The sequence below is a fragment of the Copidosoma floridanum genome, unplaced genomic scaffold (assembly GCF_036245765.1).
Source record: "Copidosoma floridanum isolate Cflo_tuat_1 unplaced genomic scaffold, Cflo_Japanese_pri ptg000021l, whole genome shotgun sequence".
Classification (NCBI taxonomy): Eukaryota; Metazoa; Arthropoda; class Insecta; order Hymenoptera; family Encyrtidae; genus Copidosoma; species Copidosoma floridanum.
Window position 1 is genome coordinate 21,360,081 of NW_028321898.1, and position 72,089 is coordinate 21,432,169.

Below are 72,089 nucleotides of genomic sequence, written 5' to 3' on the forward strand. Positions count from 1 at the left end.
AATATTTAAAAATGTAACACGAATTTGGCTATGGTAAACTTTTTTGAATAATTAAAGAAATCTTATATCAATAAACCTTCAAAAAAAAATTTACAAATTTACTGGCAAAAAAGCAGTGAATTTTTCTTTTTCAAAAATCTTTTCCTAAAAAAGTTATGGGATCCATTATTATCATTTTGCAAGCTTTAATATGCTCACATTATCGTTAAAGCTTACGTAACTGTGACTCTGTTTCAAATGATTTATTTGAACACAAATGAAAGCAAATATTTTGAAGATTATTTTACAGGGAGTAGTTGATACTGCATCGTGGAATGTTAAACAAAAATACCTAATAGTGTGCCTTTTATCAATTGCAAGTGCCATAACATATTCAAAAATCAACTTTTAGACCAATGTTCTGCACAATAATTTTTAAGACAATAGAGTTTAGATGACATGGAAAAAATTTTTTTTGTTAAAAGATAAAAAAGTAACTACACTCAAAATAAGTTTCGATTTCTTCCATTTATTATTGACGCTTCCAGGGCTATAGATCCCGGCGAAAAAGTAAACTTACCAGCAGCAGAATGTTGTGCACGTTAGCTGCTGGATCGTTAATTTTTCATTCTGGTCAGGTTATTATCTACAATTTTTGTATTAAATAAAAAATTAGCTGCCCAAGAATAGTTGCAAACGTTGGCAAAGGACTCAGTTTTAGTCAGATTTATGTTGAAGTAACAATGGTTTCAAGAACTTTCATCGATTTTTATAACAACGAATTTTCGGAGAAGACTAAGAGTAATGCATTATTAATAGGTTTATGGCATACTCCACCTTTATTTATAAAAGTGATTTCAAGATGCCTTGTATCATTAGCGCTGATATCAGGACTAATTATGTCGGTACGTGCTTTTTCTATTAATGAATATTAATACAATCATTCGTGTGTACAGATAAAATATAAGAATTATGTAAGATTAAATATGTGGTATTGCCTCTATAGTTTATATGCAGTTTTAGCCAGAAATTAAAAATTTTTTTCTACAAATGAATACTTATCTTGTATTTTTGTTACGTGAGTTGTAAATCAATAAAATGTTCACAAGTATGACTGACTCCACCTCGGGTTAAGATCTAATTAAAAGTTAATTTTTTATTCGTTTAGTTGAAAAAAAATATTTCTTATGGTATTTTGTTTCATCAAATCTTATTTAAAACGAGTTCTTACCAAAGACGATTTGACGGTGAAGTTTTTGTTTTCCCATATTTAAAAATGCATCGCTTTGTGTATAGAGTCGATATTACTTCTATCGAATCGAAATCTTGAATTATCGATGTATCATTTTTTTTGTGGTTAAAAAAATTTGTTAAGTTGAGTAAAGTTGTCCAAAAAAATTGAATAATCTTAGGTCAGCTTAAAAAAAATGTATGTACATACATGTATATACGATGTATGTACACTGGATATACAGATAATTATAATGGTTGTGTTCGCGAAAGGCATGGTTTTAATTAATTAGTCAGTTAAGGTCATGTGATTATTTACTATGAGTGTGAGGGAGAAAACTGTTGCCGTCTTCCTCGCACTCATGGTAAATGATCACGTGACGTGAAAATAAAAGCATTAAATTAATTGATGAAGAAAAAGTAAATTTTTCCATTTTGTTAAGTGTTCAAAAATATGTCAAATAATATATTTAAAAAAATTTAATTATACTGCTATTGTTAACAATAATTTTTAAATATAATATTTTTGTTCGAATTCAGTTAAAAAAGTGTTGTACAAAAATACAATTAATACATTTGTGATGATAATTTTTATTTGTTAAATTACTCATACATTTATTAAAATGTTGTTCATTGGTTATTTTATGTTCTGTTAATAATTTAACTTAATTTGAGAAAAATTGTTATACATCTTTTTACGCAACCACTACTATTTCAAGATACCTTTAAAGTGTAAATGAGTATCTAGGAATCAAAGGAACAAAAGTTTGTTATTAGTTGATATGTTTGGTACGTCAATATATAACATTGTAATCAATTTTTAAATTGTAATAGTATTCATACTTATAAGCAAAATTAAGTAAACTACTAAGTCATGTAGTAATTTACATGAGTACAAGATAAATGCATGATTCCTAGGGTGCGCTCACATGGGGTCTTGAATGGTGAGCTTCGAGGGAGTGAGCGGACAATCTTGGGACTGCTCGTGATTGGTCGACCGCCATTTGAGGCTCATGGGGACTTTAGTCATATACTTGTATATATGTATACATCCATACATTTATATGTATATCGTGACGTATATATATGCTAAATGATGCGTTTTCAAGCTCACGCCTTACCCCATTAGCCTCAAATGGGGGACATTGTTTCCTCACTCCCTCGAAGCTCACTTGTCTTGAATTTCTAGAACCAGCCCGTTTGCCCTTGTAAGTGTGACAAAGAGACGAAAGAGAGTATGACGTGTTCTTGCTTCTCACTCGCACTCACATGGGCTTATGGCTGCTCCAGTAGGCTTATTCGTTATGTGGATGTGCAGTAATCTGAATGAGCGCCACCTGCTTGGCAAGAAGGATGCGATGCTGGATAACACGATTACATAGCCTGTTATAGGCTGCAAACTTTATAAATTATTTTACGTCTCTGGTGTTCCGTAAGTGAAAATTGCCGGTAGTATTTTTTACTTACCGAGTGCCAGAAGACGTAAAATCGTATACGCACCACGTTTGGAGGTTAGGAAATGCCCTAGGTTTCACATCAAACGTCCTCGGCTTCGCCTCGGGAGTTTATTCATGTAAAATCTGCGACATTCTTATCCTCACTCACTAGGTGCGTAAATAGCTATTTTGTAGTTTTAATGCAGTTTTAATACTTGAAGTATCGATTTTCACTGTCAAGAGTTTGTTTTAAACAGATAACAACTATTATTTTACATTAAAAAAATAAAAAATAAAAAAATAAACAATGTAACAAAAAATTATTTTCTGTTTAATACAAATTCTTAATACTGAAAACTTACACTTTAAGTATTATAATGCATTTAAACTACAAAAAACCATTAACAAAGTTTACATCCCATAACAGGCTATGTAATCGTGTTATCCTGTAGCATCGCCTTCTTCTTGCCGTGTAGGTGGCGCTGTTCAAGATTACTGCACACAGCATGCAGGGAGATCGAGTGCGACCACGGAGGTGCATGGTTGTCCAAAAAAAAGAAGGAGTTTAAATCCTCTTCCTTGGACCGTGCTGTTATCGGTGATCTTGGTGTTCTGGTACTTAGTGGTGTGCTTGGCAATTAGTGTTGACTGTGTCATTTAGTGGCAATTAGTGTGCACGAGCTGTTAGTAGTGAGTGATTTATAAAGATTCTAAGGCACCCGCTTGCGGGTAGCCTGTGAAAGAGGCAACATGACAGACTCTAGTAGTGGCTTCAATGCTCAAATGGAGGGAATAGAGGTGAACAACAAAAGAAAGTTCGATCCACGAAAAGAGGACAAAACCATCATTCTACTTGCAGGTAATTCCATCTCTAAAAAAGCTAAGAGGAAGCTAACAAAAAAAAAGTAGAAGAAAAGATGGCTGCTGACGAAGTCGAAGATCTAGATAGAAAGTTTGGCGCTTAAACATTTGACCCCTCTCTCCCCCGTTATACATCAAAACAAACAGCTCGATAAGGTGTCTGATGAGTCGTCGTCGAACGAACCATCAACACAGTCTCAGCGCACACCTAGGTATTGATCGCTCGATCAATAACAACAAACCCTCGTATACAATCGCTCCAAAATTGAACTTCTCTTCTCAACAATGCTGGTCCTCTGTGTGGATTACAAAGATCAAAGACGACGGACAGAAAATTAATAAGATAAGAGTTGGCGGTGTTTTGATCAAGAAAAAGTTGAAATTTAAGGTTATAGAACAAAGAGAATTTAAATCCGTAGAAGTTTTAGGCAAAAATCCTATGGACGCTAACGCTATCATGCAAAGTAATTCCCTCATTTCTGAATTGAACCTGCAAGTTTTTATCCCAAAATTCAAACAATTTAGGAAAGACATGATCAAGTATGTACCTACAGAATACACAGAAACCCAAATAACCCAAGAGATTGAATCTGACATGAAGATAATGGAAGTGAAGAGACTAAATAGGAGAAATAGAAATTCAAATGCTGGCCCAGAGAATAAATGGATCCCAAGTGAAACTGTACTGCTCACCTTTAAGGGACCTAAACTTCCCATAGAGGTTGTATATAACGGAGCACATGTAATGGTGGAACCATATGTTAATAAGCCTCTCCAGTGCTTTAATTGTTTTCAATTTGGACACGTCACTGCTCGTTGTGGACCGGACTCTTTATCAGTCGCAAAAAGAACTCTTTGTATCATGTGTGGTGAGACTAAACACGACGGGACCCAGTGCCTGTCGGTTCCTAAATGCGCCAATTGTAAGGGTGAGCATAAAAGCATCGATTCCAGCTGCCCGATATGGCAGAAATACAGGTTTAATGTAATTATGGCCTACGACGACAAATCATTATCTGAAGCTAGAACAGAAGTGTTTGGGGAGAATAAGAAAGAGGCTCCTAGAATAAATAGAGCCAATTTCCCAACATTGAAGGAAGCCAAGAAACAGCGATTACTCAACAACTGCAATAGAAGATATAATGAAGTATTAAAAAGTATACCCAATACCTTTAACAATGACAAGTTTACCAACAAAAATCGCAGCAACAATGCATCAAACCCAATAGTATCAACTCAATCTTCATCTATTTCGATTCCGAACTCGGGTAACGAACTAACTTCAATACCGAACACACCTAATGGATCAACACAGGAAAACGAACAGAGCCCTTTACACACATAGGATGTCAGAATGGCAGCTGATGCGCTTAAATCACTCGCTCACATAAAGACCTATGAAAATGTTCGGCCACCATCAGCAAAGTATCTTCAGTAACGTGTATCTGTAATTTTTCAATATTATTTGCTACTATTATTTTTTCTTTACATTTGTAAATATTCCTTGCCTCTCAATAGTTTAAAAAAAAATGCAGCTAAATAATGTATACAACATCTCATGAAAATCAGAGCAGTATAAGATTGTTACAGTGGAATGCTAGATCAATAAGTAATAAACTGGACATTCATCTGAAAGGCCAGGAAAATGATATAATAGTTATTTTTGAATCGCACTTAAAGTCTAAAGACAACTTTAATATCACATGATTTAATTCAGTTAGATTCGACAGAGTAGACAATATTAAAGGTGGAGGAATTGTATTTTTTATTAGAAACAACATTATCTTTGATATTTTAGACTGGAGCTTGGATCTCGACAGCCTTAAAATTGGTGCCATTAGTATCCGTACGGGAGGGGAGGAGCTCTGTATAGCTGCGTGCTATCGCTCTCCTAAACAAGGCAATCTACTAACCACCCGAGAGATCGGGCTTGTGGCCGGTGGCCTGGATGCATACAATAAATTCTTACTCTTGGGTGACTTTAATAGCCACAGTCCCATCTGGGGGAGTTCTCACACATGTCACAACGGACAAGAACTGCATGATTCGGTGAACCCAGACTTATTTTTCTTACACAACAACTATGACCCTACACATTTCTATTTTGATTATAGCAGTAACGAGATTAAATATTCCAATATTGATTTGTCCTTCTCTTTGTTCAACCTGGCGCTCAATACTACTTGGACTGTTGATACGGACCCTTGGGGTAGTGACCATTTCCCGATTACAATTAATTCCATAGCCAACAAGATTGTCAAAGAAGTGTTCAGATTTAAAACTAATAAAATAGACTGGCACCTATTTTCCGAGTTACTAACAGATAATATACACCAATTTAATAGAATCGATTTTGTAAACTCCAGTGCTCTATCTAGATACAGAAAAATCACTACTTTTTTGTCGGAAAGTATTAATCAATGTTACAGGGGTGTGCATGATAGTAACAGTCACCAAAGACCCGTTAACAAACACAGCAATAGAAAGATTAGGAAAGTTTGGTAGAACAAAGGATGTGACAGGGCTCAGAGATTCAGAAAGGCGTCCTTTCTCTCTCTAAAGCATTGCACATCAATTGATAACTATATTAAATATAAAAAAGCCTCCACAGAAGCGAGGAAGATGTTTAAAGACGCCAAGAGGGAATCCTTTCGCTCATTTTCTGAGTCGGTGGGCCCTTCCACGCCTTTATCTAAAGTCTGGAACACTGTTAAAATTTATAAAAGGGGATGTCAGAGGGCCCCCTGTGGCCTAGGCAATGATAGATCTATCGACAGCGCGACGAGCTTGCTAAATTAACTCTGCACTACCAAAGACTCTGCGTTCAATACATTTAACTCTGAGGCCTCCGATTATTCTACACAATTTGAGGGATTCTTTAATAGTCCATTTTCCTACCAAGAGCTTACATGTGCACTAAACTCTTTCAGAGTAGGATCTGTCCCTGGGTATGATAAGTTTGACTACAAAATATTAAAAGCTTTACCAATCTCGTACAAACATATACTGATAGATATATTCAACAACCTATTAATAATGTCCGAATTCCAGGAGGATTGGAACAAATTTCTAATAGTATTTATCATCTCATGGAACCAGCAAGGCTAGACCTATCGCCCTGGCATCTTGCTTACTCAAATGGCTGGAGAAAATGGTGGTTACCAGAATCACATGGTTTATTGAACACAATATTGTTTTCCCAGACTGTCAGCTAGTAGGCCGTAAGGCGAGCTTAAAAAAGCGTGTCATACAAAACCATTTGGAACTTTTTTTTAGTTAGTTTATAGTGGTAGTAATTGATAATGCCATGTCTGGCAGCCAGCGGCGGGGGCGTTTAATTTATGCACATTTTTAAAGTGGACGAAAATTATGGTTTTCACCAACGACACGAAATCAGTTAAAACTTTTTTTTTTATTTGTTTGTAACATGCAAGTTACAATAAATTTATGCCAGACATCGTAGATGGGGGCATTCTTCCCGCCAGACCGTCCACAACAGGACGGTTTTGGTAAAATTTCTACGTAATACGAAACCGGTTCAAATTTTAATATGGTGTTTTTTAATTATTATTATTAATAAATATAAATACGCCAGACACGTGGAGCATGGCTAAAAAGCAACCAGACAGCCCGAAACAGGGAAGATTTTACCGCTATCTCCGGGTAATACGAAACCACTTGATTTTTAGAGTACATCGTAATTGTACGTTGTACATTTAATTTTTCTAGTGCCAGACACAATACAGTGGAGCCATTTTATTTTTAAGAATATTTTATACTTCAAGAACCGTCGAAAAAGCTGCTTTTTCGTGCTGGCCCACGCACACTAACCAGATATTGATTAGTTCCCCGCGAAATTGAAATTCTGCTATTTATTCAAAACATTCCAATGAAAGTATCAATTTTAACGACGAAGTAAAAATTTTGCAATAAATCACTTGGCAAATTTATAACTATTTTTAAATTGTCGATATCGTTTAGGTAAAGTAGTTTAAGCATTCTCATTTCGTGAGAAAAGTGTGCGATGTGCTTATGTACAAAATAAACATTATACATTGAGCGGTAAACTACGCGTTACCGAAAACATAAACACTGACAGAGGACGAAAAGAGGAGAAGAAGAACAAGTGACTAGATACAGAGAGAAGAAGAGAAATAGAGATCGCTGATTCATGTATAAACAGCGTGCGTGTGAGTGTGCTTCTACAAAGTTTTCGAGGAAAAAGTATGCCGTGCGGTAGATTCCACAGTAAAAATGAATTCTCCGTCCACGTCGAAAGAAAGTGACGATGATGGGGTTACAAAAGTGTGTGCCATTTGCAAGGAGGAGAAGCAGGAGGAAGTCATTTTGTTTAAACAAGATACACTTCTGAAGTGCGGTAATGATTTACAAATTTGAAAAGTTTGTAAATTGGCTTTCAGTGATATGCTTCTACCGGAACGCGTGGACAATGCTCATGGTTATCACCAATCTTGCTACAAAAGTTTCACTGGGATAATGAGGAAGCATAAAGAGCAATATGAGACACACGTTACTGCTGAAAAAGTGTAAGTTACCTTTTTGCTAATAAATAATGTGCAACAAGTAATTCATATTCATGCAGGATCAGCTGCACATTATTTGCTGACGAGATAGTCCTTTACTTAGAACATAAAGATCCCAAAATGGCGTTGAAAATATTGGAAAAGTTAATAGCAAAACTTTACACCTCGCTTAAAGATATAAACCTCATTTTAGCACCGGATGAATGTAATCTTGTCATTTTTAGTAAGATCGCTCACATTTATAATAAACTTACAATTAATATTAACGGCTCATCCATAGAACCTAGCAAATCAGTAAAATTTTTGGGTATGATATTAGACAACAAACTCAGCTGGTTTCCACATATAAATTATACCAAAAATAAATGCGCTTTTCCACTAAGGATAATAAGGGGGCTTAGAGGTGTATGGGGGGGGGGGGGGGCGGGTCCTAAAACATTACTGATGCTATTTAAAGCATTGGTGAGATCCAGAATAGAATACGGGGGATTTTTGATATCACCTAAAAATGAAAAACATTTTAAAATACCAGAGCAAATCCAAAATGCCGGCATACGTATAGCAATGGGATACAGAAATTCTACCCCCATTAATGTCATGATTGCGGAATCCGGGATTGTATATTTGAAGCATCGATTAAACTACCTTTGTTGCAGATTTATCTTGAAATGTATGTCAGTATACCAAAATACTCCCTTGATCTCCATAATCAATCTTTTTGAAACTTCTGAATTCCCTGTGCTTGCACATAATTGGCACAAGCCTACAATTATTACTTGCTATGAGATGTGTTGGGCCACAGAAGACTCCAATATGAAATACGACAAATTCCCTAAATTCTGCTACCCGCTCAGCTCCACGTTCTATAAACCTACAGTTGACTTGGATAGTGAGTTGGAGCTACAAAAATCAAGTGCTTTAAATTTCGACTTTATGAAGAATTTTAAAGGGAAAGAAAGCAAGGATGAACATATTGACCTCTTTACTGACGGATCTAAGACATGTAGTGGGGACTCCTCTAGAGTGGGATGTACTGTGTGGTCTGAAAATGCACTGTTCCAATACGGAAGAGGACTACCGGGGCAGGCCTCGATTTTCTCTGCGGAATGCCACGCCATTATGCTGGCTATTGAATCAATTTATAAATTTATAAACCTTAATCATGAGTCCAATAGAGTAAAATTTAGAATATTTACCGATTCACAAAGCATTGCCAGGGCTCTTCTTCATGGTGGTGGCCTAACAGTTGAATCACCTTTGATTACCCAAATTAGACATGAATTATGCCTCCTTGAGTACTCGGGTATTAAAATAAATATTTTCTGGATATCGGCCTACGTAGGAATCCAGGGAAATGAGATGGTAGATAAATCGGCAAAAGAGACTGCGAGCTCCAATGCTCAGGTAATATAATGAAGTACCATTTACAGATTTATTAGCGGGAACAAAAAAACAATGCAGAGTGTTCAATTCTAATGAAATCTTAAAACTATATGAAGTAACTAAAAAAGGAGCCTTTTATTTAAAAAATTTTTTTATTAACAACAAGAAACCATGGTTTACATGAAAATACAAAGCCAATAAACTAACTTAAACTTGAAACAGCACGCAGCCTAAGTGTGCGTTCAGACGCAACATCAATAGCAATCTGCAATCCATTTGAATGCACGGGTGCGGGAGAGATGAAGGATCGTTTGCCCTCTCTCTCACACCCGTGCATTCAAATGGATTGCAGATTGCTATAGACGTTACGTCTTAACGCACCCTAACATTGCCATTTTTTTTGCACTCACGTAAATCTGACGTAAATTATCACAAGATAACTAGCTATCAATTAATTATAAACACAGTCTTGTCTTCAAGTCTGCATATATGAAACTTATTTAATTATATTTTTTAAGATAGTGTAGGTACACTGAGAGAAAAAAACCATAATTTTTACCGTGATTGTCTTTACAAAAATTACCGTGCAGACGGTAATCGTGGGACAAAGCGACATCTTGTGACTTTTTGACCTAACTTAGACAATTTTTACCGTGCTAATAGTAAAAATCGTCGGGTGCCCAACAAAATTTACCCTCACTGCTCTTATAAATAAATAGATGTATACAGTTGGATTATTGCAATGTAGCATCATTTGTTCAACTTGTCCGTACTCGGAGATAAAATCATCAAATGATTTGAAAAAAAATTCCACACGTTCCTCATAGTGTCTATCTAACAACAGTATCCATCCGATAATCAAAAACATTATCAATCCCCAGCAGAAATTTGAAAACGTAACAAAATGTTAGAAAAAGTGAACATGTGTAATAATATGCCGTAACCCACAAGAAAATGTAAGAAAATGTAAGGAACTGTAATAGTCTCATGGATTTCGGACGTTTCTTACACTTTGTTATGTTGTGTTACGTTTTTTTACATTTTCTTACGTTTTAATATGATTTACCACATGCTGTTGCACTTATACTTTTTCATAATAGTTACTCAAGTTTTTTTTATTTGAGGAAAATTTTATTCGAAAATGTTAGGAAATGTGTCGAAAAGTTATCAATGATAATAAAATATAAAAAATGTAATAAACTGCAAAAAACTGTAAGCTGTTATAAAACATTACAGATGTCAACACTTCCTTACAGTTTATTAGAGTTTACTACAGTTGCTTTTTCACGAGATTCAAGTGTCTTTTTAGAATTATAATAAAATGTAACGAATCGTAAGACAATGTGTTGGGTTGTAGTTGACTATAATCAAACGTAACAAAACGTAACAAACTGTAACTGTGGTCCGAAATCCAACCAAACTGTACATTACATCACAGAAAGTTACGGTTTGCTACGTTTTTTCACACTAACTTTTTCCGTTGGGGAATAATGCACAAATAGTTCTAACCTAAAAACATGAAACATGTATATTCAGTTGAAAAAAGTCTCTGATAAATTTTCGAAATTTACATTTTTCTTTGTACGATATTGTTCAATTGGATCTCAGAAAAAGGTGTACAAATTTTTAGGTCGTCATATTAAACAAAAGCATTTGGGGAGCTATTTAGTAAAATACACTGACTCCGTTGTTTACGTTTTGAGCAATATAGCTCCCCAAATGTTTTTTATTCAATATAATAATCTGAAAACTCATATACGTATTCTTGAGACCTGATTGAACAATTTTGTACGAAGAAAAATGTAAATTTCGAAAATTCATAACAGACTTTTTTTGACTGAATGTGAATGTTTCATGTTTTTAGGTTAGAATTATTTGTGCATTATTGACAATGTTTTTTATTATTGGATGGATACTGTTGTTACATAGACACTATGAGAAACGTGTGGAATTTTTTCAAATCGTTTGATGATTTTATCTCCGAGTACGGACGAGTTGAACAAATGATGCTACATTGCAATAATCTATCTATATACATCTATATATGAGAGCAGTGGGGGCGAATTTTGTTGGGCACCCGACGATTTTTACTGTTAGTACTGTAAAAATTAACTAAGTTACGTCAAAAAGTCCCAAGATGTCGCTTTGTCCCACGATTACCAGTCTGCACGGTAATTTTTGTAAGGACAATCACGGTAAAAGTTATGATTTTTTTCTCTCAGTGTAGTTTTTATCTACATAAAAAATTCAAAAGATAACATTAAAATTAATTGTATTTAACGTAGGTTAAGGGTGAGTTTAGATAGAGTCTGGGAGTGGGAGTCTGCCAAGCTTCAAGCCAATCTGGCAGACTCGCAGACTCCATCTAAACTCACCTTAAACCGTTAAAATTTTTTTTTTTCTAACTGTTATTTAGTCAATTACAAAAAATACCTTTTTTTTAGCATATAAAATTCAATCGTTTAATAGTATAAAATTACTAGCGCGTGGAGCGCGCAGCTTAAATTCTAGTTTTCTTTAAAATCATACTAAGTTTGTAGTGGTCGCCATGGTGACGATGTAATTGTAATGGCGACCAAAACCATTGTCAAGTAAGCATAGGTAAGCTGCTTGTTATTCTAATGTGTTCCGATCCAATCTAAATAAAATTTAAAATTAATCTCTGTCGATTGAAAAAAAAACTTATTTGATTTAGTACCACTAATCAAAACTTGCACGGATTTGGAGAAGAACTACAAAAGTTGATAAAATTTATATTTTTATAGATAAAATCAGTTATTTACTTTTAAAGCACTGTGACTTTTGACCGTAACCTAATGTAGGCAATGTTTTGAAAGAATTTTTGATGAAGAAATAAAGCTTCAATATAAGTATCAACTTGTGCAGTGTACATCAACATTTTTGACACATATATTTAATTGGAGTTTTATGTAAAACTTTTATAATATTTCAGGTAATAGCAATGTTCGAAAATAAAAAAGTGTAAATCGTAATAAGTGAACAAAAATTAGTTTATATCAATTTAATATTGACTATTTTATTAGTTGGTACACTATTTTTTATGAAACTGTAAAACTTCAAAAAACAAAATTTAATTATTACTTCGCTGAGGAGTTCAGTACACAATCCAAGACAGTTTGGAGGAGTCAGTCAAATACAACGTTACTTTAATAAAAATTTGTACATATTTTGTTTCAGTTGCTAGGTGTAATTCAAAACTGGGGCTTGGATGTAAAAGTCTGCGTTGAAAGCACTCAGGGATGCTTGATTTTCTTGTTAGCAGTAGTAGTATATTTTAGTGTACTTATAAATTTTAAAAAGGTTTTGTATTATTTTACTGTTTAATATTTAGTAGATTATGTGTAAATAATGTTAATCAGCTACAAATATACTTTTTTCTTAAAGACGTGGCACCAAGTTCTCGACAAGATATTCCAAAATTGGCTATCAATAGATGACAGCATTGAGCAAGCTATTATGATAAAAAACCTTGAATTTGGACTATTTTTAACAACCGTTATGTCATGTAACTAAAAAAAAAGTTTATGCATGAGAAAAAAAGCTATGATTTATTTAAAATGTTTTTTAGGGTTCTCATTGATAGGTGTACTACTGTTTTGTCAGTTTACATTATTACCAGTTATTTTAGATTTTATTATACCTTTAAATGAGCCTCGACCAAAATATTTTATCATTCAAGCAAAGTTAATTGGTGATCCAAGCGAATATTATTTTGAATATTATTTAATACAGTTGATGGCCTTGGCTGTAGCTAGTTTCACACTGATAGTTATATTTTCGTGCTACATTAATGTATTTTATCAAATTATTGGATTGTTTAACGTTGTAAAGTAGGATTGATAAACATTTCTGTACAAACAGTATTTTGTAAGCAGCTAAATGTTAACTAATTAAAGTTGTTGTAAAAAATTGTTTTAGGTACAGAATACGAATAGCCTCAACAGATCTTGCAGAAAATAAGAACGAATCTTGCAACATGATTATTTCTGCTATAAAATTACACCAAACGTGTATAGAGTTGAGTATGCATTAACGATAAACTCGAATTCGTAATTATATCTTACTTTTTGTTGACTTTTTTTCTTATCAGTGGTAACGTTGATTGTTCTTAACCCTTCAACCTCACGTAAATTTAACTGCATTTTTTCCCTAAAAAAACTATAATGCATTTCGCGTTTAACTGAAATGCGGAATATTTCAAAATAAAAAAAAATTTATTGAATTGGAATTTATCCCTTGTGATTACTTCAGGCTCACGGGCGAAAATAGTAGTTTTCCTACGAGTTTGAAAAGTCTTTGTTTACGAACCGAGAGGTCTCGTTTACGAACCTTGTTACGGACCTCGCATTCGGCTCGGGCCGCAAACCTCTCGGTTCGCAAACAAAGACTTTTCAAACTCGTATGAAAACTAGTACTTCCTACTTTGGGTGTTTTTTCTTTTAATCTTTGGGCATTTACTGAGCCCTCAGTACGGAAAATAGAGTTCACACCTGGTGCCCATCCAAACAGGGCAAGCTCAAGGAGTACCTTGGGCTTGGTGCTTGCCCTAGAAACGTGCGCCACCATGTACGAAAACTATTATTCCGGGTGAAGTTACCCTCTGGGCACAAAGTGATAAGCGGGCGAAAAGTATGCTCATGGTACGAAGACTGTTATTATATTTTTTTTTGTACGGAACATTGTGTCAAAATAATTACTCATAGTCATAAGTCAGTTTTTTGAATGAATTGCCCAAGAAAGTAGTTATAAAATCAAACTTAAAGGTCCCATACAAAGTAAACACAATTAATTTTTACTTATTGATTTTTTTTATTCTATTCGTTCTCGATCTCTGTAGTGTAAGACTCATAATAAGTTTGTATGTAGGAAGATTAGTAAAGAATAGAAAATATTATTGCTTGAGTTTCGGTACAAAAAATTAACTATGTTAAAACATCAATAATTAAACACTGCAAAACGCTAAGATAAAAATCATACGTATTGGAACTATTCATAAGGAAATATATTCAGTTTGATACATAATATCTACGGTTAATTGCTGTAGTAATAAAATATAAAATATTTAAATGGCCATCTTTGTTACACAACACATGATTTTTTGTACAAAATTAAATTTAAAATACTTAAATTGTGAGTTTCCTGCTCAGAAGTCCACGTGGAATGATTCACGTGAATTTTGATCCACTAGTTTAAGACTCTACGTACTACAATTGCACTACCAGTTTTTCAATGCAAATCCTAGAAATTAATTTGATAGATTAAATAGGTATATATTGTTTTCATTTTGTAAAATAATTGCTGTTTTCACTACAAAACTAAGAAAATACCTAATGATCGATGATGACCCGTATCCTGATAGAAAGAATATTATTTTTGATAAAGTTAGTAAAAAAAGTTGTTAAACTCGTGAATATTGACCTTAACGTTAAGCAAAAATATACATTTCCAAGATTATTGTCGTTATTAAAAATAAATTTTATTATACATTAAAGGCTCGTAGAATCCGTTGAAGATTCATTTAACGTACTGTTTGCCACAGGCATTTTCATAATGGTATTGGCTGTCAGTATCGGAACGACTTTCGTGAGTTTGTAACAACCATCTTTATATCCTCTTATGGACTCATATGGGTACAATATTGTAATTGTATTAAAATTACAGATACTTGAGAGTGATACCGTGTCGGAATCGATAAGACTTAGTTTTTTGACAATTACTATGCCAGTTATTTTGTTTTTGCTCAATTTGCCAGGACAATTACTTATAGACGAGAGCAACGATTTGTTTATATCAACGTAAATATGACTCACCCGTTGTTCAAAAATTTTTCACACAATACCGAATAATAGATTATCAAAGTATACTATTACAGTTATGTCGGAGAGTGGTATCGGTTGTCTGCAGAATTGAAAACTTTGCTAATAATCATGAGATATCGATGCATGCACCCATGTAAATTTACCGCCGGAAAGTTTTGTGACTTAAACTTGATGACGTTTGGACTGGTAAGTATATTTTTATAGTGCACAATATTCATATATTTGTTTGAAAAATGATAATCCAGAAATATTTTGACATACATCGATAAATATTTATATTTTAGATTATGAGGACAGCGTTGTCTTATGCAACTTTTCTACGTTCCGTCAGACAGTAATTGAGATCCGATGGTTTGGAAAAGTTTTAGATTACGTATTTTGTCGTCAATAACATCTCTCAGCTTTGCTTCAAGATTTTTCATATTGGACTACTTAAATTCGAATATCAAAAGTATAGTCTGTGAAGTATTACAGCATCAAAAGGAGAAAACACTTTTTATGGTAAAAGTAGAAGACTAGCTGCATTCACAGCTAATCGGTTGGGAACACAGACAAGTAAAAGTCACCGCGGAATATAATGTTTTAAAGTTTCACTGGCTAGGCTTGCTAATCTCACTAGGAGTGACATTTTAATTGAAACTATCAACTTTATTACCAATACAACACCAAAGCACGTACTATTTAAATATAGATAATAGAAGTAACAATATAAGTTTGGACATTACAATAAACATTAGAGTAAAAAGTATCATGCACAAAATAGCAATAAAGATCTGAATGATTTGAAATAAGAAACTTTTCATTAAATAAAAAACAACAATGAATCAGTACAAAAAAATTAAAATTACCTTGCGGATAGTGAGTAAGAGAAGATACGGAATGACGATACCTTTTTGTAATAATTTCTAAATACTTATGGATAATCATTTGGTTGTATACTTTCTGTTGTCCAAACTACAAGTAATATAATTCATTTGGGTAAAAACAAGACTAATAAATAAGGTGGAAAAATATGGCAAATAGGTTCTCATAAAAATTTTGTCCAGTGAAATGTGCAAGTGAAATCAAGCGTGCTTTTTGAAAGTTTTTTTAATAACTACAAAATTGGTAAGAGTTTCGAATCAGTCGTTACCATGCATGAGATTATGTACAATCATGAATTAATTACGACTATGTTATTGTTTTAGATTAGGAATTGATGTATAATTTATTAATATTACTGCACATTCAATTGTCAGAGAGGAAAACACAAAATATGAGCAACATTAACAATAAAGCTCACGACACACTACAACAAATATCCTCAATTCAAGCATAAATTCTGTTGTAGCCACTAATAGAACAAGTGTACCATTCACATGTATTAATGTAAGTTTTTCTCTTTTGCTACCAGTGAGGTAATTTTTATCATTTTGTACTGATTTACCCCTATATTCTAATCAATGATACGTTTGTAAATTTATCTTGTTAAAATTTCTAGTGCACTTTTTCGTATATTAATTTTTACTTTAATATTTGTTTGATTTTATTTTTAAACTTTTTCACTTTCACTCTCCATATTTTAATAGTAAATGCTATGCTGCATTATAAATGTTTTATTCGACTGCATAAATAAAGAGAAGATCTAATAAGATGTGAAAACTACGCCAACGAAACACTGTAACAGTACAATATGCGGTTACTTTTATGTTCCTATGTTCTCTATTAATCAGCAGTAAATTCAGCCAGTGTCTTACTTTCACCATTAAAACTCATCCCAGCAAACACATTTTCTCAAGATTTCTTGTAGGTATCTTGTAGAATTCTAATGTCCATCAGAAAGATATCTTTAGGGAATTTTACCCCAAAAACTCCCCAAAGATGTCTTTCAGATGGACATTAGAAGTCTACAAGACTTCTACAAGAAATCTTGAAAAAATGTGTTTGCTGGGATGGTGACGAATATTGACAATTCGTCGAACATGTATAAAACTTTTTTATCAATGTATGTATTGTTAGAGAATAAAACTCGACCATAGAAACACAAACAAAATACATTTAAAAATATGTAGCTATGTTTAATTTTAAAATAACCAGTACACAAGAAAACTCTCACCTCGACTAAAATTTTGTTAAGGGCAAACATACCTTACAGCTTAATGTGCTCGAAAACATCTAAATGAAAAACTGTCTCATGTTTACTGTAAATCAACTAATTTCAGAGCAGCATTATAGCCATATTCTTTTACATGGCTTCCAAACAATCAGACAACTGTTAGAAGGACGTACTTACATCCACTAACGAAAATTAGTTTCCCAGAGGTGCAAACTGAACGAGTAAAGCGCTTATTAAAATTTACATACTGACGCATAACAGAGATATTTTTATGTACCAGCGTAAGTAACTTCAGAACGTTTTATACTCCCACATTTAAGTTTGTTTTTATTTCCATCTTTATTACGAAAATACAGTTGAGGCTTGAAAAAAAGTATCAGATATTTTACCTATTATTTTTTAACATCAGTGTAATTTTCGGATTTTAGTCATTAAAAGCCTTTTATTTACTCGACGATATTAGAATTTTTTTTACTCAATATTTCTTATAGGAGGCAGTGCACAAACTGCGTTACTAATTTTAGATATGAAGGGGTAATGGCAAAAACAACGACCTGCAACACGAAGGAGGGAAAATAAGTAGTGAGCTTTGTCTACGTTACCAACTGTAAAATTAGTATCATAAATAAACACAAAATTATATTCTAATCGATGTACTTAAAGCTGTGATCATGAGAGGAAGAGATGCCTAAATTATAAGTTAAGTCAGTGACTTTTTAATGTCTAAAACCACCATACTAATATAATTATAAACATAAATTCTTGGATAGCAGAACGGAACTCATTTGTTAGTGAAACAAATAATCATTAATTAATTTAGTGTAGATAATTGATTCATGTTATAGGTTAAAAAAAATTAAGTCCCCAATTGATAGTATTCAAAGCTTACGCGTGTCAAAGAGGGGCTTTAAGAACTGCCTAAAATTGTCAACGTAGTTTGTGCTTGTCTCGTAAATCTAAGTATCACAATTAATACTTTTATGATTCATTAAACAAGAACGAGTGGTTTTTTGATCCTTTATTGTATTATTTTTTATGAAGAAGCTAAATATTTTTTAATTTTCGTCCTACGCAATACCACGTGACTCAGCACAAGACTTTTGAATACTCAAAAACGAAGCTTTACCGCAGCTTCATAGATTTTTCATAAATAATTAAATACTTTTATCTAATAAATTTAATGATACAACTGGCCAAGATAAGGGAAAAGCTTTGACTGGATAGATTTGTTCGCAGTCGGGTAATTGCGCATTTTATATAGCACTTAATACTACAACATAAAATAAAAAATATGATACTTGACATACAAATGATAAAGAATTTTTTGATACATTTTATCGGAACAATTTTATACCTTCTATTCAAACTACACCTTTAATCTTAAACTCTCACTTTCACAAGATAATGAATTGTGTTTATTCTACTTTCTACACGTAAGGGTAGGTATACAATAAAAGTTGATTCTGTTTCACTACTATTCATACTTTTCCAGAAACAGTTTCTTCTGGTATTACATTTTTAATGACAATAAACAACTTTCAAGTTCAAAATTATGTTAATATACATTAAAAAACAAATTTTTTTCGTAAATTGACAAGCATATATATACATTAGATTTTTACGAGTTCAAATTCCAAATAATGTTTGTATTCAAAATTCTTTGAGCTATGAATAATACTGTTGTCTGCTTTAAATATGAATCATTTAATATTTATTAATAATAGTTCAACTTCAGTTGGTAAATAATAATTTATAAACTATTCGTATAGCTACTTCACAGAAAATAATTTATTTGTAAAATTTACATTTTATAAGAAACATTGAACGAAAAAACAAGGTAGAGCCTCGCGCATATTTATATATTTGTATTAATCACACGAGGAACCCGTGTGACGTCATAACGAGAGCAAAATTCAAATTTTTAATTAATAATCAAAACAAAAGCTTAAAAAGTATGTAAGCTCTATCGAAGAGGAAGAAAAAGCTAAAAAAAAAAAGATTGTATACATACATCTGAAAATGTATGAGATTTGTTATAAAAATGTATTAATTATTTAATTTAAAACAAACAAAAATAAAAAAAACCGCGAATTAGTGCAAGATCAGGTAATAATGATTAGAATCAATGCGTAATTATCATAAATATCCTCTGTATCAACAAGTTTTTTTATTTACCATAACCAGCATCACGCTAATTTACTTTTGTTTTTTAATTCTTTGACGTTTTTAATATATTATTTTATTTAAATTTTTGTTTTTGGCTTGATCTTTTGACATTATTTTGGCTTTAGCCCAAACTAGGTTGAGGTTCGAAAAATGTCTAGCTAGTGGGCCTATTTTGTGTTCTTGTACCACGGTACTAAAAAAAAAAATTACTTAAAGTATGGTAAAAGTTACAAAAACTTAATTTACCAAAGTAGTACCTTGTGAGTGGTGTGAGATTCTACTGTGAAGTACAGTGTTAAGAAATAATGTTACATTTAATACCCCTCATAAAATACAATGTTAAGAACTTTTAAAAAATGCTGACTGTAGAATTCATTTTTTATCATAGTTTTACTACGAAAATAATTGAAAACAAGATAAATGTTGTTTACTTATTCTCTATTAGTAAATTAAGTCATACGACCAACCTAACAAAAGTCGATACTAACTTATACTCTTTGCATGGTAACGGGCATTCATGCATTTACTCATGACGTGTTCGCACTTCTTCTCGAAGAAAAACTTCTTGATGCAGGAATTATCTTACATAACCCCGGATAACCACCGCTCATCGTTAGTCGGGAAAGTGGGCCTGGAGAATACCTTCTCCGTAGGTATGCCGTTGGAACGACCACTAAGAAGTTGGCAGTTGTGGCTGCCCGTACTCTTTAGGGCTGTCTTCCCTGGCTTATATTTGTAGTAAAAAATTCTCTGACGGCACCAGGCTAGATTGTGGTACGGCCACAAAACTCTGAAGTGTCGGAGCAGGATGTGATCTGGCTAGACACGTCACCTGGTATTCCGCCGGAGACGTTATCGGTTAGAATAAATTTTTCATTAGTGGCCCTCATCATTCCTGAAGGTTCCAGGTGAAAGTGAAGACCTAGATCACTTCACCTTCGGAGAAGAGCGTCATTGGTAACCGGGATACCAAGCTGCACGACTATCAGCTACATTCTCAATGCAGCTCGATGAACTGCCAGTCGACAATTGCAGAGAAAACTGCGACGCTCTGGCCTATTATAACCACACTTATTTAATTATGTTGCAGGTAGCTTCGATTTTATATCGACGCCACCTAGCGGATCCTACTGAACTAAAGTAAAAAGCTGGAGTATTTTTGCAAAACTTTGAGCTTAGTTATTGCTATTGTTATTAAATTTTTCAAGATAAAAATCATACTAAAACCATCTAGGAAGTGTCAAGAATCGGTATGCAAAATTTCAGCAAAATCGGTTCAGTAGTTTTCGCGGTTAGCGATTACAACGGTTTTAGTGACTTTGCTTTATATTTTAGTAAGATAAGATAATATTACAGAAGTTATGTAGCACTCTACTCATTATTTCTAAATTTTTTCAAGTAATTCTATCAGTTACAGAATTAACAATGAGAATTTTATCAAAATTTGTTTCCAAATTAATAAAGTCATGAGAGAATGAAGCTGTCAAAATATAAAGGCACAAGGATTCCCAGGAGTCGAGCAATTAATATTAATATCAAGCCAGTTTTTACATGTGGGTTGTAGTCCTTTTGAGTACTTCTATTACGTTTATCTGTTTACAATCAACCGTTGATAGAAATTTCACCAATTATAAAAAAACGCGTAATGATCATATTTAACTTTATTAGAAAATTTGAGTGTATTGGTGAGAGAAGAAGCTAATTAACACTATGAAAAATCTATGACAGGTTATGTTTTTACAGGAGAGGGAGGGAGGCAGATGGCACACCAAACTATAGAAAAACGTTGCATGGACTATAGCTATTAAGGAATATAACACCATTAAATCCATAAAAGCATGAAAATATATATGTACACACATATATTTATTATTAATTCTAAAAATACTATTACAATATTGTTCAAATCAAAAAGTAAATGGGATGTTATGAGATTGGTGATTCCTTTTGAAAGCAACAATGCTGTAATGTGAGCTATTCATAATATTCATTCAGGACCATCTATGAAGTGAATTTTGTTTTCTTTCTTCATAAGTAAATTTTTTTTTAAAAGCTGCCGTTAATAATTATTTATTTAAATATATATCAAATCTAACAAATACTTACACAGGACATCTCTTTCAAAGTTACCATGGTACTGTAAATATTTTATTTTTGATGTTGGTAAATATTGATAAACTCAATAGTTCATCCTCTTGTCTGATATTTGAAGAATTTCATTGGGTGGAAAAAAGCTTCCACCCAATGGGATTAGACCATTTCATAACATAAAGTATATCCGTATTGGCAGCGCTATTTTGAAAATAATTTTCACAGGTATCCTTTCTATTATAAACTGGATTTTTCATTTTTTTCATTTTTAATTTAATTTATTGGCCTTATATTTTTTACATTTGCCATTTAAACTGGATACTCTTGGCTTATCTCTAGTGCCCTCTGTACTGAGCTTGTAAAACATAGTGATATCTATAGTAACGTTAGCTTAAGCCTTGATCGTTAAAGGCTCTAAAATCGGAAACTTCACCAAGATGCACACTGAAGTTTGCAACAGGTATCAAATTTTTTACCATCACAGCCATCGCTGAGCTCGCACTCCCCAACCCCATATACTTAGATGAGCATGATTTTCTTTATTCTCAATAATATTGAAAAGTAAAAACCGCGCAAAAAATGGTCTTAGTCAACAAGGTAGCATACCTAACAATTTTTTACTTTTTTTGTCAGTTCCAAAATCATCTTTAACAAACTCAGTGGCAATAGAAATTTTTAAAATATTTTTTGAGTAAAATTATCACGTGTTTCAAAACTTTAATGAAATAGCTTTTTTTACTTTATTTAATTTTATTAGTTGAATGTATTAAAAATAAACATCCTGTTGTCAATAGTGTTACGACTTCCCTTTCTTTGAGTATAACCCCGGTTAATTTGTGGTGGTAACAATCGGCTAAGAATATTATCTGTACCGAGGAAACTCTAAGATTAGGAACCAACCTACAAACAATGATTGTGTTTATATGTCGGAGGGCGGGTTCGTGGCCCTGTGTAAAAGAGCGAAATTGCTCAAATTGCCGATTATATACAATACTTAAAAATATTTATTATCAAGTTTCAAAATTATCTGTTGAATAATCAATTAATTCCTGCACCATATACAGCAATAGTTTATTGATTATTACTTTATTAAGTTCTCCTGAATATTTCCTTAATTTAATTAATTTAATGATTTAATATCTTTTTCAACTTATTCAATATTTTTCTAATCTAATATCTTTTTTATTTTATTCCTGTCCCTTTTTGGGGTTCAGATAACATTCTCAGTTTATTAAACGATTTCAAATCTTAACAGCTATTTTTCTAGTTTGTATCTTAAACTATAAAAAGGAACTCGCGATCTTATGTGGAGGGGAAGGTTTGCTTAAATAAGTACAATCAATTTATTTTTAATTATCTTATATTTATTCAATCATATGATTCTAAGGAAATTATATCTTAAATTTTTACACGTATTAATTGTAGTTGAGTGATCGCAATTTTTTACGTTAATAAAAAACAATATATAATATACTCGACAATTCACTTAAAATTTATCCGCCTTTTTAATAGAAAATTTTACAAAAATGACAATTTGAATTTTCCCTTCTTAGTATCTCTGCTTGAACACGTTAGGTTAGACTAATGCGAAATTTTATTACAACCGCGGAAAGTTAGTGTTAGGTAACTACCTATCCGACCAAGTCACGTAAGGTTAGGTCGTTCTCAGGGCCCTTGGGTGACTTGGGTGTCTTGAGCACTGCTCAAGTCATCAACCCAGGAACTTCACCTAAGAACGTGGTCGCTAACCCTAGTGCCTCGACTACTTGGGGATGCGTCGTCTCCACGCTTAAAGCGGTCGAGCACTGAAAGTCCAAGTAGGTACCGGTTAGTGGAAGTGTTACCTTGGTGGTGTACACACTTACCTTTCAGCTATCGGCCTTCGTACTTCGTCTCTTTCTCTCCCTTCGTGCTCGTCGCGGTATTGTACCGGTGCACGGGTAAGTTCCAGGTCTGGGTGAGCAACGGATATACCGCGTCCCAGGCTCGCTGGAAGATGAACTCTCTTTGCATTGCGCAATGGTGCCTTTTATGCTAACGTTATTTCCTTTTGAGTAGCAGGTTTTCCCGCGCTCTAGCGTTTTCTTAACGTACTAGACGCACATTCCCCGCGCGCGGCGTTCAAATTTGAATTTGAAAATAGGAATTTTTTATAAAATGTATGTACAAAAAAAATTGAATTGTCTATTAGACGGATTTTTTATTATATGAAAATATAATAAATAAAAGAATATAAGTATAAATGTAAAGCGTGTATTATAAATTCTAGATAGTAGAAGTACCCCCTTGCAGTGTAAATACTTAAAAATTTACAGCTAAATAATTTTTGCTGACTTTTTATCATCATACATCATAGAAAGATTACTATATTAGTTGCTATAACTCAATTTTTTTTCAATTAACATACATGTATTCACTATTTTTCCACCCATCTCTATCTATGGAGTTTTTTATTTAAATTAAAATTCATATGGTCGATGAGAACGTTGTGAAATTTGACAAACTACAATACACACAAAACTACCTTTTTGGGTCGTACTTTGTAAACTACTGTCTTACGGAATGTAGAAAAGTTATGTAGGATAACGCATTTCTCATAATCTAAAAGATGTAATTTTATCTGTATTTACCAAAGTACTTGAAACTATTGCTATAAAATAGCCATATTAATTTTATTATACGTTGTTCAAATGTACTTGCCAATCCAAAGGTATAATAATTTAAGTCACAAAACTTTCCAGCTGTTACTGTACTTGGGCGCATGCAGCGAAATCTCATGATTTTTAAGTTTTGAATTTTCCAGACAATTGATACCATTTTTGCACATAACTGTAAAAATAATTTGGCGCGTCATGGTTGTGTCTGTCATGAAAAAAGATTTCAAATATGCATAAGTTATATTTACGTTGCTATGAATAAATCATTACTCTCATCTATAAGTAATTGTCCGGGCCAATTAAGCGTAAACAAAATTATTGGCGGGACAGCTGCAGCTGAACTTATTCTTATTAGTTCGTATACATTCTTACTCTCAAATAACTGCAACATTAAAATAAGTGTAATTATTTTACGAACATTATACAACTAAAAAATATAAAAAATTTTTGTTCAAAACGGACTTACACAATTTACCATGAGAGTCAAAATTGCTACTAAAATCAGTATTCCAATGGCAAACAATCCATTCGCAGTGTCTTCAATAATATCTACAGATCTTTGCATAGTTCAAGAACCATTCGTATAATAAAAAGATATTTAAATTTGTTATTATTAACTTACGGAGATACCACAGTATACGGAGCTAACATACGGATTTTATTTAAATTTAGTCCACAGGAAGCTAATAAATAGAGTGCGTTCAAAGTTTCAAGCCCTATGATTAGCTTCAATAATAATATTGAAGAATTATTATTATTATTATTATAGTTATTATTATTATTATTATTATTATTATTATTATTATTATTTGTATTACTATTATTGTTATTATTATAGTTAATTTTGTTTTTAATATTGTTATTTTTATTATCATTATTGTTATTATTATTGTTATTATTAGAATTATTATTATTATCTAGCATAACACAGAGCAAAATCGTTAAAAATACCATTACATAGTGGTTATGACGTTGTTTTACAGAAAAATGTATAATCTATTATAATCAAATGAAACTATTCAATCGTAGGATCATTTTAGTTTTTTCTATACTAATATACAATCGAAACGTGTTTAAATATGTCAGCTTAATCGTGTATTTGGTAGTGACGTGTTTACTGAAATTTATTAGGTTAATTGTGTTAGTAGTGTGCATAGATATGTTTTTTTTTATTTTTACCGTTTTTTGTTGTCATGATTGTAAATGTTAAAATTATTATTATAACGATCATTTTAAATATTTTTATTTGGAGTATAACACACGTGAAGTGGTTTAAAATATATTAACTCAGTGGCTATCACGTTAGTTTTCAATACATAACAAAAAAAGATAAATTTTCTCACATAAGTTTCGCCAAAGATGAAAGAAGCCAGAGCCATGAAAGTCATATGTACAAGATAATATTCAAAATAATATTCATTTGGATCACCGATAAACTTTGCTTGTATAATAAAATATCTCGGTTGAGGCTCATATAACGGTATGGTTAGGTCTAAAATTACTGGTGATAGAATTGTCTGACAAATCAGTGCGATACATGTACAAAACAGCCCTAAAAACAATAATGAATTAATATAAATCATTACTTAATAATTTCATTTAAAGGTAGTTCTCTCAATACACGATAAAATGGTTGTTAAAAATAGTCCCAGTTCTAAAAATTTCATCGAAATAGCTTCTTCGACGTCATCATCTATTGATATCCACTCTTGTATTAACTTTTCGGTGAATTGGTGACGAAGCTAAAAAAATTAATTGAATAACGATTAAAATTGCTTATTTTCTAAGCAATGATGCGTATATGGAGCATCGATCTGTTAACTACGTGGCTCTGGGTAACAATGCTTCTGAGGCAATTCTTAACATTCTTTTCCATTGCACCCACGCCCCAAAATTTGAGAAATGTATGGGTGAAGGTGAGTTTTTTTTAAAATTAATTTATGATTCCCTATTTCCTCGTACATTTAGTTTCTGCTGACAAAATTTTGGTAGCATTTGGGTATAATATTCATGTAAATCGTAGTTTTTTTGGCTTAGCAAACGAAAAAAAAAAATGTTTATACCCCTTCCCCATCTTTTGACTCCCTCAAATTTGGGAGCGAAGGTGTAATGGAAAGAAATTTTAGAAATCACCCGAGAAGCATTATTACCAAGAGCCGGCTAGTTAACACATTGATGCTCCATTTGCGCGCCATTGCTATAACTATTACAAGTTTTTCAAGTAAATATTGTAATACATCTTATTACTGATATTTAAATACCTTTTCAAAATGATTTACCGCAAAATAATATTGTACTAGTGCTAGCAAAAAAAAGGAGCATTGACATATGTTTTCAGCACACGCGATTAAACTTATGTCCCAGTTTTGTATGATGCCTAACATCTGAAATTGAATAAGTTTGCTTCCTCATAAAAATAGTTTTTAGTAGATTAAAAATCATACATTGAGAAAACATAGAATAAACATGTTTTCTGAAGCTTAGAATTAATATAGAGTACTTTAGTGAAAATATGTCAGTCTGTTTGTATGTGTAACAAATCATATCTTAGAATTTTCTCGACCGATTTTCATGAGTATTGACTTTTTTACATATTTATCACTTTTGATTTTATCAATTTCTGTTTTTAATTTGATTTCATAGATTTTTGACAATCGATTAAAAAAAAACAATTTTCCACCTTTTTATCGTTGTGATGGAATATTTTATAATAGAAAGTCTAGAAAATTAAAAAAAAAGTATTTAGATAAAATTAGAAGAATTAGGTTTGTAGGTATGCGCAAGTGTAAGTAGGCACATGTATACAAGTAGTCAAATTTCTAGATTACACTAATAGATTTCAATAAAACTGGAATTATTGTTATTAGCAACTGATTTTAGCTTAAGAATAAAATTCTGATTGGATCGATTATTTTTTCTTCTTCTTTTTTTCAATCCAAATTCGAATACATGACATCTGATACAATTGTACATTCATTCTATACATGCTCATCACGTATCAAGATTAATAAATGAGTCAACGTATTTACCGTCATGGTTACTCCTAATATCAGTGCCAAGATTATAAGACACCTCAATATCACTTTTTCGAATAGAGGCTGAGTATGCCATAAACCTTTTGTAGATGCATTCATTTTTAGCCTCTCCAAAAATTTTTTGTTATAAAGATTTATGAAAGCCTTTGAAACCATTTTAACCTTATTCCAACACCAACGTGATTAAAACTAGAGCTTAGCTAAAGTTTCCAACTGTTCTTAGATGCATCATTTTTTATTTAAAAGCTAAAATCGTGGAAAAATTAACCTATACCAGTGCGGAAAATGCAGCGTCCTTGAAAGCTTTTAATAGTGTGTCGATTTTCACGAGCAATATTTTTCTGGTATCAAGGTCACTTTGTTGCTGTGTTCTATATCCCTAGAAATTTCTAGAATAAATAAAATCTGTCATTATTTTTTTACAACTTTTAAATAAAAAATGTACTTTGCATGTTTCTCTGTTAATTGATTAGGAAATATTTAGAATTATTATAAAAACTATAAATTTGAAAATTTATTTTCTTATAAGTTTTTGCTCTTATGGACAATAGTAATCTGAGAGAAAAAATAATAATAAAAATTATAGAGAAATTCCAGCAAAAATTACTATTCCACTCAGTAAATCGGATGCAAGCTGAAATTTTAACAGTTAAAATAATAATCTTTACTGGTAAAAATAATAATTTTTTCCTTTTTTGCCAACTTGCATCTAATTTACCGACCGAAATGGTAATTTTTTCTGGAATTTCTCTATAATTTTAAAAATTATTTTCTCAATGTAGGTGATAATATTAAAATAGTAAAATCATTTTTTTTAAGTGTTTGTATGATTTTCTTTGGGGAAAACACTTATTTCATTGTTGTTGCCTAAACATGAATTTACTCATAGTGTGCAGTAAAAAACAGACTTTTCAACAGAAGTTTTTATCCAATCTTTCAATGGATTTATTGTAAAAAAGAAGTAATTCAAGGCCTGTTACTTTTCCAACTAACCAGCAGGCAACTAACATTTAGACTCTGAACATATACTAGACTTTGATGCATCCCTAGTTGAGTGGGCCGAAAACAGTTCACCCACTTCATTCATAACTACTAGTATACCAATCTAACGGCTGATTATGTAACCTCAAATATTTGGTAACTCACATTTTGTTTGTATGAATCAGGGCAGTGCTTTTGTCTATTCTGAAGAGAACCTGTCAGTTGCGATAGTGAGCTGCGAAACCGTTGAGAGTGAGAAAAGCGGTTTTAATCTCTAAAAAAATCAGTGTACAGTGTTTTCTTGGGTACCCAAGTATGAAGTTATACTTCTATGACATTATGTGGCAGACAATGTTTATGAATATAAATATACCTTTATGAAACGATATTTTGTACAAAGGTAGTGCAATTATCGTTGGAATGAGTATATCTACGTTAGTTAGGTGTGGTTTCAATAAATACTTTAATATTTAATAACTAAACAGTTATTAAGAATACATCGCGTGGATAAAAAAAGTACAGAGTATAGCAATGGCATGACGTGCTACCAGACTGGCCAGTGTGAGAGTATCCACTTTCATCGAGTCTTCCGATCGTTTCCAAAAAACTACCAACTGTGATAACATCTCTAACATCACTCTCGCATCTGTCACATACGCTGACACACTCATTCTCACAATTAGTCGCGTCTACGACACCCACAACAGTAATCTTAAAAAAGGCTCATAAAATATTGGAAAACAAATAAATGTTTTTTCAGTTTCATATGGTGTAAAATAAATGATTACATTTTGTCTATAAAATATATTAGAAATATAAGATAATGACTACATAATTAATGATTGTTAATTAAACCAGTGGACAGTGGGTGCTTGGGTACCCATAAGTAAGAACTTATACTTCTATAAAATTGCATGGCAGATAATATAATTATGGGTATAAAAATACCTTTTACGAAACGAAATTATGTACAGAGGTGGTGCAATTATCGTTGGAATGAGTATACTTACGTTAGTTAGGTGTGATTTCAATAAATATTTTAATATTTAATGAGTTAACGATTATAAACAATATATCATGGTACAATACAACATAAACAATACGTGGACTAGGCAGTACAAGACTAATCACTATCATCGAACCTTCCGATGATTTCAAAACAACTTCCTATCGCCTACACTGATTATACCTCTATAACGTCAGTCTCACATCTGTCACATACGCTCACACACTTATTCCTTCTTCATATTTAATACCCAAAATATAATTGTATCTAAAAAATTAAGAAAAACTATCCTGCATACCACTTTTTTCAATAGGGTAGTATTACCAGTGAATGTCCCTTGAAGACGTTCATCACATACAGGTTTTTTTGGACAGGTATTATTCAAACATCAAAAGTATACTAAAAATAGCATTAGAAATATCCGAAAAAAATTTCAGATTATTCAATTGTACCCTCTTTCACATGTTTAATTTTAAAAAGTTACTATTTAACATATAACCTTACGGAAAAATCACTTAAAATTGCATTAATAGAATCTGTGAAAACCTCCCAATTTTTGTTTGTATGAAAGAATATACTTTTAGATAAACCTATTTTATTTTCAAATAGATATTTAATTTCATTATTATCATTTTTTCATACAATATAAGAACCTTCTTTCTTGATTACTTCTGGTCAAGTATGCGTAAAAGTGTGTATGCGTAAGTACATCCATATGAGAATAATAATTTCCAACGTTGCTGTATATATTTGCACTTCTTCTACCTCTCTAAGCTTTGAGTTAAAGTATTCCTCCCCTATAACTATGTAATAAACGTCCGTAAGTCAAAAAATCACCTTAATCACAAAGAAAAAATTGTGAAAGAATAAAAATCAATTATTGTCTTTATGCAGTACAAATAATTTTTTTCCTGATTATGAAAATTTTTAAAAATTGTGAAAAATCGTATGAATAATTATTTATTCATGTTAAAAGTCACAAATTAATGATAAGTAGATAAATGTTTCTTAATACATACGAAAGCTGCTATGCTAAAATATACTAATGTCTAAGTTAAAAAAAAAAAAAAAACGTTTAACTAAAAAAAGTAGCTCATTAAATAAATCATTTATTTATCACTTGTATTTATAATCAAGCCAAATTAATGAATTAACGGTAAATTAAAATTTTCACTAAAAACAAGTTATGAACCACACAAATTCAAACCTTACACGTTCAAATTTGTTTAGATATTTATTTTTTTTTTTTTGTTAGAAATCATTCAAAAGAAAAAAAAATCAAATACACAATATTCGTGTGGTGTGGTGTGGTGGCGTTGTGTGGTGAAGAAGAGACTGGAAGTTCGTGAAGGGGAGTGGGGCGAAGGGGGAGAATGAATAAAAATCCGCTTCCGTTACACTTTTTCTCAAGGTCACCAATCTGAAATTACTGATTTACTCTGTAGTGCATAACGCACCTATAGAAGTATAACTTCAATAACTTCAAAAATAAAGATGTATGAAAACGGCTTACGTTAACTCTGCACGGCTTTCAACCTCGATTTCTTTGGATTATATTAAAAAATGACATGACTGGTGTGTGTTTTAATTTATTTATGATATCTTGTATGAATAAACTAGTAATAAAAAAAGATGAAAATTTTGAAAAATTGAATCAACAATCATTCATTTAAACAACGCCCAATTAGGAAAATAATTAAATAATTATTTATTAATAAATAGAATAGCTGTTACTAAGGAAAAGGTTTGTAAGGTTTTAAAAAAATTATTTAAGTCTGCGAATCATTTAGTAACAAATATAATTTATAATTAAGCCAATTAAAATAACAAACAGTAAATAAATATTAACATGAAAAACATAATATAGAAAGAAGTAAGAGGTTTCCTTATATTCAAAATTAGTATTATGTTGCTTTTTCTAACACTAATATCATGTACGGACAACTTTTTTATTGGATACTGACTATTTGATTATTAAACTCCTTTATTTTTGAACAAAAAAGAATAGGTATTACGTAAAACCTACGTTACTAAATCAAAATATTTTTGCTTTCCTTGATCGTACGATAAAATAAGCTTAACTATTTTTTCAGGCGTTCTAAATGATGTTTAAGAATTCATATATTTTATATTTTACAAATTTTCTATAAATTTATCAATTACAGTATTTAAAATTTTCTAGTTTAAATTTATATGAACAATTTTCAGACGTTGATATTAATTTTTCGAAACTCCCTACTATCCTGAAATCTTGTCTATCGAGAGACGTATGCTGTTGATGTTTTTTTCTCTATTATTTCTTTTTACCGAATATATTAACTCCTGTTATATTCTTGCGCTTTCAAGAATCTTCCAGTAGTTATCTTTGCGTATCGTAGAATGGACTTGCTCATACTTGGGAGTGAGCTGCTCGCAGATCGATTTTGTTTGATACTAGCTAAGATTTGACACTGATCACATTCTCGTACGTTGGTTTTGTAGGCTGAGGTAATTCGTTTACGTATTCATGCAGAGGTAAGAAAAATAATACACGTTCTTGGGATATCATGTCAAAAAAGTTATTTTTTTCTTTAGACTCACGCTCCTTGTTTGTATTCTCGTACGCATGATTTAATTTTAAAAAGTTTAATCTGACATTATGTTCTAAAAGCTCACTGATACTTTTAACTAACTCTGTAAACGGCGGTCTTAGCATTGGCTCAGCCACCCGAAAATGAAGGATGATGTCATAACTAAAGTTACAGTCAATTATATGAAGCAAATTAATTATTTGGAAAAATAATCGAAATAATTACTTTTTCTCTTTTTATACTTACATTTTTTTAGTAGCATATGTGGGCTGTCCCATTCTATAGCCTTCGAGGAGTTTTTGATACACCTCTTAGAGCTCCATATCTGGATACGGATCATCTGTGAGAGTAAACAATTCCCAAAGTAAAATGCCAAAAGACCAGACATCTGACTGTGATGTTAAAGTCTTGTCTCTTATTGACTCTATGGCCAACCATTTAATGGGCACCGGTGCATCGCTTTGCTTATGGTAAATGCCAATTTTGTTCACTGACTTGGCTAAACCGAAGTCACAAATCTTAACAATGTTGTTTTCTGTTAACAAAACATTTCTGGCAACCAAGTCGCAATGCACAACCTGATCAACAAATAAAAGAAGTGAGTCCTTGTAGAAAAAGGTCAAAGTAAAAAAATATTCATGTATGTATACCTTTCTTCGAGACAAAAATTCCATTTCACTAGATACCTGAAAGGCCCAGCTCACGAGATCCTGAGAGCAAATGGTATTGGAAATGCAGTTCTGGGCATCATCCTGATAGTTGAAGCTCCATTTTGACTGAGAAACGTTATAGCTGAGGGTACTTGTAGATGTCATGTAGCTGTAATTTGGATAGTTTAATAATTAAAAAACAGAAAAAATGTTCTGTACGATTTTTGAAATTTCTTAACGAATAAAATGTGAATATTCGTTTCAAAAACATTGGTTGTCACGTTATTACAGTCTCTTTTTTCGTTTAGTTTTTGATTAAGCGTATTAGACATACATCAAAAGTAGTTGGTAAAAAATGTAAAAAGAAAGAAAAAATTATTTCACTACTACATTTTTGTTTATTTCCTTGAAATATTTACAAAAAAAACATATTTTGTTATTTAACTTGAGATGAAGTAAATACGCATACCATAAAAATGTTTTTAAATCATTCAATTCTATGACGCTTGAATTAAAAATCTTTTTAAAAAAAGTTCACATAACTGGCGCTATTACGGTTTTTTATAAAATGTATGTATGCATTTTGATTTTTAAAATTTTTTAAATGTTTTATCTTGGATTTTGTGCTTAGAACATGCAATAGTTGGTATGTCTATAAAGAAATGAATAAATATGAAATAAGTTCTATCGTTAATTTTATCATATACATCAGCATTTCTGATTTAACTAGAGTGCATAACATACAAATGTTTAATACATTATAAAATGTTTGATGCATGGATTGGTTATTGATAACTATGCTTCTTGTATTGATTATGTACTATATAAATGTGGACACATTAAGTTGTATGATTTGTTTCTTATTGTATATTAAGTTTGTATGAGTATTTCTAATTTAAAAAATTTTTAAAATAAGTATACCTTCCTTCAAAGTTCTTTCCAACGGATGGATCGATGTCATCAGTAGTTAGATAAAAAATAAAATGTAAATAATATTATATCAACAAATAATTTAATAAAAAATTTATTCGTAAATAATTGTTTTTAATAAGTATGATAAAAATTTACATAAAATCAAACTTTTGTTAAAAGTAAACAACTTAATGCACGATTTTTGTCATAAACAAAAATTTCAACATTTTTATTTTCTAACAAGAAAAATTAATTTACTTTTACCAGTTAAGCTTTTTTAATTCTAAACCGTAAAGATGAATTATGATTTCTTAATACAATACACTAAGTCAATTAATACATTATGTCATGTATTATGATTAAAAAAGTCAACATCTTACTAATATATAAAGCAGAAGCGCTAAAACCGTTGTAATCGCTAACCGCGAAAACTACTGAACCGATTTCGTTGAAATTTTGCACACTGATTCATGATACTTCCTAGATGGTTTTAGCATAGTTTTTATCTTAAAAAATTTAATAACAATAGCAATAAATGAGCTCAAAGTTTTGCAAAAATATGCCAGCTTTTCTCTTTAGTTCAGTAAAATCCGCTAGGTGGCGTCGACATAAAATCGAAGCTACCTGCAACATAATTAAATAAGTGTGGTTATAATAGGATGGAGCGTCTCCATAAAGTTGCTGTCGAGTTTCGGCAACTCAACGAACTGTATTGAGAATGCTGATAATAGTCTTGCAGCTGGGTATCCTGGTTACGGACGACACTCTTCTCTAAGGGGGAAGGGACCTAGGTGTCCATTTATCCTGAAACTCGATGAGTGCGATCAAAAAAAAAAAAAACTAATTCCAACCGATGCCATCTCTGCCACAATACCAGAAGACATATGTAGCCATAGCACAATCTGGTTCAACTTATCAGAGTTGTGAGGGAGTCCCACCATCCCACCTGGTGCAGTTAGAGAATTTGTGGCTACAAATGTAAGCAAGGGAAAACAGCTCTGAGCTCTGAGGGGCATGGGCAGCCACAACGGCTACCTTCTTGGTCGTCGCGTCCCCAATGCGCTTACCCATATGTTCCCGTCTAACGATGAGCGGTTGGTTATCCGGGGAACGACCCGAGACGAGATATTCTTTGGTCAGCAGCGTACCTTCCTCCATTACAGTCTCCATACATCGAGACTCCCAAGGTAAGAATCAAGCAACCGTAGCCAGCTCTTCATCATCAGGAATAAGAATAGCCTGGAAGTTTCACCACTGGCACTTTTTCTCGCCATTATAAGTATTTACGTTCCCTACTTAACCATCAATTTCATCGGTTCTTTTTAGGATCCACCTAAGTGTAAACTACCTTGTTAACAAATACATTTTTATTACCATTTCCGGAAGCGATTCGTCGACTAAAAGACTATATTAACTAAAGACGGGCACTATTAAACCAAGTCAGCCATTCACTAGCAGACGTCACCGGAGTGGTGTGAGACGTGGCCGGCGGAGTTGTTCTTCGCAAGGCTGGAAAACCCGGTGACCGACGACCCTATACTACCCTTTCGACTCTAAGCATTCAACCAATAATCACTGATCCTCTCCAAGGTCTGCGTTGGGCAAACCTATAACAGCTATGAAGGAAAAAAAACTTGAGCCAGCAGGACTGCCTCCACTGGACAAGTATCACTAACCAATCTCCCCATCTAAGATCACCAGAACAACTGAATCTGCAACTAAAAAAGGTGCTTTAGACACCAACGTCTTCGACGTTATACCGGGAGACGTTGGGAAAGAGCACTACAACTAGCCCCAAAGCTTCGGACTTTGTAATTTTTCTCCTAATCAGTCTGGGTCTTCAACAGCAAGCCAGAGAAGATCACCCTGAGGTATCCAGGCAGTCACAACTGCTGTTAACTGCAGTCAAGAAAGAGTTAACTTAAGAAGCTCACTGATCTTTTTCAGGGCCATCGGACGTCGAACTACCTTGCCAACAAATATATTAGAACTTAACAAAGTTGACAGAAAACAGCTTTTAGGGGTCACAAAAATTTTAAGCATGCCAAAAGTCGCAAGAGGGTAAACTGAAAGAAAAACTTCAAATGTATCTAATAAATAAAATTTTACTTAGGCGTCAAGAAACTGACGCAGAAAATTTATTGAGATTGAAACAGCAGCCTCAAAATCGACAACTAAAGAGTCCATTACGTAAAAGATCAGCTTTTTGTTGTACCCTTACAGAAATCTCTGAAATCTTTAAAGATCCTACTTTAGATTTTTTAATGAGTAGAAAATGTATTTGTGTTTTTGTGGCAATAAAAATGTAGGGTTTAAAGTCCAGGACTTTGTTGCTCTGGTAATAAAGTTGTGAGATATGAGAAAAAAAATTTTTTCTTTAATATAAATTTTTTGGGGGTTTAAAATCTTAACTGCTCTAAAAAATAGCCGTTTTCGTGAATTACACGGGAGAAACTGTAAATCAACGGCTTCTTATAGCCACTGATTATTTTATGGCATAAAGAACGCACGGTACTTTTCAGCATAATAATTTTTTTGAATTTTTACACCTCATTATTTAACCAAATACACTATATGGATTCCGAAAAAATATGTTTTTAATATGAAGATTTTTGTTCTGAGATGTATCAGGAATATATGTAAAATTTCTAACTGAAAATGTTTCACATTACATGTCAACATACTACGGTGTTTTATTTAGTAAGTCTCGGGCAAAGCCGAGACGGGGGGCTGCTAGTTTGTTTATATAAAAAGATATTCTTTAAATATTCAGTATCCAAGATATTTGACTTCCTTAAATTGTTAAAATTTATAAATGTTATAAAATTTATATTAAACAATTTCATCCCATACTACATTTTTTTTTTTGAATCATTGTCACAGTCTATTTGTATAAAAATGCAATTTATATTTTTGCATCTTGATAAAGCTATGTATAATTGACCAAGAGAGAACAAAGGCTTCTTTAAGTATACGAGTATACCAACATTATCGAAACTTTGACCTCGAGATTTATTTATAGTCATAGTAAATGCCAAAACTAAAGGAAATTGCTTTCTGTACAAATTAAACGGTAAGGAGGATATGATTCCTGTGTTTTGTGTTATTTTCGGTATGAATACTTTACGTTCAATGTTTTGCTCACGCATACGAAAGTGCGCCGCAGTAGCTCTAGCTCTATATACATCTTGTAACTAGACCGCTTAATCACATCAATACTCACAATCTAAACGATATTATTTTAAATACATTAAATAAATTGAATTATATCACTCCTAACAAAAATGTTGATCAATTACTATCGGATTTCAATAGCATCATTTTGACATCGTTTGACGCAGTTGCTCCTCTTAAAACCATTTCTATCAAATCTATACTTACAAATCATGGATAACTGCGTCGTTACGGCGTCTGATGATGTACTTTTGTTTTACATATTTACTCGATTTTATTATACATTGCTTAGAATAATACTGTTATTACTTTTATCTATTATATATTACATTTATACTTTCAATACTATGTGAATTTACTTTGCTCTAACTTGTATACTTTCTGTAATTTTTTCATATTGTAACTATATTTTATAATTATGTTTACCAATACTGCTTATCATATATTGTAAATTACTATGTATCTTCAAGAGTTACTTTATGTGTATTCTTTGTACTGCTAATTGAGGGCCAGATATGGCATAGCCACAAGGCCTAAATTAAGAATCTAATCTAATCTAATCTAATCTAATCTATATACATGGCCTCTCTTTATACTGCTGGTGCGTGGTGGAAATCGTAACGTACAATATGTATACACGTAAATAGTTTTAATTGATGTAATCAATTATAATGATAATAAAAATCTAAAAAATAAATTATAATAGAGTTTAACCAATCGATCCCGAGGGGAACCACCAGGAGTTTTGTTAGAGTTTAAGCATACTTATTTAAAAACGGGGGGTTGGCGCGTGGAGCGTTGTGATATGATACATATAGAGCAGTCACAAGAGAGGTGAAGCGATCTATTGACAGTGTATAGCCTAGAGCCAATGGCAAAAAATAACTGAACTTACTCAAAAGTTTTAACGATTATTATTTATTCGAATTAGTCACACACTAGGGTACATCATAATCATCATAATCTAGGTATATTCTAACTCTTGTTTAATCTGATAAAATATTTATTCCAGAATATTTTATTATCAACTTGACATAAAATACAAATTTTATGAAAATTTCGCCAAAATTTGTGATTTCATGGGTTAAGAAACACACATAATCACACAAGTATTCAATACATATATGCATTAAAACACCATTGTTTTTTCATTTTAACTTAATCTCTGGATCAAGCGTTAATTAAATATTACGTGTAAAAAGATTTAAATCACGATTTCATTGGTTGAAAGTAGATAAATTTAATTTAGATCAAGAGGGAGAAATGAGTTTATTTTGGAAGCATGCTTCTAGATTTAAAAAATGCTTTTGAAAAACATATTTTTACGCAATTACCGTTTAATATATATTTCTTATTTATTTGAAACTCACATACCGTTTTTTTATTATAAATTATACATTATGGACAAAATTGGCAGACTATGTCCAGTGCCCAAACTAATGAATAACGATCACAAAGTATTTGATTAAAATTTTTTTGTGCATAGCATTCGTGCCAAAATTAGAGGAGGTTTGTTCACAAACTACATTTAATCTTGATACGATGTGCACAAAATGTACGTTGATTTCGGAATAAATATTGTGCCTGGAAAATATTAATAAAATATTTTGTGATCGTTATTTATTAATTTCTGCAATATTTTGTGTACAAAAATTTGTGCACTACACAATTGTGCATTGGACATAGTCTGCCAAAAAATTGAGTGTTTTTTAAGCTTATTTCTGTTAAAATCTTCATGCACCTGTTGTAACAAATTAATATTTTCAAAAGTCTACTTTCAATTAAGTACTTCACTTTGATGTGATCCCCTCTGGGGTAAGAACTACCATTCGAAATGAAAACAAGAAAAAGTTTGGCCTGACCTTCTATACATAAAGTATGGATTTGTATGTTATTTGACTATGGTTTGAAATGGTTTGAAATGGTTTGAAATTGTTTTTCCTACCTCGGGCGTTTTTGAGAGGCTAGTGTGCCCTTGGTGAAAAAAATAGGATTCGCCATGTAAGCGCCATCGCACCGTGATAACCTTACGTCCGCCGCAAAATAGCCCTGGAGACGATGGCACTTATCCCACGAAAACTACCATTTTTTCATGATTATTAGATGATTTATTACTAAAATATTCATTTTTAAGCTGATTTTATCACACTAATTATACGAAACCATTACTTCTATACGAAGTTGTTTTTAAACAAAAAATGCTGTATTAATGTACAATTAGATCCTTCAAATTGTGTAACATGTTAGAAATAGTAGTTTTTGAATTATGTCGTTAGCGAATAAATTCAGTGTATTCTACGGTTTTTAAAGTGTGATTAACATGGTAAGGGTAATAAAGGCACTAACTTTTTTTTTTTTTAAGATTTAAATGATTATTGTTTTACAATGTTCATTGGGTCAGATAATATAAAATATATTAGAGTAAATCCTAAACTTAATAAGGGATCTTTAAGGATGAATTACAGGTTGCTTTAGAATGTTACATGGTATTGCAAATTTTAACTAGAGCATTTTCACCAATTTAGTAAAAGAAATGGCAATATTAAAAGGATTATTAATTAAAGAAATATTATAAGGAATTAACTGGTAGCACTCGACGAAGAAAACATGTGTGATGTATTTGAAACTCTTTTTTAACTGAGCATCGTAGAAAACTGAAGATTCGCAGAAAAAGGTTAACATAATCTGGGCTCTACTAGCATGCCTTAGTAGAATTCGTTGGCCTGATGGTACAATATATTTGCTATTTCAATGATTTTGCACCGTCTGGATAAAACGTAGTTGCACTCTTATAAAAACTGTAAAAATTGGTCTCCACATTTCTTTTATGTACATTAATCCACGGACCCTCTAAAATAATATGATTGTAAATAAATTTTAAAAAAGAGCACTATGTAAAACGTAAAAATAAATTAATAAGTATAATATGCATGTATTATTTAAAGTGCCAAAAAGTTCAAGAGTAAAACTCTGAAGCTTCACTCCAGCACTATTATTCGCCTTAAATATGTATGTACCACTCCTTTGTGCTTTCCTATACAACGTAAGGCTGCTTTTTAAATATTTTAATACGCTATTAGATATTTGGACATATGGTCCTGATGAAATTTCTCTACCATTTGGATCGATCCTGGTAAGATTAGAAAATCTTAATAATATTGATTATGAAAAATGATTTTTGGGCACATTTCTACGATTATTCTAAATTTATTACCATGTAAAAGTTGGTACTGGATATGCATCAACAACAACTTCAAAATTCACGAAGTTATCAAGAGCACTGTCATCGTTTCTATTATAAGATATCAAATCAATGTGAGTATTATAAGAATCTATAAAAATAAATGATAAAAGCATAGGTTCTACCTTAAATTGGTTCAAAAATATTGTAAAAGTATTTTCATTGGTAACTCACTGTAAACTGGAATATACTGACTAGTACTCTTTTTTTCATTAAACAATGACTTAGCTTCACATGTGTAGTAGCCCTCATCACCTTGAGTAACATTGTTTATTATAATTTCAGATGTAACCAGATCCTCGAAAAAATATTTCTCTTCTTGTACTGGATCCAAAATTGTGATGGAGGTCTAATTATTATACATATACTTAATATTGTTATAAATGTTTGAAAGATGACATTAAGTTTAAATTGTTATATCAAAAGGTCAAACTATTCATATTTATAAGTTTTAATTCATACTGAATTTCGTGGAGTCATCCAGGTGAAGGTGTAAGAGTTTTCTGTTTTTACTGCAATTGTGCATTTGATGTTTAATGTGAAACCAATAGTGAATTGCTTCATGCCTTCGATTTCGATAGAAGGTTGTCCCATGCAATAATAAGCGTGATTGGAATAACTCATATTTATCCTGTTTATTCCGTTTGTAAAATTATCTTGATTTACCACACAAGTATATATTTTACTTCTTGCACGCAAAAGTTCATGTCTAAAGAGGAAGATACTTGAATTTTTAACAACAAACCCAACTTTGGGATCAAAAGTTATGTCTGCCATAGCCAGAGCTTCCTGTATGAACTACACAAAAACATGTTATATGATAAATAAGATTTTGATTTATGCATGTAATAATACGATTATTTCAATCAAGTAAGTATTACGTTATCCTCTGCTGTAAGCGTTACGTTGAATTTGGGGGAAGTCGTTCGACAAGGAAAAATGCTGTAATAATCCAAACATCCTCCAGCGCTAAGCATATAGTTCTTGTTTTCCTTAGTATTCACAAACGCACTTCTATTGGCTATTATGAAAAAATGTTATTATAGTACGTAAATTTTCTGTAGAGTTTTATTGCCTATTATTTTTGAAATCGAAAGAAAAAGATAAAAATAACTACTAAAGTTCTCACAATTAATATAAACGTATATCCATCTGGCTTTTGGATCGTCATAGTTTTTACTAGTTTTTTTTGTTACTTTTTTAGTAACATCAACGCAGCCATACCAGCCAGAATCGCCAAAGACAGTTGAGTGTCTTCGAAAGATTTTACTATTGTTTGCTAAATTCAGATAACTTATATTTGTTGATGTAACTACTTTTCTATCGATCACAAGCTAAAGTATAGATATTTTTACACGTACGTATCAAAAGCTTGTAAAGTTGAAACATGTATTAAAGCTGTGTTATTTACATACTTAGACTTATCAATTTCAGGATAATGAAAGTAAAAGTCGCTAGTACTCGTACACGTGATTTCTAGAGTGTCTCCTTCGTTTATTTCCATCTCTGTCAAGTTAGGATACATCTGGGGTTTATGTCCATAGCAGCCTATAATGTAATTAACAAATTTGATCGTGTAATTTAGAACACATTTGTAGTTCATGGCGTGTATGATTTACGTTACCACTTTTTTTTCAATGCTTTAAAATAGGACTACACACAGCAACTTGCGGCAAAATACACCGCTGCAATGAGGCTGAATATAAGTAATGTTATTATTAACATAAAATAATATAAGTAAAGCTTATAATTAAAAATTTCTGTATAATTATGCGTAACTATTCGCATGGAGATGGAGTGTAAGATGGTATGCACACACCATGCCGTTGTTTATTGGCCTTCAGAATTTTCTAACTTAATGAGAAAATGCGTAGCATTCGATGTTTTGGATATGTATACGTATGTATACAGATACTTTGCTACAATACCATACATTGATTGTAGTAAGTACATTGGTAAGTTTAAGTTGGAAGCCTGGGCAGTGGGGGGTTTGTGTGGAATGCCCCACTGAGTTAACTATATAATATAGGGAGATATATATATATATATATATATATATACACATACATATATACACCAGAGGTAGAACCAACAGCTTGTTAATGAAAAACAATGTAAACCACGCACGAAGTTAGTTAAAAAAGTAGCTGATACTGCGTGGCCTCTGTACGTTATGACAGGCATAAGTGACCTATGAATATATCCTAAGTATATAATATTAGTTTGATTAACAAAAAAAAAAATAGTACGGCTCACGAAATACTCTCGCAGATTACATTTATTTATTAATGTGCTTGTTGCTTCTTACAAAAATGTTAACAAATAAAACGCTCAATACTGATGGTTTTTTTTAGATAAGCTATTTGTTTCACTGCTCATATAGCTTGTGTGCTTTGTGTGTCCACAAAATGGCACTACCTGAGCTGCCGATTCGAATCGTGATTGTAAGCATGCGGTAGTTTATTACGATAGACGTGACATGTTTTCAAATCTCCAAGTTATTGAAATTTTTTCATGTAGCCAATACAGTCAATATGGAACTAGAAATGTAATGATTATAGACGGTAGAAAATATATTGATTTAGATGACGTCACTTAAATGATCTAAAATTTAAAAAAAATTCTCGAGTAAAAACAAACTAATATGATAAGAAAAGGATAGAATAAGATACCCAAAATTAAAACAAAAAAATTTCAAAAGTCTTTAAAAAGCATTTGTGTGGCTTTTGGTAACAGTACTGATACTATCGGTTAGACAAAGGATGTAAGGGATTTCACTGAGCGAAGATATCACATTTAGAAGCTCGAGTTGGAAAGCCGTGAAAATTCTAAGGAGTAAGGTTTGGTAAAGTATTAAAAACATGATGAATAAAAGATCCTTTGGTAACGAAAAAGTAAGTACATGGCAGTTTCATGAAAAAAAGTCAATTTAAGTGGAGTAAATTAATTTTTTTTTAATTTCTTTATCAATTTGAAACATACTAAATTTATCCTTAAAGCTCATGAAAATTGTAATTTTATTCAAACAATTAATTTTGCAACGTCCATTTAAGCATATTCAAGCTTGACTACGGATCATTGTATGTATCTCACGACACATTATAATAATCACAGCAACACATAGAATAGTACACCCAAAAAATATTGTTTTGTAGTTGTAAACTACAACGATTAACAGAATCAACAGTTTTTTTTTTCGAAAGTTATTAAGACTCTTGATGTTTTAATGAAAACTATCAAAGCTTGCAACGATTTGGTGAACACTTAAATCCTCCAACAAAGATAATCAACCATTACTGTTCCTTAACAAAAATACCGTAGCAAGTGTTGATAGCTTTCCTCAGAAGTTTGGTTGCTAAAAATTTCTTGAATAGTTGGTTTCATTTTTTGAAGTTACCGGCATAAGAACCATAGAGATATTACTAATAGAGTAGGGGAGTCGACTTAAAACGCGTCCTGTCGGTAGAAAGAGAGGGCAAATCAAGTGATCCTCTATGTATGGATATACTTCCAAAGTTTTCATGCTTGTAGGCGGGGTGATGGTGATGGAAGGTCTTTTCATCCTCTGTCTTTCTCTTCCAACGAGACATTTACACTTATGCGTTAGGTACTTACTCCTCTACTCTATTAGTAATATCTCTATGATAAGAACACCAATATAATAGTAATTCTTGCTTACGAGCGTTTTGAAAACTATCTAAAATTGAGACTCTGATTCTGATAGGTACAATATAATGCAATAAGTGCTGATGGCAGTACAGTATACCCAAATCGAAAAACATTTTCGTACAAACCTGAGATAATGAAAGTAAAGAAAAGCGTTGTCCACTGTAGCAGCGATAGCAATCCCGTCCATTCTCGAGATCTCCACTTTCTACCCTTCCAGGTGCCTCCAATTCGAAAACAACATGTAATTTTCATGGTTTCACGTTGAACTCGTGCTATAGTCAAATATCGAAGCAATAATACGGACCAATCCTTAAAGAAACGAGACCGTGACAACGCCCAATAATGCACTAAGCTTAAACGCTTTCGTATTATATACGCTTGACGCTAGTATTAGAAATTAATTTAACACTGAACTAGAAAAGGAAAGGATCAACTAGTGATTGTGCCACCTTGACTGTAGCTATTATCGTTATTTATGAGCTAAGCTTTACAAATTTTGATACTCACAGTTGAGATACTGCACTTTTTTGTGTTTAAGGAGGCTTGGGCGATTTTGAATTAAATGCTGGCTAGGTCTGAAATTCAGAGATTATATAGATAAAGTTTGCTAGATTTTTTTAGGAAAACAAAACAGGTAGGTCAACACATTTATTTTCGAGAAAATCGCTTGTGAAAATTCGTCATTTTAACACGCAACCTTACGGAACCCGAAATTCAATAGACTACCGTACCGCAATAAAAAGCTGTGGGCCCACACATTAAATTGGTACATGTACTTGAAAGTATAAAGAATCTATTATTTAAAAAAAAAAATAGGATCAACACGTTAAATTTTGAGAAAATAGCGAGGAAAACATCGAACATGAGAATTGTTTTGTTCAGGTACTGTAAGTGCGCATGCGCTGTACATTCATAAACATACAAGCATGAAAATTTAAGTCTAACACAAGTATAGGTATATAATAGCAGATGAGAGCAAGAGAGTACAGTGTTGTCAGCTTTATCGTGGCAGGGCCGTCATCTTTACACAAGGTACCTTGGAAAAGTAATAAATTTTTTAATATCGATTTTCCGAATGACTTTTCCGCGTTTTATTGCTATTTTGCTCACACATGTGTATAATCAAAATGATTATAAAAAAAATATTACAAAGAATCATTTGTATGACAAGTACCCCACAGGGGCCCCTCAATAGATACGACACCAAACGCCCAAGCCTCCTTAATATGACTTCGGCTTCATGCGTAGTTTTATTGAAAACTACATTTAAGAAAAATTAGAATTATAATTAGAATTATAATCTATCTTTGAATCTTTACTTAAAATAAAAGCTCCAAATGGTCAAAAAGGGTTATTTTAGAAAAATTCAAACTTGATGCATCAATTTTCAACTTCAAACAATTAATACCAAAGAAAGCTTATTTTAGTTCAATGACAAAATTGATGATTTTAATAGCTTATCTAGCACGGAAACAAAAGAAAGAGCATTCATCAAGTGCTTAATAGATGAAGTATAATGATTTTGGACAGAACTTCTACTTTATACTTTATAAGTAATTTTTAATTATTATTCTAAAACATTGAAATTATAATTCACCTGGCTGCTCAGGTTTCGTGAATTAATTTGTAGTTTCCTCATGAAAGATACACAAGCTCACATTAAGATGCTTTTACAAAATATAAAATACATCCTCATACTATACTATTGACATAACGAGCTCGTATACAATTTTTAGCCGATTCATTAAGTTTATCCGTATTGATGTATATTTTTTTGTTAACACGTGTAAGCACACACGTTGATTCTTAAAATATCGTTTCTCTTTCTTTTCAACGTCACTAGTTGCCTTCAATAGTTTGTGCCATGTCATTTCCAGAGTTAATTACACGAATTGTGTATGAGATTAACGAAAACTTTACAAATAATTTTTTTTCTAAAATTTTGAGCTTTATATGGGGTATAAGCGTGTACAACTCAATCGATTTAATACATGATATTACCTTTTGCTCTATATTCAGGTATATTTGGATGGCTAGTCATAACTTCGGAATTATTAAGTGTTCGGTTGAAAAAGTATCTTTTGTTTCAGTTTAATTTCTAATTGTCTTTTTTTTTTTTTTTTTTTTTTTTTTTTTTCAAATAACTTCGCATTGCGTTGTACACTACTTTTTGCATACGAATACTCCATATTGTATGATAAAAAATTAGTTTTTCTACTTTGAGGGATTTTTTTTACGTATATACTGAGCACCCAATTCCTTAAAAACAATAAAATTTTCTTTGATCCAAGAAAAAAAATTATTTAATGAATATTCTTTTAAAAAAAAAAAATAATTTATAGTTATCGAAAAATTTTTTTTCGTTCAAGAACAACTTTTTTTGTTTTACATGAATACTTTATTTTCATTTAATCAAAAAATACTTCTTGTTTTATCAAAATACGGCCTTAGTTAATAAAATAAATTGTTTACTTTTGATGAAGTTAATTTGTTAACCCAACCTAATATTTTTAAATCATATAACTTTCGATAGAAAAAAATTTGTTTTAAAATAATCACTAGGTTTTTTATTTGGATAAAATATTTTAATTGTATTTAATTGAAAGAAGATTTTTTGCTTGCACACAATACATTTTGCCTCTACAAAAAAGTCTTACTTCATTGTAATTCATATTTTGGTGACATAAAATGTTTTCAAACAATTATAACATGAACTGTAAGAAATAATTTTTAAATTCAATAAAAAAGTTTGTGATTTAGCATAAAATTTTGATTCAATCATCTACAAGAATGTTATTTATTAAAACAAAACACAGTTAAATTCTGCAGAACGGGTTTATACCTTTTATCAAAGTTAAATAAATAAAAGAACTATTTAATGTTTAAGAAATATAGCTATGACTGACAGATAATTTTTTTATATTCTATTAACAGTCTTAGTTTAGTAAAATTGTTTGGATTTTATCAAATGAAAATAGTTCTCATTTTGAGAAAGTACACTTTAATTTAATAAAATTCACAATTTGTTAATCTTTGTTTATCAAAAACATAAAACTATTTAACGAAACAATTATTTCTTTTCTTTCTAGCCCATTATTAGGTTCTTTTATTTGCGAAAAAAATTGAATCGAATCAACAAAATAGAAATGCTTATTTTAAAAACTACTTTTTAATCTAGAAACATGAGACATTTTGAATTAATGAAATGAATTTTTCCATTTCAGTAAAGGTAGTCCAATGAAACAATAAAGTAATTTCAAAGAAATATAACATTGATCAAACAAAAATTTTTTTAATTCATTAAACAGGATGTTTTTGCAATAAAATTGAAATTACTAAACCACATTAAGATATCTTATTTTAACAGATTATATTATTGATTTTATAGTACAAAACTTTAATAAAACAAAAACTGATTTAAAGCAAAACGTTTTGGCCCAATGGACCAAAGAAATATTTTTAATACAAAAAACAACACTAAAGTCTAATACATTTATAATTTTGTAACAATTTTTATAACACGCTCCGTGAAATCAATTTTTTTATATTGTATTTGATCTTTTGGGGCAAGAGTTATAAAAAAATAGTGTCAAAGCACAGCAAATTTAAACTTCAGACAACGAATGTCTTTAATAAATGTAAAAAAGCATCGAGTGTAGATCAGAGAGTAGCAACTTCGTCTCATAAATAGTACAGCAAACTTAAGTTAGAAGTTACGTACGATAGACTAAGATACGTGAGTAAAAGAACTTGTGGCAGCAGCAGGTAACATTAAACTTGTTGGTAAGGGGAATGTCCTTTCTTTATGTTTATAGTAAAAGTTACAGCTAATATGAGTGCAAACGCCAGTGAAAATTGAAATAACCTTTGAAAGGATTAACAAAGACTATGAGTAATCCAAAAACAGGTGTGAGTCGTACTTATTTGTCACCTCTGAAGCGTGATGTAACCGATTTGTTTGTAGTTACTATTTATGTTATCATATACATATAGTGCATAGCTGAAATAGTAGTTTTCCTACGAGTTTAAAAAGTCTTTGTTTGTGAACCGAGAGGTTTGCGGCCCGAGCCGAAGGCGAGGTCCGTAACGAGGTTCGAAAAGGAGACTTTTCGAACGAGTATCGGAAAACTGCTTTTTTGCCCGAGGAAGTACCAGCCTCCCAAAACCTCCCGAGGGCGGAAAATAATATTATTAACTGTACTAGTAATCGAAAGGTTGGAAAGTTATTAACAATGTAATCATAAAATGCAAAATTATACATCATAAAAACTTTTATTAAATTCAAAAAAGTACAAGAGTTCAAAAAGAGGTTTTCTCGCTAACATTTTATTGAAGATCTCTGTAGCGCGTAACCAATTTATGCATTTTTATGTGGCTAAAAAAATGTTTCCGTTTGAAAGTCATTTATTTTTATACTAACTTATTCTCAAATAGTTCATTGAGATCTTCGATATGACTGATAAATCCACTAGTGCCTACACTGTCTCAAAAGGTCAATTCAAGTCGGTTCAAAATGAATTCGTATTCCTTAGCAGGGTACGTATATATCGCTAAGTTGGGCTAGTTATGTATCTTCTGGTGTCGCACCATACTGTGCTTCAGGGTAAAGCGTCGCCCGCACACGCCGCAGCAGTACGGCTGCTCGCCCGTATGGGTCCTCATGTGGCGGCGCAGATCCGCGGCTGAATAGAAGCGCCCAATGCAAATGGCGCACACTACCTGTGGTAATCAAAGTTCATAAACATTAGTTAAAATAATTCTAATTTATGCATAAAGAAAAAAGGAACAAATAATCGGACTCTTTATTACTTTTTTTTTGGCGTCGTGACTACTATCGCAGTCCTGCCTCTCGGCGAAGCCGCTGTTGCCCGTGTGCATGTGGAACTTAGGAGGTGTCCCGCTGGTTGCAAGACCAGGTGGCGCTCTTGGCGATGTGCTTTTGGTGGAATCAGCGGACGTCTTCTTCGCCGAAATGCTGTTGCTCTCGTTTTTGGCGTTGACGAGTTCGTGGCTGGTAGCAATTCTGTCAACGAGAGGTGAATTAGATTCCTGGGGCAGCTCGATCGTCTGCACGAGCCCAGTCTCAATGGTTTCATTTTTGTGTTTCTTGAGCAGGTGGCGGTTGCAACTGAATTTGGTGTTGAAGGACATGTGACAGAAATGGCACTCGAAGGGCTTCTCTCCAGTGTGTGTCAGAATGTGGCGGTTGAGGGAAGAGACCTTGGGGAAGGGTTTCTGGCAATATAGGCACTTGACTCGTTTCGGGGCCAGCGAGTCGATAAATTCCCTATTGCTCCTCTTATTGAAGATAGGCGCGGCTGTAGGCCAAGTGACCGAAATGCCGCCCGAGTGGTCGTTGAGCGGGGCAATAAAGTCCTCCTTCTCGCTCAGGTCTTGCGCGTGAAAATTTTGTGGGTGATTGTGGGACGCGTTGCTCGGCATCACGTAGATACTGGACGGATCTTCGTTGCCTTCGCTAATGCCGTTCTCCCTTTTGCAAGCGAACCCATGACTTTCCTTAGTGACGATCGTCATCGAATCTACGGCCTCGTCGGCTTCGTCTTTATGTTCCTCTTCGTCCCCCTCGTTGTTGTCGACCACGTCGTTATCTTCAGACTTTTTGGTCAAAATCGTCCGACTGTTGTTACTTTGTACCTCCTGGGGCTTGGTTTCTTCAAGTTTATCCTTAAGTAGAGTCATGGTTACGGTGATCGTATGCAGTTGATTGGCGTCTCCTTCGTAGATCACAAGTTGATGCTCAAGATTATCGTTTTCCTTGGTGTTGACGGCGCTACCGTCAACCTCCCGTTGCTGCGTTAGGACCCCGAATTCGGCATTCTCGGAGGTGGTAGGTTTTCTTTCGGGGATGCCCTGCCTATGCTGCACCAGCTGCTGGGTGAAAAAGGGAAGAAAAATAATAATTAGTAATCAGTAAGACTCAAGTACCAATGTGTTTTTAAAGAAATAGTTTTTTTCGGTCGGATGCATCATCTTTTAAATTGTCCGAATATTAGCACTTAAGTAATTTAATAAAGGAAAGGATTACGTGCACTCGATCGAAGGATATTTTTTTATTATTACGACGATTTGTTTCTAATGAAAAAAAATTATTTGTGTAATAATAGTTTTAATATTTATTTCTAAACACCCTTGCAAAACCGACCAAGAATTTTGATGGTATATTAAAGTGCGATGGCGATCGCTAAGACGTATAGCGCACCTCTGTCTGATGGGCACTGGCGGGGTACGACTGGCACATCTGTGCGGTTGTTACGGTGAGTTCGGAGGGCTTGACACAACTATCCTCGGACAGTGGAGAGCTGCCAGAGTTGCGTTCGACTAGAGGTGAGGAATTCGTAACGTACGAGTCGTTGAAATCAGCGTCGTTTGACTGATCACTCTGGTGCTGCAGCAGCTCACCAATTCTGTTGGTAAAATTAAAGTGCCGCTGCATGCCTGGTGGCCTTTGGAAGTCGTCGTACTGGCTTTCATATGGCAGATTCTCGGCAAGGGATACCCCCGTCACCAGCACCGGCTGTTGGATCTGCTGTAGTTGATCCTCAACATCACTTTCATACTCCAGGACCTCGAGTATATCGTACCAGAAATCGTTGTCTGCTACACGAGGCGATTGGGTTGATGTAGTCATCGAGTCGACCTGATTGTTGGCTGGATCCTCGCTCGGACGGTAGATGAGCACACTCTGGACCTCTTCGTGGTTTATTTTGCCGTGAACGTTCCTCACGTGCCTCTGGCAGTTTCCCTTGGTCGCAAAAAGGTAGTTGCAGATCGAGCACTGATATGGTCTCAGCCCGTTGTGCGATCTTATGTGTTCCTTGAGGGCGTTCTTGTTGACGCAGTTGTGCTTGCATACGTTGCACGGGAAAGGCTTGCCGGGTATCGTGTTGACATGAATCCGGTTATGGCCCTTAAGGGCCCGCAAATTCGTGAACGCACGAGTGCACAACTGGCAGGGATATTCACCCTTGAGCTTCATCTCGCGAATTTTGGAGGCAAACGCGTTCTGGTCCTCCTCTTCCGTGTTGCTGGATTGGGAAGTGCTCGACGAGCCCCAAGCCTCAGACGATCCTTGCTGCCCCACTGGACAATTGTCGGGCATTTCAGCTTTTTCGTGCAACTGCAGCCTATTCGACGTGTGCCCCGTCACGTTCATCGTTATGTTCTGGATTTCAGTCAGGTCTCCTTGGTGATTGTCGTGGTTGTTGTTCTCGACGATGCTGCTCGTGCTCGTAGCCACATTCGCGGACGGTCTCTGCAGACCCAGCATGGCGAAAAAGTGCTCCTTTTCTGTACTAGTCAGGTCACTGCAGGTGTTGTTGTCGTGAGTGGTGGCAGTGGCTGCAATTCCACAGTTAATCTCATGACCGTCGAGCGCCGACTGGCAGGGAAAAGCCCTAGGACACTTAGAGCAAAGGTAACTGATAATCGCGCCAGAGACCGGCCGGTGAAGTGTTCTCTCGCATGTGCGTTGCGCTATCAAGGGAAATTTTTTCGACGTAAAGTCCAGGTGGACAAGGTCACCGAAGCCCACGACCGCGTTGCACGTCGGAGTAGCACCAGGCCCGTTGTTGCGGGAGTGCAGGTTGCCTCCATTGCTACTCGGTACCTTGTCTCGCTTCTTCTTCTCTGCGTTGACCTTCATGGGATCCTCACGTTGACCTCGTTTCTTTGAGTTGTCACTGTCGTTGAAGCGCTTGCGTTTGCCGAGCCGTTTCTTGGTCTCGTTGTATGCGTCATTGGCGATCGTCGAGGAGGAACTGCCGTTGAACAGTGGCCTTTCGTTAGCATCACCACTGCCTTTTCCACCAATGGAGTTGGTGTGACTGTAATAGCCAGGGGATGGCGAGCCTCGGACTGTCCTTACGCGCTGGTTCATGTTGTCGTCCGTCTTGAGGGACATGTCACAGTGGATGCACTGAAAGTATTCGTCGGATCGCGTGGACTCGTTAGGTCGACCAGACAGGCTGGACAGGCGTAACTGGTGCTGGTGGTCTTTGGCTATTGCTGCAGTTGGCGATCGGCAACCTGTTTAAATTTGAAACGTATATAATATATAACTCTCGACATGTATGTAAACCAATACATGTTGATGAAAAGATACGCGTGTTTGCTGACATAATTTGTAGGTAATATTTCTTACGAGAAGCTAATACACGGCAACCTCGAGATTTTTTGAGGGAAGATCGCGGAGAGAAGGAGGAGAGACAAAAAGAGTACGACAGCAAAGTCATAAGGTCTAGACTCCCTACTTATAACGTCATCCCTTGGATAGTTCAGTGTAACTACAAACATTATGTTTGAGGAAAACGATAAAACTAATGGTAACTTGTCAGGTTTTACTCATCTCGTATAATTTACCTTTATACATAAGTTTTGTGTGTACTGAACTTATGAATCTTTTTTTTCCGTCATAGGGTGGAAGGATATATATATATAATCACTGAGTAAACATTACATGCATGAGTACGTGGGGGGTAAGGGGGTGGTTGGATCGACACCAAAAATTTCAAACGCAATAATTAAAATTCAACAGTACAAAAAAATTTAATTAAACGCACACGATAAACAGTGGCCAGCATGGGTAGTATAATCATCACTGAAATGTCTTTATACGCACCACCCATACTCTATTCTGTACTAATCTTTTTTCACGCCATCGTTTCACTGTTTTTTCAAATTAATTATGAAAAAGAGAGGATTTCAACATATGATTGCTGCTGCGAGGGAGATTTACGTGAAAAAAAATTCCTGGATCTTGATCTTTTTTTTCAAACGAGTTTTAACGGAAGTGACCAAATTTGTTTCAAAACCCCCGAAAATATATAATATACAGGATAAAAGAAAATACATACTGTGTAGTCGTGGTTAGTCAATTTTCTAAGCATTATAAAAACAGCAACAACAAAAAACCACAAAAATCGTTTTTATCAAGTAATCAAAAATTAAGTACTAATAGTCAAAATTGTTTACGCTATGATAGAAAATCCGAATAACCAGGTCACGGCCACTTATAGGTAAAACAAGCGACTTAATTAAAGAAAATATAGAAGTCGTAAGAATAATAGAACAGAGCAGTGCACAATCGGCGGAGATTATAAAAAATTAATCGAATAAAAGACGGGGCGCGGGGCTTAATGGAGGAACAAAAATGGGTAAATTTCCTTTGCCATAATATGATTATATACTTACGCAAGTTACTGCTGATGCTGTTGTCGTTCGGCAAAACCAGATATTCGCTGCGGCAAATCTGGTCACTTGTCGAACTTGTATTTTTATAAGTACACTTTACTTCACGTTACTTGTCAAAAAATCAGAAACACATGCGCATACGAGTACTTACTGAGCGAATCTCGACTCAGTCTTGCTCCAAAAAGTCGCTAAACTGATGTAAGAATTTTCGAGATGTTGGTAAATGGCCCTTAATAGTCACTGAACCAAGTCAATACCAAACTACGAACTAACTCAGTAGAGTCATGGATCGGGCCCTTTAATACGCGTTTTATCACTTATAAAAGAGAAATCCTTAATTGTCATTTAAGTGCACACGTAAGTAAGTACTAAGTCTGTTGCTAGTGGCGCTTGCTAATGACGAGATAATGGATTTTTAATGCTACAATTTTGTGAACTGAATCATATCAACTCTTATTTGTCCACTTTCTACTTCAGATATTGACTACGATACCACTACGTATATTTAGGTACCTTAACTATTCTAATTATTGAATGAACAATTGAAGTCTTATTAATTGAAGATTCATAATCTTTATGGTTTCATTAAAATTCGGCCTTCTTATCTTTCATAAGGAGCACTTTATGAATTTGGAAATTTACATGGTCGATTCGTTTATGTAGTAGTGTTTAGTAATTAAGTAAGTACTTTATGAGCAAAGTTTTGATAAAGGAGATTTATTTCTAAAAAAGCCTGTACGTTTCTTTATTAAAATGTAGATCAAAAGAAGGCATATTTTGGCGCTCTGGACCAAGACTACGCCCTTGCCCTTTTGGTCAAGGAAAAAAATAATGCCTTTTTTTCTTATCCGGACAAAAACTTTTTCCATTTCTCAAGTCTGGACAAAGACTATGCCGTTTCTTCTGAGTAAGGGCAAAAACTATGCCTTTTTTTCGTGTCCGGACAAACTCTATGTTTTTTTTTTTAACTTGAACAAGAACTATATTTGTTTTGCCACCCGTCGTAAATTATTATTTTTACTGTTTTAAAACGTTTTGGTTTTCAGTTTTATAATATTTATAACTTTTGTACTCAATTTTTTTTGTATAAATGTAATGTACGAAAGTAGAATGTCGTTAAACGAGTTCTTGGGAATTTTGAAACGATTTTTACCTATTCTGGAATACAGACGGAATACCGTATGTATACATTGGAAGAAATTTGTTTTAATGAGTTCTGCAACTTTTTTTATTGAATATTCTATTTTAAAATGCAAATGTTCCCGCAAAAGAAATGATTTTTTTCGCTGTTTTTACATCTCTTACGCATTACAGAGCCTCTGCATTCCACTACAGAGTAAAATATACGGAATTAAAAAGAGCTGTATTTCATCGTGAGTAAAGTAAGATGAACACTATGATAACTAGTTATTTTTTCATTTTGTGGCTAAATACATGCATTTTATGTTTTTAATGATACCAAAGAACTTAATTAAATGTAGTATATATCTTGTATATTTTTACAATAAGAGTCAAATACAAATTTTGTTTGTTAAACATCTCCGTTTTCAAAAAAATTACATAAAGTGATTCTCTACGCGTTCAAAGTAATTAATCATTAGTATATTGTTAATGCATTTTCACTTCTTAGAAAAATAGCTGATCTAATACCAAAAACCATAGCAAAATATCATAGTATAATTAATACGCATTTGCTATAATTCTTACGAACATTCCTAAAATTCTAAATGCTCTGAAAAATTCACTTACATTTTAAATCTAAATCAAAGGTTAGTATTACTTTTCATTCGTAATTCTATTACTATAATAGAACCTTGAATTTTCAGAGATTTTCCAATTTACTTCGCGTTATAAATTTACACTTTTAGAACGTTTTGTGAAATGAATGACCAATTAAAATGTATTTTAAATTAAAATGTATTACATGCATTAAATTTCAATTATACCTACATTTACTACGTCATTCATGTATATTTGCTTGAATTTCTTTAAAGTGACTTAAAATTCAATATATATTTAATTTTAATCATAATATTTTTAATTATTACTCAACCTAAATTGTTTCACCTAATTTAAAAAAAAGCAATTATTAGATAAACAAAGTTATATTGCTTAGTTTTGTGTCAGCAATTAACAGTATCCTGAAAATACTAACTTTTTACATTAAATTAAAAAAAATAATAACAAGTAATTTATCGTAACTGTATACCCACGAATGTATGCACATATTTCTTCTAATAATCCGATGTTTTGACAGCCTGCTCTCTAAATTCAAATATAAATTATAGAAATTATATGAAAAAGCTTTGAAGAACAGTGAGAAATCTGATAAATTATACAATACTCAAGCTACTTGTAATCTAAAAATTACTGTTTTACGGAATGTAGAAAAGTAACATAGGACAATGCCTTCCTCATAATCTGAAAAATAGAAATGTTTCTGAGTATATTACTAATATTTACTTTAATATTTTTCTACAAAACGAACATCTTGATATTATTTTAAATGTTCTAAAATTGTACTTGCCAGCCCAAAGGTCATCAAGTTTAAGTCACAAAACTTTCCAGCTGTTACTCTACACAGGTGCATGCATTGATGTCTCATAATTATTAGCAAGTTTTTAAATTTTCCAGACAATCGATACCATTCTCCTGTATAACTGTAAGAGTATGCTTTAACACATTAAAAGTCGTTTTATGCGGAAAAGAGTTTTAAATAATGTGTTAATTATATTTACGTTGCTATGAACAAATCATCACTCTCCTTCATTACTAATTGTCCTGGCAAATTAATCGTAAACCAAACTACTGGTGTGAGCGCTACAACCGTAGTGAGTCTTATTAACTCATATATATTATAATTTGAAAATATCTGCAAAATTAAAATATTGCACACTCATAGATAACATGTTATTAAATTCAAAAAGTTTGTAAAATTTGGACTCACACAATTGGTTGTGACACTAAAAAATACCACCATGATCAAAATAACAATTGCAAATAATCAGTTCGAAGCATCTTTAATAGTAGCTACGAGTCTTTGTAAGTATTAGGATAATTTTAATGAAACATCTTTTTACATAAAAAAAATTTTTTTATTTCTTAGCTTAGTAATGGTAATATTATAATTCTCGTTCGAACAATAACTGTAAGGTTAAAATTAAAGGAGGTTCCAGCGACTGACCTCCATAGGCTTTACTAAAAGAAATAATTCTACATCGAACAATTTGGATATACGAGATACAAACTGTATGAAACTGAAAAAAATTAATAACAAGAACGCAAGTTAGATTGGCAAAGGTGTCAATATTAATTGTGTTTATTAATTTATTGACAGGAACATATCAAAACATAAATAGTGTAGTGAGTTAAATTTTTTAACGACATAATTTTATGGTACGAAACGTACTGATTGAATTTTGTAATTACATTGATACTTACTTTTTTTCTTTTTCAGCGCTCTTTTAGTTTATGTTGTACAATTTACTGAACAATTGTCACATAAAATCTTGTATACAGCATTGTCAAAGATCTATGCCTTTTCATTTCCCAATTGTATAATATTATTTTACTCATATAATGTAAAAATTTAAAATCAGCAATCAAGTTCAGGATGAGGCAGTGAAGAACAGAAGCTTTTTATGGGGTATAAGCGTGTGCAACTCAATCGATTTTATACATGATATTACCTTTTGCTCTATATATTCAGGTATATTTGGATGGCTAGTCATAACTTCGGAATTATTAAGTGTTCGGTTGAAAAAGTATCTTTTGTTTCAGTTTAATTTTAAATTGTCTTTTATTAATTTTTTTTTTTTTTTTTTTCATTATTTTTTTTTTTTCAAATAACTCCACATTGCGTTGTACACTACTTTTTGCATACGAATACTTCATATTGTATGATTTAAAATTAGTTTTTCTACTTTGAGGGATTTTTTTTATGTATATACTGAGCACCCAATTCCTTAAAAACAATAAAATTTTCTTTGATCCAAAAAAAAAAATTATTAAATAAATATTCTTTTAAAAGCAGAAATTAATTTATGGTTATCGAAAAATTTTTTTTCGTTCAAGAAAAACTTTTTTTGTTTTACATGAATACTTTATTTTTATTTAATCAACAAAATACTTTTTGTTTTATTTAACAGTCTTAGTTTGGTAAAATTGTTTGGATTTTATCAAATGAAAATAGTTCTCATTTTGAGAAAGTACACTTTCATTTAATAAAATTCACAATTTGTTAATCTTTGTTTATCAAAAATATAAAACTATTTAACGAAACAATTATTTCTTTTCTTTCTAGCCCATTATTAGGTTCTTTTATTTGCGAAAAAAATTGAATCGAATCAACAAAATAGAAATGCTTATTTTAAAAACTACTTTTTAATCTAGAAACATGAGACATTTTGAATTAATGAAATGAATTTTTCCATTTCAGTAAAGGTAGTCCAATGAAACAATTGATTAATTTCAAAAAAATATAACATTGATCAAACAAAAATTTTTTTAATTTATTAAACAGGATGTTTTTGCAATAAAATGGAAATTACTAAACCACATTAAGATATCTTATTTTAACAGATTATATTATTGATTTTATAGTACAAAACTTTAATAAAACAAAAACTGATTAAAAGCGAAACATTTTGGCCCAATGGACCAAAGAAATATTTTTAATACAAAAAACAACACTGAAGTCTAATACATTTATAATTTTGTAACAATTTTTATAACACGCTCCGTGAAATCAATTTTTTTATATTGTATTTGATCTTTTGGGGCAAGAGTTATAAAAAAATAGTGTCAAAGCACAGCAAATTTAATCTTCAGACAACGAATGTCTTTAATAAATGTAAAAAAGCATCGAGTGTAGATCAGAGAGTAGCAACTTCGTCTCATAAATAGTACAGCAAACTTAAGTTAGAAGTTACGTACGATAGACTAAGATACGTGAGTAAAAGAACTTGTGGCAGCAGCAGGTAACATTAAACTTGTTGGTAAGGGGAATGTCCTTTCTTTATGTTTATAGTAAAAGTTACAGCTAATATGAGTGCAAACGCCAGTGAAAATTGAAATAACCTTTGAAAGGATTAACAAAGACTATGAGTAATCCGAAAACAGGTGTGAGTCGTACTTATTTGTCACCTCTGAATCGTGATGTAACCGATTTGTTTGTAGTTACTATTTATGCTATCATATACATATGGTGCATAGCTGAAATAGTAGTTTTCCTACGAGTTTGAAAAGTCTTTGTTTGTGAACCGAGAGGTTTGCGGCCCGAGCCGAAGGCGAGGTCCGTAACGAGGTTCGAAAAGGAGACTTTTCGAACGAGTATCGGAAAACTGCTTTTTTGCCCGAGGAAGTACCAGCCTCCCAAAACCTCCCGAGGGCGGAAAATAATATTATTAACTGTACTAGTAATCGAAAGGTTGTAAAGTTATTAACAATGTAATCATAAAATGCAAAATTATACATCATAAAAACTTTTATTAAATTCAAAAAAGTACAAAAGTTCAAAAAAAGGTTTTCTAGCTAACATTTTATTGAAGATCTCTGTAGCGCGTAACCAATTTATGCATTTTTATGTGGCTAAAGAAATGTTTCCGTTTGAAAGTCACTTATTTTTATACTAACTTATTCTCAAATAGTTCATTGAGATGTTCGATATGACTGATAAATCCACTAGTGCCTACACTGTCTCAAAAGGTCGATTCAAGTCGGTTCAAAATGAATTCGTATTGCTTAGCAGGGTACGTATATATCGCTAAGTTGGGCTAGTTATGTATCTTCTGGTGTCGCACCATACTGTGCTTCAGGGTAAAGCGTCGCCCGCACACGCCGCAGCAGTACGGCTGCTCGCCCGTATGGGTCCTCATGTGGCGGCGCAGATCCGCGGCTGAATAGAAGCGCCCAATGCAAATGGCGCACACTACCTGTGGTAATCAAAGTTCATAAACATTAGTTAAAATAATTCTAATTTATGCATAAAGAAAAAAGGAACAAATAATCGGACTCTTTATTACTTTTTTTTTGGCGTCGTGACTACTATCGCAGTCCTGCCTCTCGGCGAAGCCGCTGTTGCCCGTGTGCATGTGGAACTTAGGAGGTGTCCCGCTGGTTGCAAGACCAGGTGGCGCTCTTGGCGATGTGCTTTTGGTGGAATCAGCGGACGTCTTCTTCGCCGAAATGCTGTTGCTCTCGTTTTTGGCGTTGACGAGTTCGTGGCTGGTAGCAATTCTGTCAACGAGAGGTGAATTAGATTCCTGGGGCAGCTCGATCGTCTGCACGAGCCCAGTCTCAATGGTTTCATTTTTGTGTTTCTTGAGCAGGTGGCGGTTGCAACTGAATTTGGTGTTGAAGGACATGTGACAGAAATGGCACTCGAAGGGCTTCTCTCCAGTGTGTGTCAGAATGTGGCGGTTGAGGGAAGAGACCTTGGGGAAGGGTTTCTGGCAATATAGGCACTTGACTCGTTTCGGGGCCAGCGAGTCGATAAATTCCCTATTGCTCCTCTTATTGAAGATAGGCGCGGCTGTAGGCCAAGTGACCGAAATGCCGCCCGAGTGGTCGTTGAGCGGGGCAATAAAGTCCTCCTTCTCGCTCAGGTCTTGCGCGTGAAAATTTTGTGGGTGATTGTGGGACGCGTTGCTCGGCATCACGTAGATACTGGACGGATCTTCGTTGCCTTCGCTAATGCCGTTCTCCCTTTTGCAAGCGAACCCATGACTTTCCTTAGTGACGATCGTCATCGAATCTACGGCCTCGTCGGCTTCGTCTTTATGTTCCTCTTCGTCCCCCTCGTTGTTGTCGACCACGTCGTTATCTTCAGACTTTTTGGTCAAAATCGTCCGACTGTTGTTACTTTGTACCTCCTGGGGCTTGGTTTCTTCAAGTTTATCCTTAAGTAGAGTCATGGTTACGGTGATCGTATGCAGTTGATTGGCGTCTCCTTCGTAGATCACAAGTTGATGCTCAAGATTATCGTTTTCCTTGGTGTTGACGGCGCTACCGTCAACCTCCCGTTGCTGCGTTAGGACCCCGAATTCGGCATTCTCGGAGGTGGTAGGTTTTCTTTCGGGGATGCCCTGCCTATGCTGCACCAGCTGCTGGGTGAAAAAGGGAAGAAAAATAATAATTAGTAATCAGTAAGACTCAAGTACCAATGTGTTTTTAAAGAAATAGTTTTTTTCGGTCGGATGCATCATCTTTTAAATTGTCCGAATATTAGCACTTAAGTAATTTAATAAAGGAAAGGATTACGTGCACTCGATCGAAGGATATTTTTTTATTATTACGACGATTTGTTTCTAATGAAAAAAAATTATTTGTGTAATAATAGTTTTAATATTTATTTCTAAACACCCTTGCAAAACCGACCAAGAATTTTGATGGTATATTAAAGTGCGATGGCGATCGCTAAGACGTATAGCGCACCTCTGTCTGATGGGCACTGGCGGGGTACGACTGGCACATCTGTGCGGTTGTTACGGTGAGTTCGGAGGGCTTGACACAACTATCCTCGGACAGTGGAGAGCTGCCAGAGTTGCGTTCGACTAGAGGTGAGGAATTCGTAACGTACGAGTCGTTGAAATCAGCGTCGTTTGACTGATCACTCTGGTGCTGCAGCAGCTCACCAATTCTGTTGGTAAAATTAAAGTGCCGCTGCATGCCTGGTGGCCTTTGGAAGTCGTCGTACTGGCTTTCATATGGCAGATTCTCGGCAAGGGATACCCCCGTCACCAGCACCGGCTGTTGGATCTGCTGTAGTTGATCCTCAACATCACTTTCATACTCCAGGACCTCGAGTATATCGTACCAGAAATCGTTGTCTGCTACACGAGGCGATTGGGTTGATGTAGTCATCGAGTCGACCTGATTGTTGGCTGGATCCTCGCTCGGACGGTAGATGAGCACACTCTGGACCTCTTCGTGGTTTATTTTGCCGTGAACGTTCCTCACGTGCCTCTGGCAGTTTCCCTTGGTCGCAAAAAGGTAGTTGCAGATCGAGCACTGATATGGTCTCAGCCCGTTGTGCGATCTTATGTGTTCCTTGAGGGCGTTCTTGTTGACGCAGTTGTGCTTGCATACGTTGCACGGGAAAGGCTTGCCGGGTATCGTGTTGACATGAATCCGGTTATGGCCCTTAAGGGCCCGCAAATTCGTGAACGCACGAGTGCACAACTGGCAGGGATATTCACCCTTGAGCTTCATCTCGCGAATTTTGGAGGCAAACGCGTTCTGGTCCTCCTCTTCCGTGTTGCTGGATTGGGAAGTGCTCGACGAGCCCCAAGCCTCAGACGATCCTTGCTGCCCCACTGGACAATTGTCGGGCATTTCAGCTTTTTCGTGCAACTGCAGCCTATTCGACGTGTGCCCCGTCACGTTCATCGTTATGTTCTGGATTTCAGTCAGGTCTCCTTGGTGATTGTCGTGGTTGTTGTTCTCGACGATGCTGCTCGTGCTCGTAGCCACATTCGCGGACGGTCTCTGCAGACCCAGCATGGCGAAAAAGTGCTCCTTTTCTGTACTAGTCAGGTCACTGCAGGTGTTGTTGTCGTGAGTGGTGGCAGTGGCTGCAATTCCACAGTTAATCTCATGACCGTCGAGCGCCGACTGGCAGGGAAAAGCCCTAGGACACTTAGAGCAAAGGTAACTGATAATCGCGCCAGAGACCGGCCGGTGAAGTGTTCTCTCGCATGTGCGTTGCGCTATCAAGGGAAATTTTTTCGACGTAAAGTCCAGGTGGACAAGGTCACCGAAGCCCACGACCGCGTTGCACGTCGGAGTAGCACCAGGCCCGTTGTTGCGGGAGTGCAGGTTGCCTCCATTGCTACTCGGTACCTTGTCTCGCTTCTTCTTCTCTGCGTTGACCTTCATGGGATCCTCACGTTGACCTCGTTTCTTTGAGTTGTCACTGTCGTTGAAGCGCTTGCGTTTGCCGAGCCGTTTCTTGGTCTCGTTGTATGCGTCATTGGCGATCGTCGAGGAGGAACTGCCGTTGAACAGTGGCCTTTCGTTAGCATCACCACTGCCTTTTCCACCAATGGAGTTGGTGTGACTGTAATAGCCAGGGGATGGCGAGCCTCGGACTGTCCTTACGCGCTGGTTCATGTTGTCGTCCGTCTTGAGGGACATGTCACAGTGGATGCACTGAAAGTATTCGTCGGATCGCGTGGACTCGTTAGGTCGACCAGACAGGCTGGACAGGCGTAACTGGTGCTGGTGGTCTTTGGCTATTGCTGCAGTTGGCGATCGGCAACCTGTTTAAATTTGAAACGTATATAATATATAACTCTCGACATGTATGTAAACCAATACATGTTGATGAAAAGATACGCGTGTTTGCTGACATAATTTGTAGGTAATATTTCTTACGAGAAGCTAATACACGGCAACCTCGAGATTTTTTGAGGGAAGATCGCGGAGAGAAGGAGGAGAGACAAAAAGAGTACGACAGCAAAGTCATAAGGTCTAGACTCCCTACTTATAACGTCATCCCTTGGATAGTTCAGTGTAACTACAAACATTATGTTTGAGGAAAACGATAAAACTAATGGTAACTTGTCAGGTTTTACTCATCTCGTATAATTTACCTTTATACATAAGTTTTGTGTGTACTGAACTTATGAATCTTTTTTTTCCGTCATAGGGTGGAAGGATATATATATATAATCACTGAGTAAACATTACATGCATGAGTACGTGGGGGGTAAGGGGGTGGTTGGATCGACACCAAAAATTTCAAACGCAATAATTAAAATTCAACAGTACAAAAAAATTTAATTAAACGCACACGATAAACAGTGGCCAGCATGGGTAGTATAATCATCACTGAAATGTCTTTATACGCACCACCCATACTCTATTCTGTACTAATCTTTTTTCACGCCATCGTTTCACTGTTTTTTCAAATTAATTATGAAAAAGAGAGGATTTCAACATATGATTGCTGCTGCGAGGGAGATTTACGTGAAAAAAAATTCCTGGATCTTGATCTTTTTTTTCAAACGAGTTTTAACGGAAGTGACCAAATTTGTTTCAAAACCCCCGAAAATATATAATATACAGGATAAAAGAAAATACATACTGTGTAGTCGTGGTTAGTCAATTTTCTAAGCATTATAAAAACAGCAACAACAAAAAACCACAAAAATCGTTTTTATCAAGTAATCAAAAATTAAGTACTAATAGTCAAAATTGTTTACGCTATGATAGAAAATCCGAATAACCAGGTCACGGCCACTTATAGGTAAAACAAGCGACTTAATTAAAGAAAATATAGAAGTCGTAAGAATAATAGAACAGAGCAGTGCACAATCGGCGGAGATTATAAAAAATTAATCGAATAAAAGACGGGGCGCGGGGCTTAATGGAGGAACAAAAATGGGTAAATTTCCTTTGCCATAATATGATTATATACTTACGCAAGTTACTGCTGATGCTGTTGTCGTTCGGCAAAACCAGATATTCGCTGCGGCAAATCTGGTCACTTGTCGAACTTGTATTTTTATAAGTACACTTTACTTCACGTTACTTGTCAAAAAATCAGAAACACATGCGCATACGAGTACTTACTGAGCGAATCTCGACTCAGTCTTGCTCCAAAAAGTCGCTAAACTGATGTAAGAATTTTCGAGATGTTGGTAAATGGCCCTTAATAGTCACTGAACCAAGTCAATACCAAACTACGAACTAACTCAGTAGAGTCATGGATCGGGCCCTTTAATACGCGTTTTATCACTTATAAAAGAGAAATCCTTAATTGTCATTTAAGTGCACACGTAAGTAAGTACTAAGTCTGTTGCTAGTGGCGCTTGCTAATGACGAGATAATGGATTTTTAATGCTACAATTTTGTGAACTGAATCATATCAACTCTTATTTGTCCACTTTCTACTTCAGATATTGACTACGATACCACTACGTATATTTAGGTACCTTAACTATTCTAATTATTGAATGAACAATTGAAGTCTTATTAATTGAAGATTCATAATCTTTATGGTTTCATTAAAATTCGGCCTTCTTATCTTTCATAAGGAGCACTTTATGAATTTGGAAATTTACATGGTCGATTCGTTTATGTAGTAGTGTTTAGTAATTAAGTAAGTACTTTATGAGCAAAGTTTTGATAAAGGAGATTTATTTCTAAAAAAGCCTGTACGTTTCTTTATTAAAATGTAGATCAAAAGAAGGCATATTTTGGCGCTCTGGACCAAGACTACGCCCTTGCCCTTTTGGTCAAGGAAAAAAATAATGCCTTTTTTTCTTATCCGGACAAAAACTTTTTCCATTTCTCAAGTCTGGACAAAGACTATGCCGTTTCTTCTGAGTAAGGGCAAAAACTATGCCTTTTTTTCGTGTCCGGACAAACTCTATGTTTTTTTTTTTAACTTGAACAAGAACTATATTTGTTTTGCCACCCGTCGTAAATTATTATTTTTACTGTTTTAAAACGTTTTGGTTTTCAGTTTTATAATATTTATAACTTTTGTACTCAATTTTTTTTGTATAAATGTAATGTACGAAAGTAGAATGTCGTTAAACGAGTTCTTGGGAATTTTGAAACGATTTTTACCTATTCTGGAATACAGACGGAATACCGTATGTATACATTGGAAGAAATTTGTTTTAATGAGTTCTGCAACTTTTTTTATTGAATATTCTATTTTAAAATGCAAATGTTCCCGCAAAAGAAATGATTTTTTTCGCTGTTTTTACATCTCTTACGCATTACAGAGCCTCTGCATTCCACTACAGAGTAAAATATACGGAATTAAAAAGAGTTGTATTTCATCGTGAGTAAAGTAAGATGAACACTATGATAACTAGTTATTTTTTCATTTTGTGGCTAAATACATGCATTTTATGTTTTTAATGATACCAAAGAACTTAATTAAATGTAGTATATATCTTGTATATTTTTACAATAAGAGTCAAATACAAATTTTGTTTGTTAAACATCTCCGTTTTCAAAAAAATTACATAAAGTGATTCTCTACGCGTTCAAAGTAATTAATCATTAGTATATTGTTAATGCATTTTCACTTCTTAGAAAAATAGCTGATCTAATACCAAAAACCATAGCAAAATATCATAGTATAATTAATACGCATTTGCTATAATTCTTACGAACATTCCTAAAATTCTAAATGCTCTGAAAAATTCACTTACATTTTAAATCTAAATCAAAGGTTAGTATTACTTTTCATTCGTAATTCTATTACTATAATAGAACCTTGAATTTTCAGAGATTTTCCAATTTACTTCGCGTTATAAATTTACACTTTTAGAACGTTTTGTGAAATGAATGACCAATTAAAATGTATTATAAATTAAAATGTATTACATGCATTAAATTTCAATTATACCTACATTTACTACGTCATTCATGTATATTTGCTTGAATTTCTTTAAAGTGACTTAAAATTCAATATATATTTAATTTTAATCATAATATTTTTAATTATTACTCAACCTAAATTGTTTCACCTAATTTAAAAAAAAGCAATTATTAGATAAACAAAGTTATATTGCTTAGTTTTGTGTCAGCAATTAACAGTATCCTGAAAATACTAACTTTTTACATTAAATTAAAAAAAATAATAACAAGTAATTTATCGTAACTGTATACCCACGAATGTATGCACATATTTCTTCTAATAATCCGATGTTTTGACAGCCTGCTCTCTAAATTCAAATATAAATTATAGAAATTATATGAAAAAGCTTTGAAGAACAGTGAGAAATCTGATAAATTATACAATACTCAAGCTACTTGTAATCTAAAAATTACTGTTTTACGGAATGTAGAAAAGTAACATAGGACAATGCCTTCCTCATAATCTGAAAAATAGAAATGTTTCTGAGTATATTACTAATATTTACTTTAATATTTTTCTACAAAACGAACATCTTGATATTATTTTAAATGTTCTAAAATTGTACTTGCCAGCCCAAAGGTCATCAAGTTTAAGTCACAAAACTTTCCAGCTGTTACTCTACACAGGTGCATGCATTGATGTCTCATAATTATTAGCAAGTTTTTAAATTTTCCAGACAATCGATACCATTCTCCTGTATAACTGTAAGAGTATGCTTTAACACATTAAAAGTCGTTTTATGCGGAAAAGAGTTTTAAATAATGTGTTAATTATATTTACGTTGCTATGAACAAATCATCACTCTCCTTCATTACTAATTGTCCTGGCAAATTAATCGTAAACCAAACTACTGGTGTGAGCGCTACAACCGTAGTGAGTCTTATTAACTCATATATATTATAATTTGAAAATATCTGCAAAATTAAAATATTGCACACTCATAGATAACATGTTATTAAATTCAAAAAGTTTGTAAAATTTGGACTCACACAATTGGTTGTGACACTAAAAAATACCACCATGATCAAAATAACAATTGCAAATAATCAGTTCGAAGCATCTTTAATAGTAGCTACGAGTCTTTGTAAGTATTAGGATAATTTTAATGAAACATCTTTTTACATAAAAAAAATTTTTTTATTTCTTAGCTTAGTAATGGTAATATTATAATTCTCGTTCGAACAATAACTGTAAGGTTAAAATTAAAGGAGGTTCCAGCGACTGACCTCCATAGGCTTTACTAAAAGAAATAATTCTACATCGAACAATTTGGATATACGAGATACAAACTGTATGAAACTGAAAAAAATTAATAACAAGAACGCAAGTTAGATTGGCAAAGGTGTCAATATTAATTGTGTTTATTAATTTATTGACAGGAACATATCAAAACATAAATAGTGTAGTGAGTTAAATTTTTTAACGACATAATTTTATGGTACGAAACGTACTGATTGAATTTTGTAATTACATTGATACTTACTTTTTTTCTTTTTCAGCGCTCTTTTAGTTTATGTTGTACAATTTACTGAACAATTGTCACATAAAATCTTGTATACAGCATTGTCAAAGATCTATGCCTTTTCATTTCCCAATTGTATAATATTATTTTACTCATATAATGTAAAAATTTAAAATCAGCAATCAAGTTCAGGATGAGGCAGTGAAGAACAGAAGCTTTTTATGGGGTATAAGCGTGTGCAACTCAATCGATTTTATACATGATATTACCTTTTGCTCTATATATTCAGGTATATTTGGATGGCTAGTCATAACTTCGGAATTATTAAGTGTTCGGTTGAAAAAGTATCTTTTGTTTCAGTTTAATTTTAAATTGTCTTTTATTAATTTTTTTTTTTTTTTTTTTCATTATTTTTTTTTTTTCAAATAACTCCACATTGCGTTGTACACTACTTTTTGCATACGAATACTTCATATTGTATGATTTAAAATTAGTTTTTCTACTTTGAGGGATTTTTTTTATGTATATACTGAGCACCCAATTCCTTAAAAACAATAAAATTTTCTTTGATCCAAAAAAAAAAATTATTAAATAAATATTCTTTTAAAAGCAGAAATTAATTTATGGTTATCGAAAAATTTTTTTTCGTTCAAGAAAAACTTTTTTTGTTTTACATGAATACTTTATTTTTATTTAATCGACAAAATACTTTTTGTTTTATTTAACAGTCTTAGTTTGGTAAAATTGTTTGGATTTTATCAAATGAAAATAGTTCTCATTTTGAGAAAGTACACTTTCATTTAATAAAATTCACAATTTGTTAATCTTTGTTTATCAAAAATATAAAACTATTTAACGAAACAATTATTTCTTTTCTTTCTAGCCCATTATTAGGTTCTTTTATTTGCGAAAAAAATTGAATCGAATCAACAAAATAGAAATGCTTATTTTAAAAACTACTTTTTAATCTAGAAACATGAGACATTTTGAATTAATGAAATGAATTTTTCCATTTCAGTAAAGGTAGTCCAATGAAACAATTGATTAATTTCAAAAAAATATAACATTGATCAAACAAAAATTTTTTTAATTTATTAAACAGGATGTTTTTGCAATAAAATGGAAATTACTAAACCACATTAAGATATCTTATTTTAACAGATTATATTATTGATTTTATAGTACAAAACTTTAATAAAACAAAAACTGATTAAAAGCGAAACATTTTGGCCCAATGGACCAAAGAAATATTTTTAATACAAAAAACAACACTGAAGTCTAATACATTTATAATTTTGTAACAATTTTTATAACACGCTCCGTGAAATCAATTTTTTTATATTGTATTTGATCTTTTGGGGCAAGAGTTATAAAAAAATAGTGTCAAAGCACAGCAAATTTAATCTTCAGACAACGAATGTCTTTAATAAATGTAAAAAAGCATCGAGTGTAGATCAGAGAGTAGCAACTTCGTCTCATAAATAGTACAGCAAACTTAAGTTAGAAGTTACGTACGATAGACTAAGATACGTGAGTAAAAGAACTTGTGGCAGCAGCAGGTAACATTAAACTTGTTGGTAAGGGGAATGTCCTTTCTTTATGTTTATAGTAAAAGTTACAGCTAATATGAGTGCAAACGCCAGTGAAAATTGAAATAACCTTTGAAAGGATTAACAAAGACTATGAGTAATCCGAAAACAGGTGTGAGTCGTACTTATTTGTCACCTCTGAATCGTGATGTAACCGATTTGTTTGTAGTTACTATTTATGCTATCATATACATATGGTGCATAGCTGAAATAGTAGTTTTCCTACGAGTTTGAAAAGTCTTTGTTTGTGAACCGAGAGGTTTGCGGCCCGAGCCGAAGGCGAGGTCCGTAACGAGGTTCGTAAAGGAGACTTTTCGAACGAGTATCGGAAAACTGCTTTTTTGCCCGAGGAAGTACCAGCCTCCCAAAACCTCCCGAGGGCGGAAAATAATATTATTAACTGTACTAGTAATCGAAAGGTTGTAAAGTTATTAACAATGTAATCATAAAATGCAAAATTATACATCATAAAAACTTTTATTAAATTCAAAAAAGTACAAAAGTTCAAAAAAAGGTTTTCTAGCTAACATTTTATTGAAGATCTCTGTAGCGCGTAACCAATTTATGCATTTTTATGTGGCTAAAGAAATGTTTCCGTTTGAAAGTCACTTATTTTTATACTAACTTATTCTCAAATAGTTCATTGAGATGTTCGATATGACTGATAAATCCACTAGTGCCTACACTGTCTCAAAAGGTCGATTCAAGTCGGTTCAAAATGAATTCGTATTGCTTAGCAGGGTACGTATATATCGCTAAGTTGGGCTAGTTATGTATCTTCTGGTGTCGCACCATACTGTGCTTCAGGGTAAAGCGTCGCCCGCACACGCCGCAGCAGTACGGCTGCTCGCCCGTATGGGTCCTCATGTGGCGGCGCAGATCCGCGGCTGAATAGAAGCGCCCAATGCAAATGGCGCACACTACCTGTGGTAATCAAAGTTCATAAACATTAGTTAAAATAATTCTAATTTATGCATAAAGAAAAAAGGAACAAATAATCGGACTCTTTATTACTTTTTTTTTGGCGTCGTGACTACTATCGCAGTCCTGCCTCTCGGCGAAGCCGCTGTTGCCCGTGTGCATGTGGAACTTAGGAGGTGTCCCGCTGGTTGCAAGACCAGGTGGCGCTCTTGGCGATGTGCTTTTGGTGGAATCAGCGGACGTCTTCTTCGCCGAAATGCTGTTGCTCTCGTTTTTGGCGTTGACGAGTTCGTGGCTGGTAGCAATTCTGTCAACGAGAGGTGAATTAGATTCCTGGGGCAGCTCGATCGTCTGCACGAGCCCAGTCTCAATGGTTTCATTTTTGTGTTTCTTGAGCAGGTGGCGGTTGCAACTGAATTTGGTGTTGAAGGACATGTGACAGAAATGGCACTCGAAGGGCTTCTCTCCAGTGTGTGTCAGAATGTGGCGGTTGAGGGAAGAGACCTTGGGGAAGGGTTTCTGGCAATATAGGCACTTGACTCGTTTCGGGGCCAGCGAGTCGATAAATTCCCTATTGCTCCTCTTATTGAAGATAGGCGCGGCTGTAGGCCAAGTGACCGAAATGCCGCCCGAGTGGTCGTTGAGCGGGGCAATAAAGTCCTCCTTCTCGCTCAGGTCTTGCGCGTGAAAATTTTGTGGGTGATTGTGGGACGCGTTGCTCGGCATCACGTAGATACTGGACGGATCTTCGTTGCCTTCGCTAATGCCGTTCTCCCTTTTGCAAGCGAACCCATGACTTTCCTTAGTGACGATCGTCATCGAATCTACGGCCTCGTCGGCTTCGTCTTTATGTTCCTCTTCGTCCCCCTCGTTGTTGTCGACCACGTCGTTATCTTCAGACTTTTTGGTCAAAATCGTCCGACTGTTGTTACTTTGTACCTCCTGGGGCTTGGTTTCTTCAAGTTTATCCTTAAGTAGAGTCATGGTTACGGTGATCGTATGCAGTTGATTGGCGTCTCCTTCGTAGATCACAAGTTGATGCTCAAGATTATCGTTTTCCTTGGTGTTGACGGCGCTACCGTCAACCTCCCGTTGCTGCGTTAGGACCCCGAATTCGGCATTCTCGGAGGTGGTAGGTTTTCTTTCGGGGATGCCCTGCCTATGCTGCACCAGCTGCTGGGTGAAAAAGGGAAGAAAAATAATAATTAGTAATCAGTAAGACTCAAGTACCAATGTGTTTTTAAAGAAATAGTTTTTTTCGGTCGGATGCATCATCTTTTAAATTGTCCGAATATTAGCACTTAAGTAATTTAATAAAGGAAAGGATTACGTGCACTCGATCGAAGGATATTTTTTTATTATTACGACGATTTGTTTCTAATGAAAAAAAATTATTTGTGTAATAATAGTTTTAATATTTATTTCTAAACACCCTTGCAAAACCGACCAAGAATTTTGATGGTATATTAAAGTGCGATGGCGATCGCTAAGACGTATAGCGCACCTCTGTCTGATGGGCACTGGCGGGGTACGACTGGCACATCTGTGCGGTTGTTACGGTGAGTTCGGAGGGCTTGACACAACTATCCTCGGACAGTGGAGAGCTGCCAGAGTTGCGTTCGACTAGAGGTGAGGAATTCGTAACGTACGAGTCGTTGAAATCAGCGTCGTTTGACTGATCACTCTGGTGCTGCAGCAGCTCACCAATTCTGTTGGTAAAATTAAAGTGCCGCTGCATGCCTGGTGGCCTTTGGAAGTCGTCGTACTGGCTTTCATATGGCAGATTCTCGGCAAGGGATACCCCCGTCACCAGCACCGGCTGTTGGATCTGCTGTAGTTGATCCTCAACATCACTTTCATACTCCAGGACCTCGAGTATATCGTACCAGAAATCGTTGTCTGCTACACGAGGCGATTGGGTTGATGTAGTCATCGAGTCGACCTGATTGTTGGCTGGATCCTCGCTCGGACGGTAGATGAGCACACTCTGGACCTCTTCGTGGTTTATTTTGCCGTGAACGTTCCTCACGTGCCTCTGGCAGTTTCCCTTGGTCGCAAAAAGGTAGTTGCAGATCGAGCACTGATATGGTCTCAGCCCGTTGTGCGATCTTATGTGTTCCTTGAGGGCGTTCTTGTTGACGCAGTTGTGCTTGCATACGTTGCACGGGAAAGGCTTGCCGGGTATCGTGTTGACATGAATCCGGTTATGGCCCTTAAGGGCCCGCAAATTCGTGAACGCACGAGTGCACAACTGGCAGGGATATTCACCCTTGAGCTTCATCTCGCGAATTTTGGAGGCAAACGCGTTCTGGTCCTCCTCTTCCGTGTTGCTGGATTGGGAAGTGCTCGACGAGCCCCAAGCCTCAGACGATCCTTGCTGCCCCACTGGACAATTGTCGGGCATTTCAGCTTTTTCGTGCAACTGCAGCCTATTCGACGTGTGCCCCGTCACGTTCATCGTTATGTTCTGGATTTCAGTCAGGTCTCCTTGGTGATTGTCGTGGTTGTTGTTCTCGACGATGCTGCTCGTGCTCGTAGCCACATTCGCGGACGGTCTCTGCAGACCCAGCATGGCGAAAAAGTGCTCCTTTTCTGTACTAGTCAGGTCACTGCAGGTGTTGTTGTCGTGAGTGGTGGCAGTGGCTGCAATTCCACAGTTAATCTCATGACCGTCGAGCGCCGACTGGCAGGGAAAAGCCCTAGGACACTTAGAGCAAAGGTAACTGATAATCGCGCCAGAGACCGGCCGGTGAAGTGTTCTCTCGCATGTGCGTTGCGCTATCAAGGGAAATTTTTTCGACGTAAAGTCCAGGTGGACAAGGTCACCGAAGCCCACGACCGCGTTGCACGTCGGAGTAGCACCAGGCCCGTTGTTGCGGGAGTGCAGGTTGCCTCCATTGCTACTCGGTACCTTGTCTCGCTTCTTCTTCTCTGCGTTGACCTTCATGGGATCCTCACGTTGACCTCGTTTCTTTGAGTTGTCACTGTCGTTGAAGCGCTTGCGT

General features: G+C 33.9%; 1 protein-coding gene across 1 annotated transcript; it reads right to left on the minus strand.

The window, feature by feature from the left end:
* Positions 1–32,185: 32,185 nt before the first annotated feature.
* On the minus strand, positions 32,186–32,689 carry LOC149374179 (fibroblast growth factor receptor 4-like). Its single transcript, XM_089594785.1, has 2 exons — positions 32,525–32,689; positions 32,186–32,452 (listed from the first exon to the last, which is right to left on the minus strand). Exons 1-2 carry the CDS (start codon positions 32,687–32,689, stop codon positions 32,186–32,188), a joined length of 432 nt encoding a protein of 143 aa, XP_089450911.1.
* Between the last annotated feature and the right edge of the window lie 39,400 nt (positions 32,690–72,089).

Coding starts and splice junctions, on each gene's coding strand:
- LOC149374179 (XM_089594785.1), bottom strand. CDS start 32,689: ATGACATCTACAAGTACCCTCAGCTATAACGTTTCTCAGTCAAAATGG. Junction 32,453..32,524: donor AATTTTTGTCTCGAAGAAAG/GTATACATACAT, acceptor TTTGTTGATCAG/GTTGTGCATTGCGACTTGGT.